This window comes from Saccostrea cucullata, unplaced genomic scaffold (assembly GCF_032062105.1).
Source record: "Saccostrea cucullata isolate Sc308-1 unplaced genomic scaffold, CSIRO_AGI_Scuc_v1 ctg1479, whole genome shotgun sequence".
Taxonomy (NCBI): Eukaryota; Metazoa; Mollusca; class Bivalvia; order Ostreida; family Ostreidae; genus Saccostrea; species Saccostrea cuccullata.
In genome coordinates, this window is record NW_026929620.1 from 111,676 (window position 1) to 183,764 (window position 72,089).

A 72,089-nucleotide genomic window follows, 5' to 3' on the forward strand; every position below is an offset into this window, starting at 1 on the left:
GTCAAACAAAGGAGCCTTATCACAGATAGATGATTTGATTTCAACAATCCCTTTACCGGACACAAATGCTACCTGTAACAGCGCACCGAAAAATGGATTGCCTGATTTCTATGAAATTCTTAAAGAACGACTCGAACTTTCTAAACTAAAAATCTCTGTCGAAACTGTAGCTACCAATGGCATGAGATAATTTTGCACCTGGGACTGTTAGGGCTTATCTTGGTAAAATTTTATTAACCTCTACTGAAAACAAGTCCATATAAAGTTGTTGATTGTAAATTTGCTGTCAATGTTATTTCTTTAGGATCGCTGAAGGATTTTGTAGACTTTCTGGTGGACACGGGGGAGTTGGAGAGAACCGAAGCCAGGGCCCTGACAGAAAAGTTAAAGCGTTGGACAAGGGCCCTCCAAATAGACATACAGAAGAGGAGAGTAGAAAAAAGAGCGGAAGATTATGGTATTATTTTCATTTTTCAATAATTACAGAAAGATTTTTTTAATGATATATTTTTCTCCCTAAATATATCTACGTCTAAATATATATGTGGATATAAAAAAAATACAGCAGAGAGATTTGAGACGGAGGATATAGCAGAGTTTCAAAGGTCGGAGATATACACTAAAGCTGTTGAGATGTTTGAAGACATGGAGGTGGATATAGGTGAAGGGGAGTTGCAGGAGGAAAATTTTCTGCTGGCCAGAAATTTCTTATGTTGAACCTCCTGATTAATAATGGGCACGGTGACCCACTTTTAAAACTCTCAAGTACCTATTGGCTGAGAATCTTCAATCTGTTTATTATTACATCTTGAGTCTTCAGGAAACTTCAATCTTAATATAGGTCACTGTGATGTACTTACGGGTTTTTAATAGCTTTATTAATAAAAATATTTTCAGTCCTAATTGGCTAAGAATCATCAAACTTTTTCAATTGATGCAACTTGGGTTAAAGGATACTAAGGGTTAGAGGCTTCAAATAGAAGTGATAGATTGAACAATTTATCAGAAGAGCGATTCAAGGCCCTTGGGCCTCTTGTCTTATATACCTGTTGCATCATCTAAAAAGTGCCGTGTGCAAAAAGTAAGATTAACTTACCTTTGCATGTGACGTCATCCACTGTATAAATACGGTATTTCTTTCACTTTGGGTTCATTTTACCCTCAGAGCCATGAGCTGATAGACATGGTTTCTACTAGAGAAAAACAGTTGCAGGCTCAACGAATATTGAAACGAAAAAGAACGGAGAGAGAAAAAGATTTACCATCTAAACCGGTTTCTGATTATCAGATGAGACTAGCTAAAGAAAAGAGCTCTCCAAAATTTAAAGCGCATGAAAATAAACAAAAGGCCCAAGGGCCTTGAATCGCTCTTCTGATAAATTGTACAACCTATCACTTGTATTTGAAGCCTCTAACCCTAAGTATCCTATTAAAGACCCAAGTTGCATCACCTGACAAAGTTTTATGATTCTTAGCCATTAGAACTCCTTTTTGGTCTACATTCTTGGAAATCACAAAATGCATCAAGTGACAAAGTTTGATAATTCTAAGCCAATAAATACCTGAGATATTAAAAAATAGGTCTCTGTGACTTACTCTTTGGTCAACATTCTCAGAAAACCCAAGATGCATCAACTGACAAAGTTTGATGATTCTTAACTAACGCGTACCAGAGATACTTAAATATAGCCATTAAATGTCGAAAGTAGGTCATCGTGACCTACATTTTGGTTGACATTTTTAAGAGTCCCAAGATGCATCTGCTGACCAAGTTTGATAATTATAAGCCAATAAATACCTGAGATATTCAAAAATTAAGGAAGTTGGTCTGAAACTCAATAAGAAGAAATGCGAGTTCAGGAAACTGAGGATTGACTATTTTGGACAATTGAATAGTTCAGACGACATCAGTCCATGTCCAGAACGTGTGCTTGAACCAACAAATGTGACTGAACTTAGGAGAATTCTTGGAATGGTGAATTATCTCGGTCGATTTTTACCTAACCTTTCTATGGTTATGCACCGCCTTACTGATCTTTTGAAGAGTGACTCGGTATGGATATGGGACAATCCCCAGGAAGAGGCCTTCAAAAGAGTGAAGGATATGTTAACAGAAACACCTGCATTAGCCTATATTTCAGCAGTCTGATGGTCAGCTTAAACCTATTGCGTTTGCGTCAAGAACTCTGTCAACGCTCGAAACCAAATATGCACAGATCGAGAAGGAGTGTTTAGCATCTGTATGGGCTTTGAGAAGTTCAAGCACTGCATCACTGGAATCGACTCATTAAAGCTCATCTCTGATCTCAAACCTCTCGTTCCACTCTTTAACACTCAAGCTCTATACAGGATAGCTGTGAGATGTCAGAGACTTTTGATGCGTTTACGCAGATTTAATCCAATAGCAAGGATATGGAAATAACGAACAGTATTCAATCTCAACGTCCACTAAACAAATATACAAAATGAGAGCAGAGCAAACACGGACCTCCGAAACATCAGAGGTGGGACCAGGCGCCATGGAGGAGTGAGCATCCCCTGCCGACCGGTCACGCCTGCTCGTTGTCATAATCAGGAAACAACGGAAAAAATCCGCGGTCAATTCAGTGTACAAACAATGGACTAACAATTGGTACGAAAAACGTCAGTCAGCATTTCATTCAATGATAAATTGTATTTCCTGACAAGGTCATTGCATCGACCATAGAATTTACGAAATGATGACTCCAAACGAGACTGTTGATATTCTTGTTTCATCAACTTGCTTGTCAATAATTTACCTCGCTTAAGAAATTGTTCATACGTAGAGCATGCTCTTGCATATCCAATCAACTGAGATATAAATACTCCGCATGCAGGTGATGAAGGCACATTGCTGCATAAGTAAGGGAAGTTGACGATAGAAAAGTTAAAGTCATCACGTTTATCACACAGCTTGGCTACCGGACTACCATCTGTGTCCCCTTCAAGTAAAATATCCAAGTATGAAGCAGAAGTGTCGGACTCTGTGGTATCTCCCATCTCAAGTTCACCAGGATATATCGTGTCGACGTAGGAATGGAAATTATCATTATTAATTGACAATACGTCGTCGATATATCTAAATGTCGAGCCGAAGGCCACAGCAAGTGCCGTCTTCTTTTCACGCAAAAGATTTTGCACAAATTCGGCTTCATATGAATATAAAAATAAGTCTGCCAATAACGGAGCGCAATCTGTACCCATGGGAACTCCAATAGATTGCTGGAACACCTGGTTTCCAAAAACCACACAGATACTGTCAATCAGAAACTCAAGCATCCTCCCGATGCCAACCTCAGAGCACCCACGCGTGCAATCAGAATCTGTTTTAACAAAACAATTCTTCAAATGACCACCGACGAGGCAAGCAAACTTACGAGTTCCACATCCGCCGAAGAATCAGCCGCCAATGACATCAAAAAGTCCGGACTCCAATTTATCGTGCGGACCTGTTGGAAAAATCTCGTGGTTCCCGACACTCTTTCCAGGAGTACGTTAACTGGAAACACTGAAGATACAAAGTACGTGTGGTACAATCGGCAATCCTTGGCTGACTCTGGTACACTCCATTCAAATCTCGAACGTGATAGGTGGAGGAATACGCATCAGATCGCTACATTTCTCGGCCGGAATTGCCTCGACACTCATTTCATATTTCGCTCTGCCTTAAGTTTTTAGAAAAGGTTTCTTGATTTGTGTAATTCTTCGTGCTAATTACAACCAAATGTAAGTATTCTTTGAAAACAAGAACACAGACTTGGGTGTGCATCAAAGTAACTCGGATTGCAAAAGTTTATTTGAATGAAATTCAAATAAGATCACATGACTGAATCAGCAAGATGGAAGATCACTGTTGACGTCCGAGGTTATGTGCGAGGCTGGAGTCATCTGAGGATCTCCGATTGCGTAATGTACTAAAACGCCATGTTAATTGGAACTCTTTTAATACGAAGATACAAAAGTAATAATATATTACATGCTACTCCCAGGTTCCTGAATTTTTACTTGTTTACGTCACTGATAGCCAAGTTCATTCAATCATAGACTTGTCCAGTTTGTTTTTAGAAGAAGATAATTTTTTAAAAACCCAACAAATTTTCACGTTTTCTTATACATAATATATTTCAATTTTCTCCTCTTGAAAGGGGTTTATGGTTTCCTATCTTTTTCTTTGCAGGTCTTGCTGGTTGTCAAGTGGCACATGTTTCGATAGACGATAGTAACTAGTAAACATGAATTTCAAGTCAGACTTGAGCAACAAAGATGAGACCTTGTGCAGATTTAAATCTGCAATGCCAATAAGAGTAAAATTCGCTTTTTAACAGTAACAAAATTACAACCATTAAGAAGTTTTAAAACTGCAGTAAAACAAGTGCTCCTTAAGAGATTGCCCTTCCTACTTGTGGTGGCTTATTAAAACATGATTGATTTTGAGAATACAATCAATGTATGTAGGTTGTGGCTTATTAAAACATGATTGATTTTGAGAATACAATCAATGTATGTAGGTTTTACTATGGGACTTGAGATAATTGAAGTACAGGAACTTTAAATCAGACTAAAACAACAAGGATGAGACTTTAGAGCAACTTAAAAACTGTGGTGTGAAATTTTTAGCTATCGATACAAAAATTACAAAGCATCAAGAGATTTTAAAACTTTTTAAAATCATATTACAACAAGAAAAAACAAAATTCCATAATGCTACTTGACATTATAACTTATAAAAGTTTGGTAATTTAATATGATGTAACTTGAACCTTCATATTATAAGTTCATTACTGGTTAATGATAGCTTCTGGGTTTTTTCTTCTTTTGTGTATATATTTTTAGCATAGTTGTTTATTTTTGTTTCGAAACTTTTTATTTAGTATCCTTTATAAGAGTTTTGTGTTATTAAATAAAGATGCATAAAATGTTAATAAAGATAAATTTAATGTTCACAATTTTCATACTTTGGCATTGTATATACAGTTGATAAAACAAGTTAATAAATTTAAAAGTGTTCAGTTAACATACCGGATGTTTTTTCCTTTTTAAATTAATTCCTTTTTCTAAAGTGAAATTCTGAATGCATTTTATGTAATTATTTTTTTTACATCCATTTTTTTCACAACATAGCCAGTTATTCCATTTTTTGATGAAGTGGTTTTTTTTTTTTTTTTTTTTTTTTTTTTTTTTTTTGCAAAAAGCCATAAGCTAGCAAATTCTCGATGTGTATAATAGTGTGCTATAAGTTTTTGATTGTTTAAATTTTGTATTGCCTAATACATTCAAAGAGTGCATTTCTTACAGTATTTACAAGATCATTTCATTGCTTTTGTCATGAACTGAACTACATGTCTTTGATAGGGGGAGATAAGTAAAAAAAAAATGTGGATCTTACAAAAGAGGCCAAGGGTCTTTAATTAGTCATTTGATTGAAATTATACAGTGTTATTATAATATAATATTATATATAATTTATAAAATTAAACTGCGATATGTTGCTCGAAAAAAAAAATACGACAATTAATGTCAAACAAAAGAGTTCCTAAGATGTTGACTGGAAAACATTGCATGAATCATTGTTCCGTCTTCTGACTGGGATCCCGGAGGCATAAAAAATTTTCTCGGGGAATATGATTTTAATGAGCAAAAAAATCTTAATGTCTCCCTCACTACTAGTATCAAGCAATTAATTTATAATGTTACATCTTATCGATCTTGTTTAGTAAATTACTCTCATACCTGGAATGCTTTCAATGTCCACTTCTGCAGCAGACTCTATGTTGCTTTCGTATGTCTGTCCTTCTCGCAAATGCAAGGAATACTCTCTTTGCTGCTTTCTTTTCGGGATCAAAATGATAATTAAGAGATATCAATACACAGAATTTTTTTTTATTTTTCCATATACATGTATATGTACTATAGTTAAATATTCATTCTTTTACTGTGACCCAAAATAGCTATAGTGGTTATCTACTCTGTAGGGATAATTATATAACTATTAATATTAATCTGATATTGTTAAATGAACTATGGAACTATATACATATATAATTCCAAATATTCATGTAATAAACCTTTAATGAAAGCAACTGATATTCCAAAGTTAAATGAACATTACCCCAGGTGAGAGAAGGGCATCCTCATTAACCTTATATAAAGTATATATACTCACCGTCAATGAAAACGCAACACCCTATTTTTAGGTTGAAAATTATATTCGAGTTATAACTATGTACCAAAAAGTTAGGACAACTTCTACTTTGCCAAATCAATTATTTAACGGTTGAATGAATTCCTTTCCACTACCGGAAGTTGCTTTCTAGCCCTCTTTACAGAAATCAAAATTTTGCATTTTGAATAAAACTTTTAACAATATTTTGGGTTTTCGAGGTTTTGTAGCTGTTAATCATAAGTATTTTACTAAAACGCAGGGGGAAAAATCCTTCTTTCTTTACCGGAAGTGATGCACATATTTCCTCAAAATGATTGATTTTCATTGCTAATGCTAAAAATTCTCAAAATAAAGAATAGAAGAGTGCAGATGCAAATGTACACTATATAACTACTCATCAGGCTCATGTGTTTCAATAACATAAATGAAAGTTTCTTGACCGGAAGTCCAAAAGTTGCTACACTACGCCAAGTTCGAGAAAATTCGACCGCAGTATTGGAAAAACATGCTTTTAAAAATGCCCAAGAATATTAATTTCGCTCAGATTAAGATGTCTATAAACCTAATGCTTGGTAGAAATCTGGCTACATTTGTTGTATATGACGGACTAGCATGTTTTAATGAAATGGTCGGAAGGGGGGATGTTTTAAGATTTAACTGGTATTTGTTTCTTTCCAAGATTAAAAAAAAAAAACATTTAATGTTTAAATTGAGTATTCATGTTTTGTAAATTTACTTTTTAAAGATATATATTCATTTTTTATGCTATCATTAAACTTTAGAAGGTAACACATAACTCCTAAAACATCCCCCCTTCTTGATTTCACTCATTTTGAGGAAATATAGGCATCATATCACAATTGCTTCGGTATAATAAGAAGGATTTTAACCCGGCCTTTTAGTACAATACTTATGGTTAACAGCTTCAAAACCTTGAAATCCTAAAATATTGTTAAAATTTTATTAAAAATGAAAAATTTTGAATTTTGTTGAGATGGCTAAAAAGCAACTTCCGTTAAAGGAAAGAAATTAATCCAACCGTTAAATAACTTATTTGGCAAAGTAAAAGATGTCCCAATTTTTTTGGTACATAGTTATAACCTGTTTATAATTTTCACCCTAAAAATAGGGTGTTGCGTTTTCATTGACGGGGAGTATACATATTAATAGATTTATTCCAAATATTATATATATAAGAATACATTCTTAATACACTTAATGATAACTTATATAAAGTATATATATGTACTATATATATAATTATTGTAATTATCTGGTAATATAATTATTGTAAATCATGAATATTGATGAAAAATGTAAAGATGATGTATATGTGGGTACTGGTCAGGTTAATAATCATTAATGGTTTGTTTATGATAAGATTTACATTTTTTTACCTTATTAATGTATGTAAATCCTTCGTTTTTCTGTAAAACTGCAGCTGTCATTCGAGAGGCTAATGTCCTTGTACTTCTATATGCACTGAAATTTAGAAATAAATGTTACTGATGATTTGAAATCCTAATAATCAATGTATATTAAATGCATATACTAAAATGAGATTTAATTCTGCCTCCACCTAAAAATGTTATAGATTTTTTCAAGGTGTAGATCAGTACATGTACTTAATTATGTCCTATAATAAATCTTATCATAAGTATAATTCAATAGCACAAGTTGTTTGAAAAGACAAATATGAGAAATGGGCCACAAAACTAATCTGAGCATATGACTTGCAAATGAGTAAGCCCTAATACTTGTCTAACTTTTTTGTAATATGTTGATGGTGGTTGAAGGGCAGGGGATAAAGGCTTTCTCGTAAATATTGTGTTTACAACCCATGGCAAACATCTTAGCAGTTTAGAATATACATGTAGTTGTTAATCTTAAAATCTTTTCAAAAGTTTTGCACAAGTCAAGTAACAAAAGATCAGCTTTCTGAATATCTGTGAGAGTCAGAAATGGTTTGCGTAGAAGACGACAAGCTAATCCAAATTTCTTCCAACATTTGTAATCTTTCTCCACACAAAGCATTGAGTGAAAATGTCGTTGTCCAGTTTTTCAGTTCAGCTGCTAAAAATACACCAATAATTCTAGAAATATCTGTGGGGATTCTTCTTAGGTCAGTTAAAAAATTTAAAGATTCTAGTCTTTTATAGCGTCCAAGTTTGAGGGGGACAATTTGAAATTTTCAAACCAAAGTTTGAACATTTATTTATCGTCCCAAGAAAGAGATTGTACTTTGGGTCAATAACACAATATTGTATTGCATCAAAATATTCGAACTCTATTTAAACACTTTAAAAAGTCTCACATTTACTTGAAAGTCTATCTGTCTTTGTCTTACCTGTTGCGGTTTTAACTCTCAGCATAGAAATTCAGGGTATATAACCAATTTACGTCATGAATATACCTCTCCTGGAAGGACTCCAAAAATCCCGTCTTAGATAAAAAAGTTAAAATGTCCGATGAAGTATATGCTAAAATATACCAAGGGCGTACTTGGCGATGTATCTATCAATCGTCGATTTCGCGCGCTTATCGTCAAATACCCGATCAATCGGTGGTTAGTTTGTCAATTATACAAAAGTAACACTGCTACCCAACGTATTTTTAGGATGCAAAGGTAGGTCAAAAACGTGGTCATGAGTAATTATTTCTAAATATGTAATTATTGACTAACGGTGAAAACAAAAAATATGTGCCAGCTACCCAGAGCATGAAATACATATGGAGAAACTTAATTCACTTGATAACAAGAGATACAAGCACCACATTTATTCCATTGCGTAAATGAAATGATCTCCCCATTTCTGATACCATCCGATTCTAGTCTTCGAAGGACATCACTTCCCTCTTTATCCAAGTCAAACTGAATACATTTGGATCTGCCAGGCGTAGTAAGGTCACTGTACATGTTCTTCGTCCGTAAGTGTGTGTGCAGAAAATGATATCGCACTGACTTTTGGAGTTCAATCGACTGTACTCAAGTTAAGTAGAACCTGAAATCATAATATTAGATTCATGTGTTTTTTCCAATGTGACATACATAATGACAGCCAAATACCCGTCATCTTCATTATCTTTTTATTAAATCGCATGTCTGTTAGTATATACCTCACTGGGAATGTCATTATATGGTCAAAACATTAGTGGTTAGAGCGTTTGCTCTAAAGGCGTTAGTTGATTCTTACGTCACTGTTTGAATCCCACTGTGGGAATACAAATGCTGTGTTGAAGACTTTAACCTCCAAACCAATTCACTCAAACTCGTTACATTTATATGCGTGCTGTATGAGGTTGAATGGCACCTGTGGTGGGTCATCATCACTTAATGAATTGTTATCAAAGATTGGTGTACCAGAATGCGTTCGGATTTATTAAGTTCCTTACAGACTTCTCTTGGTAATTCCTGGATGGATTTGTTGCTAGGGGAGATCAGGAATGCAGGTGAAGAAGAGAAACAATTAGCCATTGCAAGGTATGATTTTCACCAGGGGGTTCCTGCAAAAACAGTAATCTGTTATGGTGGGTGGACAGAGATCTTGCAGGCAATGGATGGAGTTGTATTGTCGGTGCTGCAACAGGGAAACTTCTTCACAATAGAGTTCGTAAAAATATTGTCATTTTTTCCGAAAAATACCATCTTTCAATTTTTTTTCTAAACAAAATTTAGAGGTGTACAATGTGACCCTGATCCTTTACTGGTGAACTTTGCCTTGAGGAAAGAGTAAGAGGATCTAAAGAGAGAACATGACCGACACAAACGGAGTGCAGAGAAGATTGCTACTGATGATGGAAACACCATATGATATGTGTCAACGGGAAGAGTCCTTGGAATACGGCTTTACTACTTCCAACCAACGACGCCACTCACTTCCCCTGCCAACATCCCCTCTTGCCCGATCAACGACACATCTTTAGACCCAAACTACGCGGTCATATATTTATAAATTTTGAAAGAACAAAAGAAGTGCTACAGATTGATATTTCTAATTTCATTTAAAAAAATTACCAACTTGGTGGGAATCTATAATTTATTTTTGTTTTACAAGATTCTTGTAATTTAGACGATAACAGAGGTGTTGGAGCGATGAGCGTAAAACGCCTTCTGGTGAGAGATTGATGCATTCGATAGAATTTTTTGACACGGTAATTTTGAAGTTAAAAATCTTCGGGGGGTGAAACGAGGCATGATTCTGTTATCGGCTTAATCAGTCTGCTAAACATGCAGGGAAAATTACTGGAATCCCGCTTCTGACACCATGTTCAGACGAGCCATCGAAAACACGTGTGATCAACTCAATCATGTAATAAGAACACATAATACGTGACGTCATACACAACTCTACACATAAAAGTCACATGGTACACGAGGAGCTGATAATGAATGAATGAAACATGAATCCGAAACAACTATATGTAGGTATACACCCTTCAAAAAGCAGTTCACAGAATAAGGGAAATAATGATAGTATTTTTAACTTTATATTGGAGATGAAAATTATGTCCCGTACCTCCAATGAAGACTCCAATGAGGTCGAATTCCTGGCACAGCAAAACATAAGGAGAGTAATTGCCCTTTAAGGTTCCTGTTGGGGATGAACTCCCTCTGCGTCTTGGGGACAGATTTGATTCTTTGTGCAGCGTTTCTGTCCAATGTAATCTGTCCAAGTATCTTCCTCTTTACTAAGGTTGTTGCACACCTCAACATATATGTTGTCAGAAAACTTTCCTTTTCTGGGTTTGCCATTTCCAAACCACAATGCCACTAAAATGACATTCTTTTTCCTCTCTGATGGGGAACATCCATTGAAGATGAGTGGAATTGGCCGAATGTAATATCCAGAAGGATATGGAAATAACGAACAGTATTCAATCTCAACGTCCATTAAACAAATATACAAAATAAGAGCAGAGCAAACACGGACCTCCGAAACATCAGAGGTGAGATCAGGTGCCATGTTGATTTGAAAACATACATCAATCACAATTCCACTGAAAACTTAAGTCATGCTCTCCAATGGTATGTTCTCAAGCAACTCTTTGTTGTTCTCCATCTGTAACACAAGTTAATATTTGAAAATGCAAAAGGTTAGCAGTTTTTCAGTTTCTCTGTTCTCCCAGACACAATACACACCCCTAAATATTATCCCTGCCACTATATCCCAAGTACTGTTTACAACCAAATTGTTTTTCAGTGATGTGCAAGTGATCTGCAACACTAAAAAAAAACTTCTTGATAAAGTAATTGGTTCTTGAGAACAGATTCTGAATGTGCAGGTTTATAAGTTCAAGAACGACAGCACTAGCAACTTTAGTTAGTCTGTGTGTCAAGGTGAATAAAATGTACATCAGTACTGTAGACTTTCAGTCTTTGTGCTCTGGGAACTGTGGAGTCTCTGTGAACTTTCTCATTCCAGAATCTTTCATCCTAAAAGAGCAATGTGTTAGTTGTCAGACATGACTTTATTCAATATGTACTATTAGTAGTCACAACTGATACTGAAATCCATCAAATTTAAAAAATGAATGATAATTGTCATTTCTTTTAAGTATACTGTACGTTTTTATTATTTTTGTAAATATTAATTATTTTCAGCAAGAGCGCCCAGACCTATCAATTTGGTATCAAAAAATGATGAAATATAGTAATAATATAAAGATACTCCATTTTCTAAAAAATAGTTCCAAATATATTCGACTTTTTTCATCATATAGAAATTATGATGAATTGTACTATTCTAGGTATTTACATTAATATGATTTAAATGATTGCATTCATAAAACTCACATAATAAGGCGTTAGAAATAAATTAAAAAAGGAAATTTTAACGTTACGTATCACATAAACATGATAGAATAAATTTCGTAATTTCATGTGTAACTGATATAATAATTCTGACATTTCTACCATCTCATAACTTCTTTTCCTGCCCTGAATTAGTTGCCCAGCATTTAACACTTTCTTGTAAGATATATCTAATACAAGACTTCCATTAAGTACCATTACTATACCTCAAACGATGTTGTGCTAAGTATATGTGCTTTCAAATTGTGGCATCTTATGGGTAATATGTTGCATCTGTCAGCGAAGGCATATTGGCTTTGGGGAACATCTGAGTATCGACATACACTTTTAAGTGGCGTCGCATTTCCGATACACTTGTGACCCCATATCCCACCATCTCATAGAGCGTATCTCTTACATCTTTGTTCAGGGGATTCATAAAACCTGTAATCTACACATATATATCCAATTATAATGATAGTCAATTTAAATCAATATATACACTAAAAATATACTAAAAAGCAAGAACATTCCCGAAAAAAAAAAGAATTTTGCGAACCTGACCAATAAGATGCATTTCTTGGTGATCACCATCCTTGGGTAAACTTGTATATGTTCTATGCTCTTTCTTGATGTCGTTTCTCATAATTTCAAGATCTTCTCCTAACTTTTCACTCGCAGTTCTTCTTGCCTTTTCTGAATCTTGTTTTGCCTGTGATTTTAATAGTAAAAACATATATCAATACAGATATTTTTTCTTATATTTTTCACTCTATCGTTTGCTCTTAATTTCTATACATTTTGAACTGAAATTGAGGGCAACGGAAAGCCCTCCCAACCGACACAAAATTATTTTTTTAAAAAATCTGTTTTAAAAGTCATTGAGTAATAGTTGACAGTACAAACAGAAAAAAAAATATTAAAATTTCTGTGAGAAAAGTCCTGGATCCGGCGTAATAAAACTTTAAGAATTCTAAGAAAAAATGTCAACTTTTGAAAAAAACTCAGCTGGGAATTTGAAAATAAAAGTATTTTTATTTACCCTATTTATGACGGCCGCTGAGTCTGAGAATGTTGTTTTTTTTTTAGAAAATTTTCAGACTTCAGAGCATTCTCAGACTTAAGCATGTTTTAGAACAATTCCGAAATGGAAGATGATATGCAAACAAAGGACCCAAAGACAAAAGATTTTTTAAAACATTTGTTTTATCGTTTACGCAATGGAAAGGACCATTCAGCATCAAGAAAGTAAACAAAGTTGACTACCAGATTGAAATAAAAAGTAAATTGAAGACTTTTTATGTTCATATGCTTAAAAGTACATTAAGAGAAATGATAGTTCAGGGGAATCAGATCAAGATGATGAGGCTCTAGTTATTGAATGGGAGGAGGAGGATGACGAGTATGGCGTAGCGAGTGACGGGAATACCAAAGGTGTGGACATCAACCAAGATATCATCTGAAGACAGAAAAAAGGTAACATCACTTTTGGATCAGTTTACCGATGTATTGTCTGATGACCCTGGCTTTACTCATCTGATTGAACATGACATTATGATCTCAAGTCAACAAATCAGAGTTAAATCTTCTGCAATTCCATTTTCAATGAGGGGAATGGCTGATAGGGAAGTCGAGAAAAGGCCGGAATTGAATGTCATTAACCATAAGAAAGTCCATTTTCTTCTCCAGTTGTCCTTGTGAAGAAAAAAGATGACACTTTTCGTTGCTGTGTAGATTTTAGAGCTTTTTTAACATGGCATCCCTCCTTTTTCTAAATAAAGGAATGTCTCAGAGATTTTTATACCCCCCGCAAACGAAGTTTAGGGGGGTATAAAGGAATCACCATGTCCGTCTGTCTGTAGACGAGACTTTGTCCGGACCATTACTCAGAAACTATTGGAAGGATTTGTCTGAAAATTTGTACACATATTATTCACCATATGAAGTTGTGCACCTGATATTTTTCATCTTGATTGGATTATTATTTTGAATTTAACAGGTGTTTTTTCATTTTTATTTTGGGGTTTTGTGTGGATCGTTTCTCAGAAACTATTGCAAGGATTTATCTGAAAATTTGTACAATTATTATTCACCATATGAAGTTGTGCACCTGAAATTTTCAACTCTTTTTGTTCATTTTTCTGCATTTTACAGGTTTTTTAAAATTTTAATTGACTTGTTCATTTTGGGCTCATGTATAAGGTTTGAGACATGGAATCTAGAATATCTGTACAAAAACGTGAACTACAGCTTAAAACTACTCATAAAAACTTAAAAAAAAAAAGAAACATAAAGTGGTAAAAACATTTTTTCCATTGCACAGAAGATAATGTAATTTCATTTGTATCTTGGGAATAATGACTGGACATGCATCCAGTTAAAGATAAATTAATGAGTTTGGTGTTGGAAGTTGTTTAGGCATACATGTATCTCTTATCAAGTGTGTGTGTGTGTGTGTTATCAAATCTTCAGGGAAATAGGCACAAGAATTAAAGATCTCTCTTCTCTTATTCTCTTAATTGTAATTTATTGTCTGTCAAAACACTTCATTACTGGATGACCAGTTCTTTATTTTCAAAATGATATATCAAGATTAATTTGATTTTGTATAATGTTTTTTTTTTCAACAATCAGTTTGCAGAGTGACATAACACATAATTGCAATATATTTTTTAATGCAGTAATGAAGAAAAATTAAATGAAAAAAATAAAAAAAAAATGTAACAATGGAATTACAATGTATTAGTATTGATGTTTCATTTGGTTGCACCTCTGTTTCATTCATTAAGAAATATGATGAGCAATTATATTTCACTGCAAATTTTTTAAAGTAAATTGTGAACACCTCTAGATCCATAAAGTATTTTTGAATTGACATCTTCTCTGAAAAACCCAGCGGGGGGTATTTGTCCCTATTGGACAGTTCTAGTTTAAGACCTGGAAGCGTCAAGTTGAAATTTATCTACGTGCAAGCGGTACAGCGCAACAACATGTAAACAAAGAAACTCAAACTTCTATCAATACAAACATCATACCCATGTTCGACACTGCAGTATTTTGCAACATTTCATTTGTTAATTCATCGAATGGATCATTAATTGTTTCCTTGTAGCAATTTTGAATTCTGTCTCGATGCACAAATGCAGACATCCTTCCTCTTCCGAAATTTGTTTTCATGCAATGATGTTAAAGTGAGTAGTTTTTAACGTTGTTGCTATTGTGAGGGCGTAAACGTTACGTCATACATAAATTTTCTACAGCGACGACAAAATGCAGGGGAAAATATTTTAATTTGTATTGTGTCAGTAGCGTATTTAGGAGATTTCAACCTTTCTTTGGATTTTCAGAGGGCGTGACTTTCTCGACGCAACTTGTGTACCGGCTGTCAAATGATGACGTTGATTCTCATTGGTTGCCGGATAAAATCATCAGTATTCAAAGCATTGTTTACGTAGAAAAATAACACCACAAACTAGTTTGAAATTGTATTATTTCATACATGTAGTAACAAAAAAAATTGAGCGTCAAAACTATCCATATACTTTACAAAACTTGTACTTTTGAAGAATTATCAATATTAACATGCAGCATTCTTAACTTTTTTCGGCGGCAATGAACAAAAATTCGGATATCCTCGCGTGGGGGCACATGCAGTTGCGCTCTAAACATGTTGATATCCTACAAAATCAAAGTACTGAAAGCACTCATGGGAGTTAAACGTGGTGTTGAATTAAATCTTTGATCGGGGAGTTAAGTGAGTGAACAATATAATTATTTCAAATACAGACAACTGTTTCAGATTTTTTGAGTTGCAAAAATCTTGAGAAAGACATTCAGAGACATTGAAAGCAAAAAAATGCAGGGGCCATATTGTTGCCTGCCTACCTTAGTCTTTTTTTATCCCCCCTGCTTGAAAAGCGGGAGGGTATTTATTAATCTCCGTCTACCTGTTAGTTAAGCTTTAGGTATACCCATCTCTTATTCGCAATTCCTCTTACACCACTGAAGGAAATTCAATATTCAAAACAGAACTTGGCCTAGATATTTATCTAATATACCTGTATGCTAAATTTCATTTCAATATGTGCCACCTCTGCAAAGAAAATGAACGGAAACTGCAAATAAGTGGAATTTTTTCTAAGTCCAAGGGGCATAACTCTTGCAAAAATGTTGCGTTCATACCCAAAACAAAACTTGACCTGTTTATTTACTTGATAATCCTGTATAACAAAGAGCTAAAGCCACAAACCATCGAAATGCGCCTTAACTAAAAAATCAATGACAATTTGAATAAAGATAGTATAGACTTGAAGCTTTTAATAGCTGTTTTCCTTTTTTAGATATCTATAATACTTTTTCAAGAAGAGATTTGACAGTATAGCATTGTTTTGAATGAAATTTACATGAGGAACGTCATTATTTGTAACGTAACGTCATAACATCGTAAAAAGTCCTTAGCTATAGAACATTCAACATTAACTGCTTACTTTTGTACACCCGAGCGTTACAATAGTTCTTTATCTAAACACGTAGTTTTAAAAGTATGTAATACTCTAGACATATGTCACTGCATCATTTGACATAATTATTATCTGATATACATGTAATAAATTCTGAAAAGTTCAAATTCTGTGACTGGATAAATATAATGTGAATCCCGGCGCAGTAATCGTTAAATCTTTTTCTAAACAAGAATCTTGGCCTATTGTAACGAAATAGAATTATCAAAGTTGACGTATGTTTTTGTCTATGTGACGAACACCGATTTTTCGTGCATTTGAACAATGAAATATATGTCTTGCAGAATTCTTGAAGTTTTAAAGAAAAAAAGGGGAGGGTGCAAGTAACATGAATTTGATTAGAAAGTTGAGTATATATAGAATGTAGCCCTAAATTCGAGTTTTTTCTAGTCACATTTCCAGGTATGTCATAGTCTGCTAGTTCATATTGATATCACACATATTTGGATTTAGATTTTTTTCTTTCAGGTATGTTTCTTTTCTTTAATGCAAAATTATACAGTGTATTTTTTATTCTCATGTTCTATATCGCTATCACTTCTATTTTGTCTCGGGGGGGGGGGGGGGGGTTGACGAAAGACTTGCATAATCTTAAATTATATTATTGTGTACTGCAATTAAAAAAATCTGCACCTATGTGTATTGTTGAAAAAATCAAGTAATCAGCAAAGGAGTGTTGCTTGTCTCCAATATTACACTGAGACTCCTTTGTATAAAAAAAAATATTAAAAATCGCCATGCACACTCAGCATGGTTAGAATAGTACTACATGTACCCGGGAATGGGACGAATTTTATTTCGACTACTTCCTCTACTTTTCCAAGAGATTATTTATCGCCGTTTTTTCCCTCTTCCTGCTCCTTTATCCGTGAAAATCACTACATTGCCACAGTTTTTTTTTTAATATTTGAAGCGAAACCAATCTAACCACCAGTCATAGTGGAGGGGCATCCTAAGAAACAAAATTATATGTCCCAATTCGCGTTCACAGTACTGAGATATATAGGTGTTATGTATATAAAATAGAGTGAAAATGAAAGGTTAATTTTTTTATCACTTATTTTAAATAATTGTCTTCCCCAAGTAACGCTTTACATCACTTCTGCAGATTTTTAAATTCTTCTATCTGTAGATAATTCAGTAATATGTCCGATCCATGTTATGTCTGATCACTAGATGTGACTGAGAAATCTGCAATGCAAATCAATTACTACTAGAAGATAAATTAGGTTTCAAAATCCATTTTTATTTTCATTCATTAAATGTGCACAAATCGTTAGTCTGACACGTTTTTATTTTAATCGGATAACCTCGGTATTTTTTTTTTTTGAAAATGCATTAAGATGTTGCAAAATTTCGGACACATTTGACACATTTTTATTTTAAATCGGATAACCTCGGTATTTTCCCTGAAAATGCATTTAGATGTTACAGAATTTCGGACACATTTGACACCTTTTTATTTTAATCGGATAACCTCGGTATTTACCTCAAAATGAATTTAAATGCTACAGAATATCGGACACATTTGACAAGTTTCTATTGTAGTTACGATCGAGATGTACTTCTTCTATAATGTATAAGCTTAAGTGTGCAGATAGATCATCATGAGTTATTCAATTTCAGAGTTATTAGTTTACAATAAATTCTTCTTTCTTTTTACGTTCAGGAAAAAAAAATCTGCATCGTTTTTTTAAAGGTATGCCAAAGAATAAGTTCTAAGACATCGTAAAAGGTTTATAAACAAGGGAAAAGCTACGGAGAGAGAGAGAGAAAGAGAAGAGAGAAAGAAAGAGAGAGAGAGAGCATGCGTTTTATAGCTTTGTGATTTTAACAAGTAAAACTATTTACTTTTTAGGTATCCTAGAATACACATAGAGTTGCAAGAATTTTAGAAATCAACTTCGGATAAGGCATTTTTTTTTATGTTATAAAGATTTAAAACAAGTATTACGTTCAACATCTAGTGCTGACAACAATTTGGAAACTCGACACAAATAAATTCTCAACACTTTTTTCTAATTATAAAATTGTTTTGACAAACTTCTTCAAATTATTTTTGCTAAGATGTATTAGACCTCACGCTCTAATTATGACGTCATCATTGTATCATGTACGTAAGCATGAAAGAAAAGAGCGTAATTTTAAATTTTATATGAAAGAACACACATTAGATGACAATTTAAGATATTCTATCACAAAATTATTGACAAATATTGGATTATATAATTATCAAGAATAAATCTGATGTACTAATAACTAATTTAGGGTATTTACGCATATAATGAACTTATAGATTACTACTGAAATGGAGGATCCTGCTTCAATTTCTGAAACTCAACATTCATAAATTGTAAAATTGATATTGGCCACACGCGAGTACCTCTGGGATATTTTGCATGAAGGTGCATATATGTAATATTTTCATGCATGCAAAGTTTGGAAAAGGTACTTGAGTGTGGCCACATTCAAATTTCGAAATAACTGCCGTAAAATCGGCGTTTTTAGGAAGTTTTTAACTTCATAGGTAGATTTGTCTCTGCGCATGTGCTAATGACGGTGACCTGTGTGCCAAAAAAATATATGTAGCGTACCATGACATTGTGCTCTACAAGATAACATATGAAAAGCTTCGTGATTTTAAACTTAAACTTTGTCAAAAATTAAAGGCGGATATTGATAATTCGTGGCTTTAGCTCTTTCATTTCAGTATGTGCAACGATTGTGAAGAAAATGAACAGAAACTAAATGGACCAACAGACCGACCGACGAACAGCAGCAAAGCAATATGCCCTCCCTTCTTTGAAGGGAGACATAAAAAGTTTTACCCCAATTTTCAAGCTTAGCCCTCTAGCCCTTCTGGTTCCAACACCTAAGGCATAAGCGGTTGAGAATGTCAAGTATTAATGCAATGATTTATAGCACTAAGCATTACAATGCAATGCTTCAAAGATTTATTTGTCTACTCTCTTATTAAGCAGATCTTATCATTAGTTGCTTCAATTTAAGCATGTAAGTCTTAAGGCCAACTTTTTATCTATGTTAAGCATCCACAAACAAATTGTTTTAGTTAAATATTTGTGAAATTAAAGAAAAACACACATTAATGTTGAAATGTCACAAATGTAAAACTTTAAAACAGGTTGTTCTCTTTTCGGATCAGCATCTCTCTTTTCTAGAATGGTGGAGTGCAGTTATACCATTTTTTTTTCAACATGTCCATTTAACTAAATAATAGTTTAAGTTGATCAGTTAATAACAATGACAGAAAATTTCTCAAATGACTGAGAAATTTTACAACTGGACATAAAATGTGCCATTTCCCTGTGGGTTTGTGTGTCTATAGCCTCTATTCACGCATCCGCCATTAAAATCGAAAACGAGGCTGAGCGTACATAACAACGGTGAAATAAACATGGCGAAAAGCAGTCCGCCACCAGCCTCTTTGAGTAGACCTTCGTGGTCCAGATCGTTGGTTTCCTTGCCGAATGTAACTGACCTTACTATACTAGAATGGTCAAAAGCCGTACATATTCCTGACAAATCGTTGAAGAAAGGCTACAGTAACTTTGCTGAGGGTTACGTACATGATGTTGAAGGTTAGTTGACGGCCCTTCCACCTCACTGGTGCAGACTTTTATCGCGATATTTGATAAATATCTGTATGAACCTTTATAAAAGCATAGTATTTTTAAGTGTAAATTGTAATTTTTTATCAAGTGAAATATAAATATAATACATTTTAGGAATAAAAGGACGTTTTTAAATCAATAGATAACAACGAATATAAGTGGGCGTGGCCCACATTGTTTTTGTTGGATTTTTATACAAATCTATCTAACACGGAGTTGCTATCAGTGTTAATTATCGTGCCTGCATGATGTTTTTCATATTTTTACAGTTTGTAATATTTAATTATATGTTTATATCATTTTTAAATAAATTAGTAATTAAAATTTTAATTCGTGTTGACATTTTGTCTTTATATAGGCCTATAATGTGTGCATAGTTACTGTTTATAGCTTCATTGTCTGTGTGACATTTCTGTTCTCATTACACAAGAAAAATTAAAATATGGGTCTGACAAAATGAGAATTTTAAACACCCAAGAAATTTGCAGAAATGATAGTAACTAACTATCTGAACATCTGTGACACATGTGTATATGCATCATAATGTATTTTACAACTAGGCCCTATAGCATAGAAATATCAACTTCAGTAATTGAAGTGTTAAGCTTACCTGCAAATGAAATATCATAAATGGCTATACTCTTCAGAGATCAAGGTATATTTAATCATTGAAACCCAAAATGTGTTCTACATGTACATGTATATTGTGTATCAGATGTTTATGAGAAAAGTTCCTATTAAATGTAGCATAAACTAGAGGTACTGTGAGCAATGAGCTCACAAAATGATAACCCCACTTCCATATGGTTATCAAGGCAAATTCCATGTTTTGCTGTGCCTAGGAAACCTGAAATATGTGTCGTATCAAAAATTAAAATAGCACAAAGGTGCAGAATGGCAATATGTAATAAAGATTCTGCAAGTTTCATAAAATCCCCCCCCCCCCCCCGTAGCATAAGAAGAGTTGCGGATAAGAGATGGGTAAACCATAGCATAACAGATAGGTGGACATACCTATTACAGTATACCCTTCCAATTTTCAAGAGGAGGTGTAAATACGCTTTGTTATACCACTTATTTTTTTATGGGGTAAAATATTTTATGATTCATCTGAGAAAAACACTAGTATTTGTTTGAGAGGATTTGATTTCAGGGTTAAATAGAAAATATATACTGTAAGGATTTGCATGAATTCAAGAGGCCTGTTTCCTTCACACCATGAAAACCATGGAAAATTAAACCCTCACAGCATACGAGTATGTCAAAAGCATGACAATTAATCCCATATGATGAAAAGCAAATTATATGTTCACTGGGTCTCCAATTTCCCAGCAAGTTACGCTCACTACAGTCATATTGTTGTCCCCTCATATCTAAAATACATATTAATAGGCCATCTTTAAAAAATTGTTTGTTTGTCCTCTCCCAACCAATTGGCTAACAAGGCAAACTCATAACTTTATTAAACCTTCATGAAATTTTTTTCTTATAGATCTTGAATTTTCTTACTCGGTTAACAAGAATAAAGAAATTTTCTTGAAAAAAGTTCTAACCTACCTACAACCTTTTTTTTCTGCTCTAAGTTGGGAGAAGCCAAAAAAACATAATTTTAAAGATGACCTTATCAAGTTAATTGAAAAAAAAAAAAAAACATTTTCTTATGTTTTCACAGATTTTTGTTACAGAGTTACTCTTCTGTTTGATTTCATTTTTGTTAAAAGCTTTTTTTCCTTTCACTAACATATTAACCTCCTTTCATTGATTTCTCCTTGTTTGCACTGAAGCTAGAAAAGCTTTTTTTTCTTATGTTGTTTTAGTGAGACCACTGACCTCAGGAGTGGGTTGTGATATAAGGGCAAAATGCTTCCCCTCTATGAAAAAGAATGATCCTCCTCACAGCATTTTTTTGACACTATCCAATGTTTCGGTTGAAAATTCAAATTGCACTTGCAAGGCAGGATCTTGAAATTGTAATCATATTCCTGGGTTGCTTTACCTTATATGTCATTACAAAAAACTGGATTTGAAAACTGTGCCCTCTGTCATTTCAAAGACCTCCATGCCTCAGACCTGGCACATACCACAAAGGGCACAAGGTATTAAACCAGCAGCAGTGGAGGACATACAAGTCCTTAAAATTTCTAATGCAAAAAGAAAGAGAACTGATGGTGTTAAATCTACATTTTATTGCCCATTACAGCAGCCAATTCCCTTTCAAAACATTGTTAACAATTTAACAAAACAATTAAAGTCTACAAATTCTCAATTTAAAACTCTCTTGCCACCTTTCATTGATGATATTGATACAGTTGAATCTAAAGTTGGACCTGTTCCAAAGGGATCAATTTTATCTTATCAGCAAAAAACATGTGAAAATCTATCAGATGCTATTATCAACAATGATGCTTTTCCTACCTATCCAGACTATGAATTTCCTACATTATTGCAAAATTTTGAAACTGTTCTAACAATGGGTGAAAAAAACATTTATGATGGACTAACCGTTTCCAAAAGTGAGTCGCTTGACATTGAAGGAAATACTACCGATCAATCAAAAAATCCATTTTGGAAAAATGTTCGAAAATCAAGATTAACATCATCATGTTTTAAAAGAATTTGTTCTAGAAAAAAGGACCATGAAACACTAGCTGATCGTCTCCTTTCAGGCAATAAAATCCAAACTGCTGCCATGAAGTATGGTTTAGAACATGAAAACGAGGCTGCGGAGTCCTATGCTTCCATACCTGGAAGCAATGTATTTGCAGCAGGATTTGCAATAAATCCTTCTTCATGCCATCTAGGCACATCACCAGACAGGAAGGTCATTGATTCAAATGCCATTCCCATGCATGGGCTTTAAGAAATTAAGTGTCCAAATTCTGACTCAATAACAAATCTAAACTACTTGACTTTGGTTAACAATACTTACAAACTTAAAACAACACACGATTATTATTTTCAAATCATGGGACAAATGGGTATAACAGGTGCACATTGGTGTGACTTATTTATTTGGTGCCGAGATGATTATCATCTCGAGAGAATTTACTTTATAGCAGAAAAATGGCAAGAGATGAAAGATAAACTTGACATGTTCTTTTTTACCTACTTTCTCCCAAAATGTGTAAAAAATTAAAAAAAGTGAGTACATGACTTTAAACTGGATGTGACAAAGTACTATTACAAGTTTACATAAAACATTCCTGTGTTGTTTTTGAATTCTGTTAACAAATCTGATTAATACTAAAGTGTTCAATCATAAACACAAAGAATGAATACAAGTATACTCACATTCTAAAGATTTACAGAACACAAACATTACTTACAAATTACAAAAGATAAACTTGATCAAGGATTAAAACAATTTCCCTTGAAAGTTTGTTAACAAACAACAAACACTCCATATCTGATTCACAGTACCGGCTATAGACAATGGTATGACTTGGTCAAATATATGATACTCTTTACATCTGCGAATGGCCCTTTCTACATGTATACGCAATCTAGCTATTTGTTGTGTTTGAGTAACCTCCTCTTTACTAAATTTTCCCTTGCTTCCCAAAAATGGTGGAATTACAAGCTTAGCATCAATAGGATCTAACAAGTCCTGTATCAAAAAACCTTTGTCTGTCATAACTTCATCACCGTTTTCAAGTAAATCTACAATACCACTACGCTGAGTAACATCTTTGTCTGAAATATTTCCTGTAAATAATTTACTGACGAAACACACAGCACCATTTGGTGTGATACCTATCAAACCCTTAAATGTAGTGTGAGACTTATAATTTGAATAAGTTTGCGAATTCAAAACTTTGGCACTAGGGGTTTGCACACGAACTTCCGTACAGTCTAATATAACCCTGGTATTAGGAAATGTACATTTAAAACAGGCAGGCAAAAAATTTCTTACAATATCTCGAGATGGCCAAATAGGTATACAACCTAAAATGCAATACAAATAATTACTCCATGTAATTATAATGCGACTGACTGTACTCTGAGACACAGAAAAACGTTGTGCCAAATCCTCTTCAAAAAAACCTTGTCGTATTCTACATAAAAACATAAAAAATTGGTCTACCAGAGACAGAGACTCAGATCTAAAAGGATTACAAACAATTTTGCGGTTTCTTTGAATTTGAGACCATCTAATCATATTCGAAGCTGTTGGTTCAACAACACTAAAAACTGTACAAAATAATTCATAGTTCTGAAAACCTGTGTAAAAAAATATCAAAATGGGATCTTTACAAAATCTTTTGGCTCCAAATTTCTCCACTTTTTCTTCTAGGTGCTTTACTCTTTCTTGTAGGTCTTCAATTTCATGTCTCATTGCCTGAAATATATTTAAGACTTTTACAATGCAGTGGCAAACACACACTTACATAAATTACTGATGGCTACAGAATGATTTTATTAATTAAAGAAATGAATTTAATTTTTGAAGATTCATGAGGACATGAATTACGACGCTTCACTCTTGTGCACAAAAAATCTCACCTATATGTGGAAAATAATATGCTTTCTTCACAATCAGATCATGCCTTATGTTTTGTTTTCTCATAGCATTATTCAGTACAGTTATTTTCAGTAAGATGCATACATATTATTATGACAGTAACTTGATCTGAAGGGTTGTATCACATCTCGTTCACAGGCTTCTTGTTTGATCTGATGATCTGCGTCTGTCAATGAGACGTAAAATTTATTATATTCCCCTTTAGAGATCAGTTACATTATATTTAATATGAAGGACTTTTTGATGAGCAAGAAAAATAACGTCATGTTTCTGTGTACTACATCATAAGTTTCAGAGAGTGGTGATATGGATTTAGAAAACCAGTGTGGTGATCAGGAAAGTCAGATCACAATGTCACGTGATTGCCTAAATTCAACATTAAAATTGGGGATACGCATTAGGTATATAATAAATGAATTGACACTGCAGTATAATACAAGAGGCCAAGGGACCGCAGCGCTCACCTGAGCACATCGGCTAGGAATGAGGACATATCAGATCAGAACTGAAAGTTTACTGGGGGGGCTTTCGACTCAGGTGAGCTAAAAATGCTTATCCACTGGCTGTGTGTAGATATCTCTTCCATCAAACCATTGACAGGAACTATTCTCTTTGGGCAAACCCTCGAGGAGTTCTGTCATGGGTTTGATGAGAGCTATCCACAAACAGCTATTGGATAAGTGTACACCATACTAGAGTCAAATTAAGTTATAACAGCATACCTCCATATCTTCTTCTGGTGATGGTTTCTCAGCGCAGTAGTCATGTTCTTTACTGGGGGGTTCTGTGTAAGAGGAACAAGTAGCAGAGGTAGCTGTAGATGCTTTTCTTGTTTTACTCACATCATCACTGTAAAGTTTAATGTTGACAATATAAATACTGTATAAAGTAAACATTTTATGAACAAGATATTCATACGATATACAAAATAATCTCATAGGCTAAAAATTTAATTATAAGTAGCAGTAATATAGCTCATAATAAGGATAATATATATTGTATTAATGCTTATAGTTTCATGCTGTACAGTACTTCAATGCATTGTGACGTCATGTTATTTGCATTTTATCATAGAAAAATTAAACATTGTGACATCACATTTAGTGGTGTGCATGGAAATTTACATTCCTAATATTTAACCAGTCAAAGCTTGTGTTACAAGCTACATAGAAAAAAATATATCATATTCACTTGTTTTTACATTAAAATTTTGTTCATTTCAATGCTATTCTCAATAACTGAACAACATTAACATATTATACCAATCAAGTGAGAGTTTTCTCTTTGGGGGTTTTCTTGGTGTCTCTTTCTTTGTCCAGGGAAATATACTGGGTACACATCCAGGGCGTAATTTTCTGAGTCCTACAATACAGTATTCAATTTAGTCTGATAATCAACCATATTTAAATGTCAAATTCTGTATAAGTGCAACAAAATGTTTAAATTAATATCCTATCCATGCTCAAGTTAAACATACAAGTTGTTCTTTTAATTTATCTGTACAAGTTGGCATGGTTTATTAAAAAAAACCCACTCATTATCAAATTACTAAAAAATAAATTAGTTTTAAAATGAGTTAATTCATAATACAAACAGTTGTGCTGTCAATTTTTCTATTCATGAAATATAATGATTGAAAAGACAATTCTGGGATACATGTAGCTTATTGAGCCTCAAATATCATACCAGTTAAAGATTTCACAATGTCGGTGGAATCAAAATGCCTGGAGCATACAAAAGTAGAGTCTGTAATCTGGAATAAAAAAAAAATCATTATTGGCAAAAAATATGTTAACAACTTAAAACACAACATTTGGGTGAGGGTACGAAAAGGTGAAAGGAATCGTCTAGTAAGAATTTTCAACCTTTCACACGACCCCTCTATGTTATCAGCAGGCAAAGTCCAAGTCTGAGTTCGAACTCGCTATACTGGAAATGTCTATCAAGGACCCACCTACCCCAACACATAAACATAATGTTGTTATTTTTTCTTAATAAATTCATGACAAAATATTTTTGTATATCTTATATATTTAGGATCTCCCATGATTTGTAGTTGGATATGATTTTTATCCAACGAGTTGTGTGATTTTTATCCCCGAGCCTTGGGAGATTCTTTTTATCCCATGTTTAATACTTCACAACCGATGTTTAACACTGTTTCATATAGGACTCTGCTGTATTTTACTTCCACACGCTGACGCAAAAACCATTGTGACGTCATTACTGTGGGATATGAAAACGATATCCCATGAACTATATTCACGGGATAAAGGTGTAAACATGGGATAAATACAAATGATATACAGGAAAGAACAATGAATTTAACTGAAAACTGCATACCAGAATATAACCCCCCCCCTTTGAAACATCAGGTTACTTTAGCTGTTCAGTGTTATAAAATCAAAGGCTCAAGCTTAATATTTTGTTAAATATCTTGTAAACAGACTGTATCTAGAGATTTTTGGAAGGTCTTTCATAACCTTTAAGACCTCATACAAACTATTGTGGCTGTTCAGGCCCCGAGTTAGTCTAGACCTGTAGACCGAGGGAGTCAGAGTTAGACTATAGAGGAATCTCGGATTAACTACAAGCGTAGTCTGTGTTAAATTTAAAATTATAAAGATAATATTTATTAAACAATATACACCTCTTAATCAATTTATGAGTTTTAATTTGTCTATAAATTAAAAAAGTCGCCACTCGGCCAGTTAAAAGGCCTACTCCCTAGCATTAGGCCTAGTACTCGTTGACCTTGAATAAACTTACTTGGAAGTCGGGCCCTTCGTCTCTCCTTATTTTGACAATCCACTTCTTACGAAGGGTTGCATCTTTCGGGAAGCGATGGAAAGACAGTGTAAAATCTTGTCTACTGTCTCCATTGCACAGCGGAACACAGCAATGGGACGCCGAACTCAACTTTCTCTCAACAGCCATGGACGCCATGCTGCTGCTGCGGTTGGTATGTACGCCGAGCCTCGTTTTGAAAACAGGAAGTTCGGTCGCGTGAATAGAGCCTATTCAGCTTAGAAAGATAGCTTTTCAAATTTGGGGTGGATGCTACACAAATACAAAATATTGGAATGGCCTAAATAAAACAACATAATGATATTTTAATTCAATTATTTGACGAGTCGACAACATCAATTTCCATGCGTTTGTGGCAATAGTTCTTAAATGAAGAAGAAAAGAACTAATCCATCAGTAATTCCCTTGGTCGCCATATTTGACGAACGAAAATTTTCAATATATGCCTACACCAAGTACTTACTTTAAGGTCAGACGACACGTTCCTCAAATATATCTTTTGTAATTCTTGGTATTATATCAAAAATTATTTGTATTTGTCATTTTCTTCTTATTTTTACACTGTTTTAAGAATGTTTTAAAATATAAGTACACCAAAAATTATGAAAAAGGCCATTCTTAACATTATCCATTAGGGTTAGATAAGAAATATGACCTTGTGGTATCTTGTTCAAATGCCTGGTAAGGTATCCTAATTTTTTGTGAGGAAACTTGTTTTAGTACCTATACTTCAATGACAAATTCTTAAAAAAAATTATATATAGATTATATAAATTTGAGGAACGTGTCGTCTGACCTTAAATCTCTTTGATCAGGCTCGAGCAGCAAGTTGGAATTAATAACAATCTTATCTCTAAGGATCTTTGAAGACTTTCTTGAAATCTTTCCAAAAACGATGTCAGATTGCTGTCTATTAAGGTATCTGATCCATATTAGCCTCAGATTCAATGGAAATGAATGCATAACAGATATGTATGGGCTGAATAATCAGTGTAGTTAGAACTAATTTTCATCTTTTAGTATAAGAATGTAAGAGTTGGACATGTCCTAATTTATGACCTTTTCCTGCCTCTGACGAGTTATTTCCCCTTGATTTTACTCAATAAAAATTAATTTTAAAAAAATCTGTCGGGTAAAAAAATTATTTCTAATTGTTTTTCTATTTCCAATGATCGAATACATCTTTCCACCAGAGCATTTTTTAATATTTGAAGTATTTATTTTTTTATCTTAAAAAACTTACTTTCTTCCATAGACTTCAATGCAATCGTCAATAATTAATTTCTGCTTAGGTAAAAAATTTTTGAAAAATTTCTCTTGGTAAACCCCTTTCTACTCTAAAATGCTGTAAAATAATATCAGGATATTTCACAAACAATTGATATTTAAGGTAACAAATTTTGATCCTAATATGGGTCGGATACCTTAAGTGTAACCTGCAAGTCTCTGTCTACTGCAGCTACAAACACTAGAAATGACAATGACGTCACATTCGGGCAAGGGTAAAACTAGACTTCCCAACGCACGACTATCTACAGCCTCGGAACGATATGCACATAGCGCGAGACGAACGTGAGAGTACATAAATGTTAAATATGATAAAAAAATATTGATCAATATAAATTGGAAAGATATTTTTTCTCAAAAAAGGGATTTAATATAAATATATATAATGCCCAAATGATTTTAAAGCCAGGGGTTTGTAATCATATATATAGCATGTTAATGAAGACAATAGTCAATTGTCACATTTGTTACTTCAGTATATAAACAGTGTCACCCCTTTGGTAAAATACATGTATTTTTTTAATATGGTCAAAAACAGTAAAGGGAAAGACACCCCCCGTCGTTTTTGTGTTAATCCTGTTATTTTAAAATCACACTTTAAATTGTATTTTATAAAATATCTTTGGTATAAATAATTTATTTCTTTCACATATTTCAATAACGTATTTAATTTAAAAAGTATATATATCTTTCCCAATTTATCTTTTTAAGTTATAGTTAACAGTACCGTCATTTAAACGCATTCACTAAAATTCACAATGTTTAATGGAAAAGATTGTTTTAATAAAAAAAACTCTCCACTAGGCCCTAAACATCCAATTGTCAAAGGTTATGAGAGAAAAACTGCATATTATGGCCATTTAATTTATGAAATTCACATTCATATCGCTTACAGATAATTATATATAAGGTATTTAAAATCATTTTTACATAATTATTATGTTATAAAGCTTGACACTAAAATGTGTCATTTCTTCATCTTTTTTTATAATTATTTTTTTTTTATTATTTTTCCGTAATCTTTTCATCTCCAAACATTCGGATGGCCTTAGCTGACTACATCTTATAAAATTCACAATTTTTCGGTACTTTCTGACAAGCGGATAAACCACGAGGTTGTTAAGCCTGGTTCCCTGTCCCTATTTTGCTTCGTACACTCCGCGTCACTGTAAGGATGAGCCAGTGGACCAGGCTTGAGGTTCTTTCACCGACCTCCGACGGAAAGACCCGAATGGTTTTCCCGCCGCACCTGAGCGTCAGATTAATTCCCGCGCTAAGATCAGTGAAAGGAATGATGGCCACACATATGATGAGAACAAAAGTCTACATTTTGACAGAAAAGATTAAGCGGAAAAACGATCGTGGGTCTTTTCTAATCACCATGGCCTTTGTAAACCTTGAGAAATCCGTCAAACAAATTATTTTTCCACAGCTGAAGCACTTTGAAAACAGCCTTGAAAAGGGAAAATATTACTTCTGCACTAATGTTGGAGCCATCGGCGACACTGTCCGCCTTACAGAATCCTCAAAGGTAAGAACATTCTACACTTTATTCCAAGATAGAAATGCCTATAATTCTACTTATCATTTATGCTACCAACACTTCAGGGCCCCAATATCTTGGTCTTTTATTTCTTGTGAAAGACAGAAAGAGGGATGAGAAGGGAAGATGTATTTATTACTCTTACAGTTTACATACACTAAAGTCGCCAATATTACAGGTTACGTCTGGATGTTTCATTGCAAAGTTCTTCAATCCTGCTTTTATCACAAGGGGGTACAGTTTAAGCTTTATTGTGCCCTAAAAATGTTGTTTTTAAAAAGTTCTGAAATTAGCATTAACAATAGTTGAGAAGATGAATATGATAAATCGTTAAAGAATATGAAATAAAGGAGAGGCTTTCTGGAAATATGACGTCATTTGGTACGTTTCTAAGTTTAATGCAGAAAAGCACGTTTCTTTCCTAATTTTCCTTTAAAAATTGTTTCCCACTGTCGCCCACTTTCATTTTTAGCTCACCTGAGCTGAAAGCTCGGGTGAGCTTTTCTGATCAACCGTTGTCCGTCTGTCTGTAAACTTTACACACTTTCAACTTCTTCTCTAGAACCACTGGGCCAATTTTAATCAAACTTGGTGCAAATCATCCTTGGGTGAAGGGAAATTTAAATGGTTTTAACCAAGGGCCAAGACCCCTTCCAACGGGAGATAATCAAGAAAATACAAAAATACGGTGGGGTCATTAAAAAATCTTCTCCTCAAGAACCACTGGGCCAGAAAAGCTGAAACTTATGTGGAAGCGTCCTTAGGTAGTGTAGATATTAAATTGTTAAAATTATGACCCCCGGGGGTAGGGCGGGGCTTTAATAGGGAATCCAAGTTTTACATAGAAATATATAGAACAAATCTTTAAAAATCTTCTTAGAAAACACTGGGCCAGGGAAGCTGAAACTGATATGGAAGCATCCTTGGGTAGTGTAGATATTAATTTGTTAAAATCATGAACCCCGGGGGTAGGGCAGAGCCACAATAGGGAATCCAAGTTTTACATAGAAATATATATAGAACAAAAAGATCTGCATCAGCTAAGTTACTCAGCTGAGCGATGTGGCCCATTGGCCTCTTGCTGGATATATAAAATGCTATAAACAGGTCCAGGAAAATCACTATATTGAGCTATATAGGTATATCTACCTATATAGCTTTATTTACCTATAAAATATTGCCATTAGCTATTTTGGAATAAGTTTCAGTTTTATGAAAAGCAGACAAAAAGTCGCACAATGAGTCAGTATTAGTTTTCAACATATACATCAAAATCTTTCTGAAAGAAAATTCCATTGAAAATTAATGTCTTGTGCAATTTTTAGGTCACCTGAGTAACTCGGGTGACCTATTGCCATATGTTTTCGTCCATCGTTGTGTGTTAACATTTGAACATTTTCAGCTTCTTCTCTGATACCACTGAACCATTTTCTACCAAATTTGGTATGCAGCATCTATGGATGAAGGGGGACAAATATTGTGACTTTCATGGTCCCTGGGGCCTGAAAGGTGGGGCCAAACCCACTAAAATTATTGCAATCTTAAGAAATCTTCTTTACTCCCTGACATCAAGCAGACAAACTGTTAGCATGAATGTAATAAGCAATGAGTCCTTTACCTAAATTGTGAAATTTATGGCCCCAGGGTCAGAGGTTCTAGTGCTAGGGCGGGACTATATATATTATATAGTGAAAATGCATTATTTCTTTGAAAATCTTCTTCTCTGCTTCTGGGTATTAGATAGTTATGATGAGCAAGAATGCCTCTTCCACATTTGTTGATTTTATGGCCCCAGAGTCAGGGGTTCTAGTGTTAGGACGTGGCTCTATAGATTATATAGTGAAAATGCATTCATTCTTTGAAAATCTTCCTCTCTGCTTCTTGTTTTTAAATAAACTAATTACATAGTTATGATTACTAAGAGTGCCTCTTCCATATTTGTAAATTTTATAGCGCCAGGATCAGGGGTTCTAGTGTTTCGCGGGGCTCTATAGATTTTGATAATGAAAATGCATTTATTCTTTGAAAATCTTCTCAGCTTCTGGGTTTTAAATAAACTAACTAGGTACATAGTAATAATGAGCAAGAGTGCCTCTTCCAGATTTGTGAATTTAATGGCCCCTGGGTCAGGGATTTTAGTGTTAGGGCGGCGCTATATAGATTATATAGTGAAAATGCATTTAATCTTTTAAAATCTTCCTCTCTGTTTCTGAGTATTTAATAAACTAAAATAATTTTGCATAAAGTTATGATGAGCAAGAGTGCCTTTTCCAAAATTGTAAATTTATAGCCCTAGGGTCAGGAGTTCCAGTGTTAGGGCGCGGCTCTATAGATTATATAGTGAAAATGCATTTTTTCTTTAAAAATCTTCTTCTCTGCTTCTGGGTTTGAATTAAACTAACTGAATACATAGTTATGATGAACTAGAGTGCCTCATCCAGATTTGTTAATTTTATAGCCCCAGGGTTAAGGGTTCTAGTGTTAGGGCGGGGCTCTATAGATTATATATAATGAAAATGCATTTATTATTTGAAAATCTTCTTGTCTGCTTCTTGGTTTTAAATAAACTAACTAAGTACATAGTTATGATAAAAAAGAGTGTCTCTTCCAGATTTGTGAATTTTATGGCACCAGGTTCAGGGGTTCTAGTGTTGGGGTGGGGCTCTATAGATTATATATAATGAAAATGCATTTATTCTTTGAAAATCTTCTTCTCTGTTTCTGAGTATTAAATAAAATAATTGAGCACATGGTTATGATGAGCAAGAGTGCCTTTTCCAAAATTGTAAATTTTATAGTCCCAGGGTCAGGGGGTGTTAGGGCGCGGCTCTATAGATTATATAGTGAAAATGCATTTATTCTTTGAAAATCTTCTTCTCTGCTTCTGGGTTTTAAATAAATTAGCTAAGTACATGATTATAATGAGAAAGAGTGCCTCTTCCAGATTTGTGAATTTTTATGGCCCCGGTGTCAGGGGTTCTGGTGTTAGGGTGAGGCTCTATAAATTATATAGTGAAAATGCATTTATTCTTTGAAAATCCTTTCTTTGCTTCTGGGTTTTAAATAAATTAGCTAAGAACATAGTTAAAATGAGAAAGAGTGTTTCTTCAAGATTTGTGAATTTTATGGCCCCAGGGTCAGGGGTTCTGGTGAGGCTCTATAGATTATATAGTCGAAATGCATTTATTCTCTGAAAATCTTTTTCTCTGCTTCTGAGTATTAAATAAACTAAATAAGTACACTGTAATGAATAAAGGCGGGCTCTATTGATTATATAGTGAAAATGCATTTATTCTTTGAAAATCTTCTCTGCTTCTGAGTATTAAATAAACTAATTAAGCACATTGTTATGATAAGCAAAAGTTCCTTTTCAAAAATTGTGACTTTTATTGCCCAAAAATCAGGGGTTCAGGTGTTAAGGCTCTTTTGATTATTCAGTAAAAAAAACATTAATTCTTAGAAAATATTTTCCTTTGCTTTTGGGTTTATGCTAATGATCCAAGTATATATATATTAATGATGAAGAAAGGTGCATCTAGCAAAATGATTATTTTCTATGCCCCTCCCCCCTCCTGGGTCAAGGGTTGGTGGGTGGGGGTTACATGGTCTGAAAACAAATTAATGCTTTGAAATGCCCAAATTTTGCATATACACTAAAGTTAATGCAAGCTATATATTATATAAAAATGAAGAGTTTCACTATTGTAGTTTTCACACAATAAAACTATAGTCACCCCCTTTAAATACTTCTAGATAACTACCCTAAACTTCTTTATTTGTGTCACTACAAGACATTTTATTATGACCCCAACAAACAAAGTTTGGGGGGTATATAGGAATCACCTTGTCCGTCTGTCTGTGCAATGGTGTCCGGTCCAAATTTTTCTTAGAGGGACATTACAATCTACTACTCCACACTAAGATTGCTCATGACCCAAGGGTATGTCATGACCTTGACCCAAGGTCATTTGGGCAAGTTCAAGGTCACTGGAAGAAAAATTTCATAATTCGTGTCTGGTACATATCTTTCTTATGGAAAAACTTGGTAAATTCTCATTTCACTCAAAGATTGTCCATGAAACCCTATTTTGTGTCATGACCTTGACCCAAGATCATTTGGGGAAGTCCAAGGTCACTGGAAGAAAAATTTCATAATTTGTGTTTGATACTTATCTATTATTGAAAATATTACTTCTAAAATATCCAGCGGGGGGTATTTTGTCCAGTTTGGACAGTTCTTGTTGTATCATAATTGATTTAGACAAGTAGATCGAAATATCTGAGTACCTTAACAAAGCACCTGCTCTACTAAATATTGCTGAAATCTGAACAAAATTGACATGTTTTAAGGTTTTTGAAACATCTCCATTCGAAATGAACCAACCTGTCATTGACACATACCTCAACCCACCACAAGAAACAGTCGAGGAAATTCTCCAATCACCACAAAAAAAGAATGGTTTCAGTCGGAGGTATTTAACGAAAAGTAAGCATAAATTTATTTCTTTCTTTTAGATAAGGCTCAAGTGAACTTTTTTGATCACATTTGTCCGTTGTCTGTCCGTCTGTATACTTTTTAGCTCACCTGAGCCGAAGGCTCAAGTGAGCTATTCTGCTCACATTTTGTCTGGCGTCCTTCTGTCTGTAAACTTTTAACATTTTAGACTTCTTCTCAAGAACCGCAGGGCCAATTTCAACCAAACTTGCCACAAAGCATCCTTGGGTAAAAAGGATTCAAGTTTGTTCAAAGGAAGGGCCACACCCTTTTCCAAGGGGAGATAATTATGAATTAGAGAAAAATTAATGGCATTTTTAAAAAATCTTCTTCTCAAAAACCACTGAGCCAGGAAAGATGAAACTCACATGGAATCATCCTCAGGTAGTGTAAATTCAAGTTTGTTCAAATCATGACCCCCGGGGCTAGGGTGGGGCCAAAATGGCCGACTCAAGTTTTACATAGGAATATATTGGAAAGATCTTTAAAAATCTTCTTTTCAAGAACCACTGGGCCAGGAAAGATGAAACTTATGTGGAATAGTGTAAATTCAAGTTTGTTCAAATCATGGGCCTGGGCTAGGTCGGGGCCAAAATGGCCGACCCAAGTTTTACATAGGAATATATAGGAAAAATGAAACTCATGTGGAATCATCCTCAGGTAGTGTAGATTCAAGTTTGTACAAACCATGACACCCGGGGCTAGGGTTGGGCAAAAATTGCCGACCAAAGTTTATATAGGGATTCATAGGGAAACCTTTAAAATCATCTTTACAAGTACTTCAAACCTATGATTGGTGATATTAATATGGAATCATCTTCAGGTAGTGTAGATTCAAGTTTGTTCAAATCATGAACCCCTGGGGGTTAAAATTCAATCCCCCCCCCCAGTAAACTTTCATTTCTGATCTGATATGTGCTTTTTCCTAGCCAATGTGCTCAGGTGAGCACTGTGGTCCCTGGGCCTCTTGTCACATTTACTTCTCCTCAAGAACCACTGGGGCAATTTTGACCAAACTTTGTATAAAGCATCCTTGGGTGAAGGGGAATTTAAATTGTTAAAATGAAGGGACATATCCCCTCGCAAGGGGAGAAAATCAAGGAAAGACAAAAATAGGGTTGCACCCCCTGACAAGCGTAAGCGGTGACATGATTACTGCGGTGTCGGTAAGCATTAAAAAATGATCACTGCGCGTTCTTCCGGTTATACGGTAAGAATTACTGCTGCAGAAAAACAAGGATGGAGGTATGTTCTTCGGTTAACAATCTGTGATATTTTTCATTCGACGAAACATTCAATGCTCAATCAAAGCCTATCCAATAACGATATGTTTCAACACTTTATTGCAAGCAACAGATCCAAAATCTTGAGACCCGTTTTCACAAACATTCGACGAAACTTTCGACGAAGGCACGGAAAACGTGTCCAAATTTACACTGAGATCATTTCAAATCTTCATTTACATTACTAGAAGGCACTGTAACGTCATAAAATTTCTATCTTCATAATAATTGAACATACATGTGCAATTTTAAACTTAATTTCTGTCAGGAAAATTTGAAATATCATTTTTCTTAATCTTTGAGCATCAAATGATTACTGCGAAGTCAAAGTAAGCACACATCTGATTACTGCATACCCGCTTATTTAAGATTACTGCGCTGATTGAAAAAAAGGTATAATGGTATAATCGTTTAACAAATCTAAATTAAATGTTCCTCTTTTTATTCCTTAGACAAAAGATGAAGAGGAAAACGAAATTGACGCTTCAAATATCAAGAAATCGGAAAAGGCCCAGTGCTTGTATTTTTAAAACATGTTTTTCGAAATCACCCAAAACAAAAAGGGTATGCCTGTCCCCGGCTATACGGCGGTTTACTCCAGCGAAAAGAAATATCTGGTCTCCAAACTTGCTTCTTTCACCGATTGTTTTTTCGACCAAAACATCATTTAAAAAAGGAAAGGTCATACTGAAGAATTTAAATAGTTCTCCACACAGCAAAGCAAGAAAAAAATTATTTAATTCATCCGTTACTAATTCCTACACCGCAGACTTGTCAAATTTAGAATTGCAACAAGTCCAAGAAATATTAGACAAAGCAGGACTGTCAGCATTTTTACAAAAATTTACATCAAGTATTTTAAATGGTACACTTAATACAAAAAGCATAGTGCTACACCTTTTCCATGATGTTTTAAATTTTGTAAACTTGGATGAGTCACGAGAGATGCGCTACTCAGATGTTTGCAAATCGTTTTGGTGGACAGGACAACTCTTGTTTGGTAGGCGCTTTTTGCGTTTCATGGGTGGGCCGAAGCATGCGGGACAGGATTCGAAAACAGAATTTGATCCAGCGATGGCAAAATTTAATTTTGTGGTACCTAGTAGAAATTGTTTGGATGAATTCACTCCACAAGATGTTATGATTGAGAACGAAATGAAACCCGGAATCAATAAAGGTATCGTGAAATTAATAGCTGGCAGGAAAGGTAATGTGTCTCATATTATCACGTTTGATGGCAAAAAGATTGTTCCAAATTCTGGGTTTATTGATATTTTAGATTTTGAAGATGAACCAAAAATCTCCACTGTGCTATCCAAGAAATCAAAAGACTTAAACATGATTGATACTGTTAAAACTCATGTTGAAAATTTGGAATTGGTTTCACAGAGTGCTTGTCCATTGATCGGTGAATGTTTTTCTGAACTTCAACTGGATATGAAAAGTTTGATAGAAGTTTTAGGAACTACGGTGAAAGAACTTAGGTATGTTAAAGTGAAAAATTCGGTGTCACTTCAGAAGATTAAGGAAAAAGTAGGCGAAAAATGGAAAGAGTCAAAAGAAGCTTTTGTGATAGACAGAATTCAAACAAGATTATATCAAGTCAATGACTTAATTCAGTCAGCTTTGTTAACTGTGTCAAATTTAGGGAGAAACCTTTCTATTATCAATGGAACAGAATTCAACTGGAAGGATGAAAATGAAGTGCAGTTGATAAAATGTTCTAATTATGCGCCACTTTTAAGTCGTGTTTTAGCTCTGGAACACCTTGGTTTGTCTCATGATGACGAATTGCCACCCCAGTTTGTACAGCAGAGAACTGATGCATGGTACAATTTGAGAAAGGAAGTTAAAGTTACTGGTAGTAGCATTTTTCAGGCAATTGGGTTAGACTCGTTAAAACTGCAAAAGCTTTATTTTGATGTTCATGTTTCAAATTGTGAACCTTTACCGTTTACGCAATTGCAACAGTCAGCCATTACACATGGAGCACAGTCTGAAAAACACGGAATTGCGACTATTCTGTCCTTAGTTATGCCCATGTACTTTCCAGACTCGGTATTTTTCGAAGAGGGTGCATATTTCATATTACGAAATGGAAGAAAAGTAATTGAGGTTTCGCCCGATGGATCTCTACGAAATAATGAAGGGATAATGTGTTGTGTAGAAATTAAGTGTCCTTTTGGTATGCAAAAGTACACACCAACAGTGCACTATCGTTTGCCACTCAGATACTCTTGTCAGATAATGGCTGAGATGGAAGCATTAAATACAGACAAGACATTGTATGTCTCATGGACAGAGGAAAGCTCAACGGTATTTTTAGTACACCATGACCGTAAGTTATTTCAGAGGGTTATCCAGGAGGTAGAATCCATTTACTATTGTAATGCACCAAAAAGACCTACATCAATCCCAAAACACATCAAGGAATTAAAATCTGACCTTGAAAAGTTTTGCGACAACGCAGTATTTATTGGTGAATTTCGATCTCTTAAAGGGAAATTAGAAGATCCAACTTCACAGTTAGTTAGACAGTCACCTCATTACTTTATTGAAAAGACACAGGGTTCTTTCAATTCGATTTTATCGATAGCAAGCATGCTTGAAGAACTAGACAGAACGAAAAGAATCACAGAGAGTGTATACAATCTTGTAATGCCTAAAGCATCGGAGGTTCTTGCATTCACGATGTCTGACACTGATCGATTATGGAATTCTGAGATTGCTCATGGCATGCCGATTGGGTATGTATTAAGAGGCTGGAGTTTATCTGTTGATGTCATGCGGAAAGTAGCCGATCATTTTCACCAAGTCTGTCACGATGAAGGACTTCATATTCCTTGCGAAACATTCGATGGACAATGGGCACAACTGATGACAACTTCCTCCGAAGGAATTCCACTAACACTTTTACAACTGCAGAAAAATGTGTGGAAAAAGACCTGCGATTTAAAAAAAACTGAACTCATACAACAGTTAGAAAATGTTGGAACCTTAAAAAATGTACAGAAGATATTTCAAGAACGAAATGGAAAAGGTACAGTGTCATTTGTGGTTGGTTTTGAGAACAATTTACTTAGACCCTTAAAAACATCATCAAAAGGCTGGAAGAACATTCGTGATAAAAAGAATCAAAACTCAGCCACCGAAGACGATGACAATGAACTACTCTGCAGTGCATTGAATACTTTAGAGTCGGAAGTTGCACAAGAGGCTTCATCTTTTCTTCCAGACGACCCAAATGATGTTACAGAGATTCAAGATACAGATACTCAAAAGGATGAAGCTGAAGACTTGCATGTTGGAGACACTGGAATAAGCACAGACCGTGAGAGAAACGTTGCTACCGAAAGTCTTACTGATGAAGAAATCACAATTGTACGTGATATTTTGTTGCAAGGTAAACGCAAGACAAAGTGGGAATCAAAAATCGCTGCTGAAATCAGATTTTGTTTTTCCTCAGCAAAAACTTTGAATGAATTTACTGATAAAGAATTGCGAGACATTTTGACATTCCTTAATGTAAAACTAAGAAGAAAGAATTTACAGATTTCGTTGAATCTGCCTAAATTTGAAAAGGTAAACAAGATGTCAAATTTATTTGGAGATTCCTCAAATGTTCAAAATCCAAGAAAAAATAAAAAGAAAACTCCACAGACAATCTTATCTTTAAGAACAATATGTCTCAGAGCTCTACGAAAACCTACATATCCAAAGCTTGCACTTGCTATTGCACACGCAGAATGTCATTGGAATGAAAACGTTCAATCTTGGATAAAAGAGAGGCCAATTGCAGAAAATATTAAAATAGAATGCCTAAATGAGTCATTCACGCCATTTTATTCCCCAGAATTTCATCCAGTAAGAAATCAGTTGGAAATTAAGGGGGTTGACGGAACACACATTCGAACTTGTCTGAGGGGGAAAATTTGCAGATCTGGACTTGCAAACATTAAGATAGAAGCTTGGATTAAGGTAGCGAAGGCACGGAAAACACCATTAAAGCTTGCATCGTTACTGGTATTACCTAATGGAAAAGTAATTGAACAGCAGAATGAAGCGTTTGCAAGGACAATGTTTTGTGAAAAAGTTGAAGAAGAAATGACGAAAAACGGGGATTATGAAGAGGCAAATTTTTGTCATCTTATAAGAGAGTGGGGAGAAGCAGAAGATATTGCAGGTATCTCGGCAACAGAAAGGGTGAAAAGAGTGTTAAACCTGAGAAAATGGCTTTTGAATGATGTTGATTTCGGATGTTTTCCCCCACCTGGTATGTATATTAAGGGAATACCGAAAGTTACATTTGAATCCTTGTTGTGCAACCTGGAGGGACATTTATACATGTATGAGCTTGTAAAAGAACAGACCTATTGTTGGAGAGCGTACAGTAGCCTTATTGGAGAAAGTTTCTTCTCTGAAATGACAGAACTGGATCCATCAGGAAAAGGCGTTTTCACTGCAGCCGGTGTTGGACAACATATGAAAAGAATAACCCAAATACACTCTATGAGGCTCAATCCAAATAGGTACTAGTTGTTTTATTACATTTTAATATAGCAAATACATAATATCATATCGTTATCTAATTTGGCTTTTGTAGTGACATTAATGCATAGTTACATATTTATTTTTGTTTTAGAACGTTCCATATGCAGACTACTGAATCACACGTTTACCCACGAACACCTGCTCTCTTATGTGACAGACCTTTAGGAAAAGGAAAGCAGAGGGAACCACCGATTTACATCGACAAAATTACGCCATTGTGGGTACATCGTGAAATGAATAATACAGTTTTTGTGCACACCTGATACATTTTTTAAAATTTTACATGTAATTTATTTAACATTAGATCTAATATTAAATATAATATTGCGCAATAAATTGTTTTTAAATCACATTAATTCTTTTTCAGAGATCACTTCTTTGATACACCGGGAAGAAAATCTAATCGGAAAAAACCACTTGGTGTAATATCTGACTTGGAATCAGCACCAAAAGGAGTACAACCAATTAGGGTAGATGCCCATTACAAGACAGATGAGTCAAAAATGTTGCCAAGTTTACGCCTTGGAATTGATGTAACGGATGTAACATAAACATTCCGCTCTAATACATGTAGTTATTTTACAGTGCTATTGTTCATTCAATAAATTTGATTAAATATTAGCAACGTTCTGTTTTTTAAAACCATTTTATTTCAAGTTTAAATGAAATGATAAAGTGATACTGACACAAAACGGTAATTTTCAACAATGAAACAAAACTACAAAAGTAAATACAAGAGAAAAAAATGACACATAATTATAGACTTCTTGTCAGATTATTTTAAAGAAAAATATGAATTCAGATTACCGTAGTTTTTTTTTCAAAGTTACAATTAAAGTGAAAAATCTGAGTTATTCACACTTGGATACATGTGGCAAGTAGTCCTTCTTATACCGGTAACATTTTCCACATTTTGGGCACTGAAAAGTCTTTGGCTGGTGTACAATAATGTGTTGCGTCAATCCCTTTTTAGTTGCAAATGCCTTCAAACACCTATCACAAGAAAATTCTAAATTTCTAGGGATATTACAGCTTTTCGAATGACGAGTAAGATTTGATTTATAGCAGAACCTTTTCCCACACCTGCTGCATCCATGTTTTTTGACCTCAGAGTGGGACGCGACATGACCAGTATAATGCGTTTTATTCACAAAATACTTGTTACACTCTTCACATCTATACTTTCCTGTACCGTTGTGGCGATCAGTGTGATCTTTCAAAGCAAACCTAGTGGTGAATTGATCACCACAGTGTTGGCACACATAGGATTTGGTTCCATGCACTCGAAGATGTCTTTGTAGATCGCTTTTGATCTTGAATGTTCTCATGCATGTGTCGCATAGAAAACGACCCATTGATCGATGCTGTCTTCTTTGGTGATTATATACACCTTTTTTCGTTTTGAACTCCTTCCCACACTCTTCACACAAAAAATCCATTTTCTGAAGAAAACAAAAACGAAAACAAAACTAGAGAAGAGAATATTGTCAGACAATACATTTCAATTTATTTCTAGGGATGCAGTAATCTTAGATGCAGTAATCGGATGTGTGCTTACTTTGACTTCGCAGTAATCATTTGATGCTCAAAGATTAAGAAAAATGATATTTCAAATTTTCCTGACAGAAATTAAGTTTAAAATTGCACATGTATGTTCAATTATTATGAAGATAGAAATTTTATGACGTTACAGTGCCTTCTAGTAATGTAAATGAAGATTTGAAATGATCTCAGTGTAAATTTGGACACGTTTTCCGTGCCTTCGTCGATAGTTTCGTCGAATGTTTGGGAAAACGGGTCTCAAGATTTTGGATCTGTTGCTTGCAATAAAGTGTTGAAACATATCGTTATTGGATAGGCTTTGATTGAGCATTGAATGTTTCGTCGAATGAAAAATATCACAGATTGTTAACCGAAGAACATACCTCCATCCTTGTTTTTCTGCAGCAGTAATTCTTACCGTATAACCGGAAGAACGCGCAGTGATCATTTTTTAATGCTTACCGACACCGCAGTAATCATGTCACCGCTTACGCTTGTCAGGGGGTGGGTTGGGTCATTAAAAAATCATCTTCTCAAGAAACACTGGGCCAGAAAAGCTGAAACTTATGTGGAAGCATCCTGGTATATTATAGATTCTAAATTATTCACATCATGACCCCCATGGGCGGGGCCACAATGGGGAATCAGTTTTATATAGAAATATATAGGAAAAATCTTTGAAAATCTTCTTCTCTAGAACCACTGGGCTAGAAAAGCTGAAACTTATGTGGAAGCATCCTGGTATAGTTTACATTCCTAATTGTTCACATCATGACCCCCGGGGGAAGGGCAGGGCCACAATTGGGTATCAAAATTTTACATGGAAATATATTGGAAAAATCTTTAAACATCTTCTCAGAACTGCTGGGCCATGAAAGCTGAAACTTATGTGGAAGCATCCTGGTATAATGTTGATTCTAAATTGTTCAAATAATGACCCCCAGGGGAAGGGCGGGGCCACAATGGGGAATCTAAGTTTTATATTGAAATATAAAGGAAAAATCTTTGAAAATCTTCTTCTCAAGAACCACTGGGCCAGAAAAAGTGAAACTTATGTGGAAGCATTCTGGGGTAGTGTAAATTCTAAATTGTAGGAATCATGACCCCTGGGGGAAGGGCGGGGCCATTGTAGGGAATCAAAGTTTTACGTAGAAATATATAAGAAAAATCTTTGAAAATCTTCTTCTCAGGAACCACTGGGCAAAAAAAGCTCAAACATATGTGCCCATGGAAGGATCATTGGGTAGTATTAATTTCAAAATGTCTAAATTATGATCAGTGGGGTAGGGTGGGGATGCATTATGTATAACAAGAGGGAAATCCGGTAAAGAACAGAATGGTCAAAGCTTCTCAGGTGAGCGATGTGGCCCATGGGCCTCTTGTTATAGATACTTGTGAACATTCTTTTTAGAAAACATGATCATAATGATTATAATGTACAGTAATAATGTACAAAGATCACGTACATTTTATATTTTTACAATTAAATTGTATAACATATTTCTAATATACAAAGTATTTGTTCCAGTCATCACATATCATAGAATCGCCCAATAGTAAGAGGAAGGAGATAACAATAGAGTCGATGGAAGGTACTTCCCGAGTAGTTTGTTAATTGTGGGGAGACCATGCCGACAAGTGTCTGCCGCAGAATGATGAAGTCGTGACTGTCTGCAACGTAGAAGTTACAACATTTAAAGATATAATTTCACTAAATTCAACCCTGCTTACTTCCATAAAGGTATGAACTGAAATTCTTGTTCTCTTAACATTTACATTTTTAGGTCACCTGAGTAAAGTTACATCACCTGAGTAAACTCAGGTGACCTATTTCTATCCATTTTCATCCGTCAGCGTACAGTAATGTTTGAACATTTTGAGCTTCTTTTCTGAAACCAGTAAACAAATTTCAACCAAATTTGGCATAAAGCATGCATGTATAACAAAAATTTTTAATTTCATGATCCCTGTCGCCTGCAGGATGGAACCAAAACCACTCAAATTAGTGCAATCTTGAACAAGATGTGTTTGGAAAACACTATTCACCCATCTTCAACAAAATTAAAAAAAAAAAACACTTTTATCATATGGGCCAATATCAAGATCACAGATGTTGATGTCATTCAAAAGAACTTGATACATTGATATGATTCACTGTATTGTTTATCTTTTAGTCCATGGGGCTATTATTTTAAAAAAAATGTCCACATGTAGACGTGGAGCAATTGGTTGTTTATAGTGTGACCCATATTATAGGGTCCATGTTCTTGACATGTTAAAAAAGTGCTGATATATTTGATAATTGCAGACTCTACAATGTGGTTAAATGTATGTGACCGAATAGTTCACGTACATGATTTACACTATTTTGTATAGTAGAAATTCACTCCAAAGGAGGCTTTTAAAAGAATGTCTCATGAACCTGATTTTGTAAGCATGGTCAGGATGTGTAGGAAAGTAGAGAGACTTAAAGTAATTGCAGTGTAACTGTATTTAAGATATGATTACTTATTGTAGAAATGATAACTGGTGAATATGGTGAAACAGGGGGTGAGCAGTCTGTTATGAATGAGGGAGAGCTAAGATGCATATTAAAATGCAGTAATGTCAATCCTGAGTTGTCCACAGAGAGAAACAGTGTTGTTTCACAGACAACTTATGAACAACTTTGTGAGGACTCCAGCAATGGTAATGTATTTGATACATTGATATGATTCACTGTATTGTTTATCTGTTATTCCATGAGGCCATTTTTTCAGAAAAAAAATGTCCACATGTAGATGTAGAGCAATTGGTTGTTTATAATGTGACCCATATTATAGGGTCCATGTTCTTGACATGTTAAAAAAATGCTGGTATATTTGATAATTGCAGACCCTATAGTGTGGTTTAATGTATGTGACCCAATAGTTCAGGTACATGATTTACACTTTTTTTATTGGAAAACTTCACTCCAAAGGATGCTTTTAAAAGAATGTCTCATGAACGTGATTTTGTAAGCATGGTCAGGATGTGTAGGAAAGTAGAGAGACTTAAGTAATTGCAGTGTAACTGTATTTAAGATATGATTACTTATTGTAGAAATGATAACTGGTGAATATGGTGAAAAAGGGGGTGAGCAGTCTGTTATGAATGAGGGAGAGCTAAGATGCATATTAAAATGCAGTAGTGTCAATCCCGAAGTGTCCACAGACAAAAACAGTGTTGTTTCACAGACAACTAATAAACAACTTTGTGAGGACTCTAGCAATGGTAATGTATTTGATACATTGATATGATTCACTGTATTGTTTATCTTTTAGTCCATGAGGCTATTATTTTCAAAAACAAAATGTCCACATGTAGACGAGGAGCAATTGGTTGTTTATAGTGTGACCCATATTATAGGGTCCATGTTCTTGACATGTTGAAAAAGTATTGGTATATTTGATAACTGCAGGCCCTATAATGTAGTTTAATGTATGTGACCCAATAATTCAGGTACATGATTTAGACTTTTTAGTTCTTCTGAGCCAAGGCTCAAAGCGCCAATGCTTTGGCCATTTCTGCAGTGTGCAGTGTGTGTAAACTTTTTAGAAAATGAGCCATAACTGAATAACCCCTTGGCCAATCATTGTTAAATTTGTCACAGGGTATTCCTGGCCCAAGGGGTACCATTTATACTTAAGCAAGGGTTAGGACCCTTAAACAAAGAGATATAATCTGGGGAAAAAAACCAAAATACTGGTTGCTAAAAAATCTTTTCCTTCAGAACCACCAGGCAGATTTTCACCAAACTTACATTTTTTTTTCTACTAGTCCATTAGGTCATTTTTTCAGAAAAAGAAATGTCCACATATAGATGTATGTAGACTAGAGCAATTGGATTTGTCTAAAGGGTGACCCATATTATAGGGTCCATGTTCTTGACATGTTAAAAAAGTATTGGTATAGTTGATAAATGTAGGCCCTATAATGTGGTTTAATGTATGTGACCCAATAGTTCACGTACATGATTTAGACTATTTTTTATAAGAAAACTTCACTCCAAAGGAGGCTTTTAAAAGAATGCCTCATGAACCTGATTCTATATGCATGGTCAGGGTGTGTAGGAAAGTAGAGAGACTTTAAGTAATTGCAGTGTAACTGTATCTAAGATATGATTACTTATTGTAGAAATGATAATTGGTGAATATGGTGAAAAAGGGGGTGAGCAGTCTGTTATGAATGAGGGAAAGCTAAGATGCATATTAAAATGCAGTAGTGTCAATCCTGAGTTGTCCACAGAGAGAAACAGTGTTGCTTCACAGACAACTAATGAACAACTTTGTGAGGACTCCAGCAATGGTAATGTATTTGATACATTGATATGTTTAACTGTATTCTTTGTTTATTAGTCAATGAGGCCATTATTTTCAGAAAAAAATGTCCACATGTAGATGTAGAGCAATTGGTTGTCTATAGTGTGACCCATATTATAGGGTCTATGTTCTTGACATGTTAAAAAAGTGCTGATATATTTGATTATTGCAGACCCTATTATGTGGTTTAATGTAAGTGACCCAAGTTCAGGTACATGTTTAAGATTTTTTAGCTCTTCTGAGCCACAGGCTCAAAGAGCTTATACTATGGCCATTTCTGCAGTGTGCGTAAACTTTTTAGAAAATCAGCCTTAACTCAAGAACCCCTTGGCCAATCATTGTTAAAATGTCACAGTGTATTCTTGGCCTAAGGGCTACCATTAATACTAAAACAAAGGTTGGGACCCTTAACCCTTTAACTACCAGAGATTTTGTGTATTTTGCTGCATATTGATTAAAAATTTTCGAATATAAATTTCGGCATTTTCTAGTCACTTTTACATAAAGCAACCCATATATTTTCTGAAATGTAAAATCCTAAAGTATTTGATTTCGTAGAGTAAAATGACATTGCTGTTGCCATGCCAACGAATAAGACCCATAATTGCCAAATATGTGTTTTTCTTCTTTTTACTTCTTAGAAATACACAAATTTACAAATAAGGCTTCCATAACAGAGATTTAGTGATACTATAAAAACAAAGCATATTGTGAACTTTTTTAAAGCTATACTTGTTAATTTTATTGTAAAGCAGGGGGGGGGGGCATAATGTCCGTCATCCGTAAGCATTTTTTAACCCCCAGATATTGTTCAAACTGAGAGAAAAATTTTCAGATGAAAATTAGGAAGCTTTTTACTCACTGTTATATATACTCTAAAAGGTAAAATGCTGAAGAATTTTATTTGGTATAATAAAATGGCGTAACGGTTGCTATGGCAACTGAATGCATCCCAAAACTGCAAAAATGTGACTTTTCAAGTTTTTTTTGGAGATGCACAAATATAAATTGAATAACATTCCTTTTTTTGCAGAGTAATGTCTGATAATATTCATACAAAGCATTCAAATATAGTCAGTTTTCAATTGAATTTTAGATTTTGTGTTCAAAAACCTATGGTGTCCGGATAGGGTCATTTGCGTTAGCGCGACATCGCGTTCAGATAAACGAGACATCGTGCTAACACACAACACGCCGTCGCGCTAACACAACTTTGCACAACACGCCGTCGCGCTAACACATTGTTTGGTATAACTTTTGAACCATTGAAGATAAAGACTTTATATTTGGTATGCGAACTCCACTAATTAAGTTCTTACAAGAAGGATATGGAAATAACGAACAGTATTCAATCTCAACGTCCATTAAACAAATATACAAAATAAGTGCAGAGCAAACACGGACCTCCGAAACATCAGAGGTGTGATCAGGTGCCATGGAGGAGTGAGCAACCCCTGCCGACCGGTCACACCAAATGACACCAAGGTAAATGACCTTGTGACCTTGACCTTTATGCTAACAATAGCTTTGTTTGAACTTTGTTGCCACTTGGCACATAGTGTTTCACAAATACATCTTGCTTAAAAATTATTTTAGAATTGACTTCAGTGAAATACTACTTTTTGATTAACGTAATAGACCATGATGAAAATTTAATAACAGTATGTCAAAAATACAAAATTTATCATCTTAGATACTTACATAGCTGTCAACATATACATTCATATATAAAAACAAAGGCATCTACACAAACACCTGGTTATAATCACATCACAATGTTTGTTTTTCATGGTACAACTATTAAGTAAAATGGTGCATAAACAGGTATGTATTATAATAAGAAATTTAACAAAATGCAGTATGATCAGAGAAGAAGAATAAGCTTACAACATGGGTAACGAAGCTAAAACCAATCACTTTAGGTTTCTAATATAGTGTCATACCAAAAACATGACAAGTATACATGCACATTCAATATTAAATACTTTTTCATAACAATACTGCTGTATGACTTGCATTTGAAGAAATATATTACAAAAATATAAATGGAAATAGACCAATATAAAATGTTAACATTGAAAAAACTCACAGGTACATGTATATGTACATACATTTTCCATGTTATGACTACATGATGAAATATACAAGATCTTGATACATGTACATTGTTACTTAATATTTTGAAAGGAATTACTAAGAAGACAAAATTCACCACAGAGTTACTATACATGTATTTATATTTCCAGTTCTAATTATATTCTCTGTGATAACTCATTGAAAGTTAACGGAGTTGATATCTTGAAAATTCTACTGGAATAAAATGAGGCTGGTTGATAGGTCAGGAGCTATGGAGGCCTACATGTGTAATATGCTTGCAAATCTCGTACGCATTTTTCTCTGTGTCTGATGCTAAGGAGGCCAAATATGCATGTATTAAAATTTCCTCCGGATGCCTTTGTGTTTGACGTCAGTGAGCAAACACTAACAACAAATATCTACTATGTACCACTTACCCAGTAGTCAAAATTCAAAGATAAAATACTAAACATAGTGTAACTGATTTTGAATGTGATATGTCTGGAAACATGCACCTCTACACAAATGGATACTGCAAATATTGCAACCATATACAGTCTCACGTCTTAAACCTTGTGAACTACAACATTTGCATCGCCTCTTGCTTTCATTTACCTTTACACTCATGTGGTGTGCTACACTTGCTGTTGTAATTGAGGGTGATGAGGCTGAACTTGGCGTGACCTTTTACGACTAGAGAAGTCTCCAATCAAGCACTGTGCTAAGTCTAATGAAAAGTCAGACAGTGAATAATGGACTCGTGGTTTCTCTGTACCCGGGGTGTGCATCCACAGGAGAAAGCTGTTAATGATGGAAATTTCCAATATGAAATTCATAAAGTATTTCCAGAATTTTTTTGAAGGTTTACCAACAGGATTCTTTGACCTGTACTGTTGGGAGCGGTCCACACCACAGTAATGTTCCTGGTAGTGCTGGACAGCCGGGGGCGCTGAAGTAGAACGGCACCACCCCCCCCCCCTAACTTGTCTGACTGCAGGCTCATCTCCAAGCGGATTTGATGTGGTGGACAATACATGCACCTACAATAGTAAATTTTTGTCATACAAAGTTAAGTCTAGAAGACACTTTGGAACACTGAAGGAAAATTGCAATAAACTAGATACTAATCTTACTGGTTTATTATCGTTCCACACTGTAAGGACCATGTTTCCATGTTGCAGTTGTTGTGCATCTCCACGTTCTAACTTAGGGTTTTTCAATTCTATGGGAAACCCCTTTCTGTTGGTCTTGATTGTTCCACAGGCATATATCCCATAGGTTTCTAGGGATTGGACCAGGGGGATTGAAGTGAAAAATCTGTAAATTGTAACAACATTTCAATCACTGATAATGCAAGAATAGTTAGGAACTTAAACACTAAACGTACAAAGCATATTTTTTTAATATACATAAATGAACAAAAAATTTAAACAGGTACATTTATACACACCTGTCAAAGAAGACATGATGACCTTTCCACTTGATATCCTTGCATAGATGATTCACTACTTTCTCTCCTAGGCTTTGACCTTGCATTTCATCATATCGACCAAGGTATAGTCTATAATCATGTGTGTACCCATTGGGCTCACAACGCATCCATATCTGTAAAAGAATCTGACTTGTTTCAAGAAAAAGTCAATCACAAAATGAACTAGATTTAATTTGAGCACTTAGCTCACAAAATGATTTTTGAAAACTTGTTATTTTCTACCCAAGATGATGAGTCCATGGCCAAGGAGAAAGTGAATTGGTGTTAAACAGTTAGTGGTTTGTGTTGAGGATTCTAAAAAAAAAAAACTTCACAGAAATGGAGCCCACACCCCACTTGTTTCACAAATTCCTTGTCTATTTTTGACAGATATTTATTTTTACATTTTAAGTAATGATTATACCTTCAGTCCTCTTTTTTTGGCTTGCATGGAGTATACTGGCGGGCGTAATGGTTCCCCTTGTATCTCACCATTCCTTCATCAATACTTTGACATTTTCCAGGCTCGTAATACTTCTTGAATGGTTCTCGTGTTGCAGTTACCAGAGGACGAATCTTATGCAATCTACAAAATGAAACCAAATACGGAAAATCAAGGTTTTTTCCACAATTAATAGTAACCCCCCCCCCGAATAAAAAACAGAATGTACTGAATTCCTTTCGTAGCAATGCACTGCTAATAAACCATATGCTCAAAAACCAAAACCCGACACTTCTACACAAATTTCAAAAGGTTAAAACATACAATACACATTAAATTTTTAACGCTTACGTCAAACTTTTAGTGAGTGTTTTTTTTTTTAGAATTCAACTGATTTTATTAACAAGAGGCCCACGGGCCTTATAGGTCACCTGAGTATTGTGTAACAACTTTCAAACAATTAAATTTGGTTTGTGTTTTAAACCAGAGGCCATGAAATTCAATTCACAATCTACAATTTTGAAAGAGGCACCATTGCTTATCATAATTATTAACTTAGCTTACTCTATTTACTTAATACCCAGAGGTAGATCAGAGTAACAAAAAGAAAATGCACTTCCATTTTATACCCAGTTGTGTACCTCACCCTAAAGGAACCACTGATCCATGGGCCACATACCAGTATTTCAAAATTTTGAAAATGTTGTCATAAAATGGTTGATTAATACCAAAGAGCAGATTTCAAAGCATTAATTTATTTTCAGACTATGTAACCCCCCCCCCCCCCTCTGACTCTGGGGGCATAAAAAAACCACTTTGCTAGATACACCATTCTTCATCATAAATGTATGTATACTTGGATCATTGGCACAAAACCCAGAAGCAAAGGAAAACCCAGAAGCAAAGGAAAATATTTTCAAAGAATTAATGTATTTTTACTATATAATCAATAGAGCCCCGCCCTAACACCAGAACACCTAACCCTGGGGCAATAAAATTCACAATTTTGGAAGAGGCACTGTTGCTCATCATTACTATGTGCTTAGTTAGTTTATTTAATACCCAGAAGCAGAGAAGAAAATTTTCAAAGAATAAATGCATTTTTACTATATAATCAATAGAGCCCCGCCCTAACACCAGAAACCCTGACCCTGGGACCATAAAATTCACAAATCTGGAAGAGGCACTCTTGCTCATCATAACTATGTGCTTAGTTGGTTTATTTAATACCCAGAAGCAGTAGAGAAGATTTTCAAAGAAATAATGCATTTTTACTATATAATCTATAGAGCCCCGCCCTAACACCAGAAACCCTGACCCTGGGGCCATAAAATTCACAAATCTGGAAGAGATACTCTTGCTCATCATAACTATTTGCTTAGTTAGTTTATTTAATATCCAGGAGCAGAGAAGAAGATTTTCAAAGAAATAATGCATTTTCACTATATAATCTATAGAGCCCCACCCTAACACCAGAACCCCTGACCCTGGGGCCATAAAATTCACAAATCTGGAAGAGATACTCTTGCTCACCTTAACTATGTGCTTAGTTAGTTTATTTAATACCCAGAAGCAGAGAAGAAGATTTTCAAAGAAATAATACATTTTTACTATATAATCTATAGAGCCCCGCCCTAACACCAGAAACCCTAACCCTGGGGCCATAAAATTCACAAATCTGGAAGAGGCACTCTTGCTCATCATAACTATGTGCTTAGTTAGTTTATTTAATACCCAGGAGCAGAGAAGAAGATTTTCAAAGAAATAATGCATTTTCACTATATAATCTATTGAGCCCCGCCCTAGCACTAGAACCCCTGACCCTGGGGCCATGAATTTCACAATTTTGGTAGAGGACTCAATGCTCATTACATTCATGCCAACAGTTTGCCTGCTTGATGTCCAGGAGTAAAGAAGAAGATTTTTAAAGATTGCAATAATTTTAGTGGTTTTGGCCCCACCCCTCAGGCCCCAGGGGGGCGGGGACCATGAAATTCACAATTTTTGTTCCCCTCCATCCATAGATACTGTATACCAAATTTGGTTGAAATTGGTTCAGTGGTTTCAGAGAAGAAGCTGAAAATGTTCAAATGTTAACACACGACACACGACGCACGACACACGACGCACGACGCACGACGACGGACGAAAACGGATAGCAATAGGTCACCTGAGTTACTCAGGTGACCTAAAAATCTTGAAAAGCATAAATAAGTACAAACCTAGGGATTTTTGCTTTAGTCTGGCTTTCAACATTGACGTCTGCGATGATACTCGGATCTCTTCGGATGGCTTGTATCATGCACAATGGAGTCAGTCGAGGATTGCCCATTGTAACGATGACTTCCTGACGGGAAATTAACAAATAACGAGCCCGATTTCATTTTCTGAACCCAATATATCTTAAAGCTTACAGCATAGCGAGTATTGAAATTCTATTTTTTTTTCTTTTGGATCTTTCTGATACGGAAAAAGAGATAATATCCCAGAGAAAAGAGTTGGAGTTACCAAGACTATTGGTGTTTTTGGATAGAGGATAACTAGGAAAAATTTCAATCGTTTGGGATGAAACTGAAATTTTTACACAGGTCAAGACCTTTTTGGATTCTGTTATCGCCCTTTTTGCTGTATACTACATCTTTCATCTCGCACATCCCTGCCCATACTCTCCATTTTTAAATCTTATCCAAGAATACACGATGAATGTGCCGTACACTGTTCAGAAGTCCAAGAAATTTCTCCATTTGACAAAAACTATAAATCAGCAACTTAAACCAGAAGACTCTGTCTCTCTAATAATTTTCATTGTACATACGCCATAAATGGCTTTAATAAATCAAATAGTTAGGTAGATAAAATAAATCTAAAAAATATTTTTATCAATGAGAAGGTTTTAAGCTATTACAAACACTCCTTTTAGATCCACCTACACATTTTTTTTTGTACATATTTTTACATAGACATTTCAGACATTGGTCATGCACTTGAATTCATTTGGTCATGAAGTTTTATATTGCCCAGAGCAAATATTACCAAGAATTTGAATCTGATACTCATGTAGACAGTTCTCTTGAGAATTTTATGTAAATATATTCCTTTTTTCTGACCAAAATTCCAAGACAAAGATAGAGACATAATCCTATCATCACTGATTTATAATTACATTGTTATTAGTCAGATGGGCTTGGCTCCATAAAATCCATATCATTTGAATTATTTCTGCTGGGGATTTTCCCATTACATATATATGCATACTTATACCATATATGAAAGATCACTTTTTACATATTAACAGATAAAACTTCAATTTTTTTTTAACGGAAACAGATACAGACACAACCATACCGAATTTTGAGGGCACCTCCCTCCCATCAACAGGTACCACCACCACCAGAAAGAGAGAGGAGGAGGAGACTGCCGCTCCCGCAACCTCGGAGGGTGGTGGTGGCACAACAGGTAGCGGCTACACCTCAACCAGAGAGAATAGTGGTGCCACCACCACCTAAACTACAACCACTTAGGATCCTTCGAGCCCCCTCACCACCCCATCCACCATATAGTTGAATAGCTTAAGTACCCCTGAGAGCCCTAATACTACTTTACTAATACTACAAGGGGCCTCGGTTTATACGGTCTCATCCGATGGACCATAAAAAATATGAGGAAATTGAACAAATTATTGTTGCTACCACATTAATTCATGCATGCAAGATTGTAATGTTTAAACGAATAGTTTTATGTCCGAGTTAATAAACACGTGTGTGAAAATTAAAAGTAACTCATTCTATAAACTACTCGCCGAAGCTGACTTCTTGAAATACAAGCACAGATTGATAAGCAACAACAGAAGGAGGGGCGGGTATCAACATCGAATAGAAAAACTTTATTTTACTGGTACCCAGAAAAACGCGCTGAAATGTAGTGTCGCCCAGGGCTTGATAGAAAACTATGGTACTTGTGTAATGCCGACCGAGCGGCCGTATTCACATTTTGTCCTCAGTCTTTAATTTCTTTATTTGGTAGCGTTAAATTCTCCTCATATCTTGAAATGAGACTCAAGTTCGTCTATTGTAAAGTTTATTTACACAATACATCACAAATAAAAACATCCAGGAAAAATAATTCACTACTAGTATATAAAATTCAAGTAAACAATAACATATGATAGAAATCCAAATCATAGGCAAAGTTAATAATCCAAGTAAAACAAGTATAAGTGAGTGTATCGCTACATATCAGTACTCTCGTCTATGTATCCTATCTTTAGAATGTTATTCTAACGTTCTCTTTCGCTATATATACTTAAGATCCGCTCCTGACGATCAGGAGCACATTATAACATCCTTAAGATCAGGAGTCAATACAAAGGTAATTACGATCAACAGGGGGTTATATAAGAGGGGCGATTAATAGACAGATAAGATTTATAGCATAAGTGGAGATAATGTGTGAACAATTAATTAAAGAGAAATGATATTAACGGTACACTTGCCCTCGGACAGGTAACCACCATAAATTGACTTGACCCACTTAAAAAACTACTTGTCCCACTTCTTGCATATTATATATTAGCTCTAGGTCAATTTTCAAAGGTTAACATATTCGAATGATTTTTAGAATTTATATATATATTAATACGAGTTTTCATAGAACGTTATGGTAAAATTTGAGTTTTTCACGATAGAAATCAATGGAAAACGGAAAATATTTTTACTCCCCCCCCCCCCCCCCCCCCCCCAGTGAAACAAAAATTCCTTTTTACAGATATTAAAGACTGCCAATTTACAAATTTATGCCAAAACTTTTTGTTTTTTAAGGGGGGGGGGGGCATATGTTTATAAAGAAAAAACGAAAAAATGTTGAATTTTTCACTCATTCTAAACCTATTTACAACTAAATAATTGTATTTTGATAATTTATATAAGTTTATTTTATTTGTGTAAAAACATTAGAAAAGATATGAAATACATTTAATCATATTTAAGAATATTTCAAAATAAAGTGATTCTTCAAAGTTCGATTTCAGTATAGAAAATGTCGTCTACCCCCCTTTTTTGAGAGCTGAAATTAATGATCATTTACTATCCAGAGCTGAAATTAAAATTATTAATCAATTACCATAGAACTGTTTGTTGTTTTAAACAAAGATTTAATGGCCAAATTGCCATTAAAATTGAATTTAAAAAGTGCAAAGTGTAGACGGGAATCAAGAGTTACAGTACGTGGTTCATCTAGTTAGTATTCTATGTGAATGCTTTTTTTCTTTTGGTCAAATAAAGACTTGAAGTATTCGAAAAATATTTTGCAGACTGTTATTTCCAAATACACACAAAGATTCTCTATCCAATGACCAAGCTTTAAAATTAAAAACCACATTGATGTCTTTTATTGTACTCTCTCTGAAGACTGAAAACCTACAATGAATAAAAATTTTAATAAATTTAAAACTGTAATATTAAAAATACGACTTGAAAAATTTAAAAAATCTTTGATTTCATCAGAATAAGGATACAATATTAATGCATTTGATCATGTAAATCATAGTTACAATTAATTATTTTAACCTTTCGTCCAATAAAGCAATGATTTTCTTCAAAATATTGTGGATGGCATTATCCTTGAAATCCACCTCGGGACATTAGCCAGACAGCTTTACATCTCCAAAGTATCCTGACTCTGGATTGTACATCTTCAGTAAATCCTTCCACATTTCTTCAGTTACCATCACAGTACTGTCATTTTCTTCTTGTGTCTCTTGCTCTCCAAGAATCTCTCCATCATTAGATTACACTATTTGTTCAATTGGCTCTATAGCACTGTCATTGTCTTCTTGTGTCCCTAGAAAAACTAAATTTTTATTTCCTGAAAGGAGAATCCAAGTACATTATTACTATTTCCTATTTATCTTTAAATGTAGCATTTCTAATAATTACCACTGCATGAAAAGTGGCGTTTAATATAATTTAATAAATTCGTTTTCTAAATTAAATTTCCTGTTTTGAATTTAATATATGTGTAACGTTAAATTAAACATAAAATATATAGTGATATAATTAATGCATTTTTAGCTCACCTGAGCCGAAGGCTCAAGTGACCTTTTCTGATCACATTTTGTCCGTCGTCCGTCCGTCTGTCTGTCTGTCCGTCTGTAAACTTTTCACATTTTCAACTTTATCCCAAGAACCACTTGGCCAATTTTAACCAAACTTGGTACAAAGCATCCTTTGGTGAAGGGGAATTTAAATTGTTAAAATAAAGGGACATATCCCCTCCCAAGGGGAGATAATCAAGAAAAGACAAAAATAGGGTTGGGTTATTAAAATATCTTCTTCTCAAGAACCACTGGGCCAGTAAATCTGAAACTTATGTGGACGCATCCGGTAGTGCAGATTCTAAATTGTTCAAATCATGACCCCTGGGGGAAGGGCGGAGCTTCAATGGAGAGTCAAAGTTTTACATGGAAATATACAGGAAAAATATTTGAAAATCTTCTTAAAAACCACTGGGCCAGAGAAGCTGAAACGTATGTGGAAGCATCCTGGTATAGTGTAGATTTTAAATTGTTCAGATCATGACCCCTGGGGGAAGGGAGGGGCCACAATGTGGTATCAAAGTTTTACATAGAAATATCTTCTTCTCATGAACCACTGGGCCAGTAAAGCTGAAACTTATGTGGACACATGCTGGTATAGTGTAGATTCCAAATTGTTCACATCATGACCCCCGGGGGAAGGGTGGGGCCACGATGGGGAATCAAAGTTTTACATAGAAATATATAGGAAAAATCTTTGAAAATCTTCTCCTCAAGAACCACTGGGCCAGTAAAGCTGAAACTAATGTGGAAGCATCCTGGTACATGTATAATGTAGATTCCATCCAAATTGTTCAAATAATGACCCCCAGGGGAAGGGCGGGGCCACTATGGGGAATCAAAGTTTAATATAGAAATTTACAGGAAAATCATCTTCTCAAGAACCACTGGGCCAGAAAAAGTGAAGCTTTTGTGGAAGCATTCTGGGGTAGTGTAAATTCTAAATTGTTCACATCATGACCCCCGGGGGAAGGGCGGGCCATGATAGGGAATCAAAGTTTTACATAGAATTATAGAGGAAAAATCTTTAAAAATCATTTAAAAAAAATTATTTAACAAAAAGTATTTTATAGCCTTACCTGCAAAAGAAATAACAGGGGTTAACTTCAATCGGAACTGTAAAAACTGGGCGCGTATTAATTTATCAGGTCCATTGTAAGATCCAAGAAGGAGCATTCTATGATATGATGTATACATCTATGTAACTCCTAGAAAAAAAAAACAGTATTAAATATGTCGATCGATACATTCAACACATGGACATGTGATAAGAGATACCTCTCTATAATTGCTTTGTGTAATTGGGGCACTCGAGACAACAAATTACAGAAATATTCAATAGTTTTCAATTCCGGAATCATGAGAATGGTAACCCACCGAATTCGCATGGCAGACATGCCTAGGTGGTGAAAAACATACAACTAATGACGCATTTGATTGCTAGGAACAAAACAAATAGTTGTACCCATGACGTTTAACTATCTGTAGGTATACGACAAATGTCATTTTATTAGGTCACCTGAGTAAACTCAGGTGACCTATTGCTATCCGTTTTCGTCCGTCGTCGTGCGTTGTGCGTTAACATTTGAACATTTTCAGCTTCTTCTCTGCAACCACTGAACCAATTTCAACCAAATTTGGCACAAAGCATCTATGGGTGAAGGGGAACAAAAATTGTGAATTTCATGATCCCTGCCCCCCAGGGGCCTGAGGGGTGGGGCCAAAACCACTAAAATTAATGCAATCTTAAAAAATCTTCTTCTTTACTCCTGGGCATCAAGCAATCAAACTGTTTGCATAAATGTAATCAGCAATGAGTCCTCTACCAAAATTGTGAAATTCATGGCCCTGGGGTCAGAGGTTCTAGTGCTAGGGCGGGGCTAAATAAGTATGTAGTGAAAATGCATTATTTCTTTGAAAATCTTCTTCTCTGCTCCTGGGTATTAAATAAACTAACTAAGTACATAGTTATGATGAGCAAGAGTGCCTCTACCAAAATTGTGAATTTTATGGCCCCAGGGTCAGGGGTTCTGGTGTTAGGGTGGGGCTCTATTGATTATATAGTGAAAATACATGAATTCTTTGAAAATCTTCTTCTCTGCTCCTGGGTATTAAATAAACTAAGTATATAATTATGATGAGCAAGAGTGCCTCTACCAAAATTGTGAATTTTATGGCCCCAGGGTCAGGGGTTCTGGTGTTAGGGTGGGGCTCTATTGATTATATAGTGAAAATACATGAATTCTTTGAAAATCTTCTTCTCTGCTCCTGGGTATTAAATAAACTAACTAAGTGCCTAGTTATGGTGAGCAAGAGTGCCTTTACCAATATTGTGGCCCCAGGATTAGGGGTTCTGGTAGTAGGGGGGGGGGGCTCTATTGATTATTTAGTGAAAATACATGAATTCTTTAAAATCTTCTCTGCTCCTGGGTATTAAATAAACTAAGTGCATAGTTATGATGAGCAAGAGTGCCTCTACCAAAATTGTGAATTTGATGGCCCCAGGGTCAGGGGTTCTAGTGCTGGGGGGGGGGGGCTCAGTAGATTATGTAGTTAAAATACATGAATTCTTTCAAAATCTTCTTCTGTGCTCCTGGGTATTAAATAAACTAACCAAGTGCATAGTTATGATGAACAAGAGTGCCTCAACAAAAATTGTGAATTTTATGGCCCCAGGGTCAGGGGTTCTGGTGTTAGGGTGGGGCTGTATTGATTATTATATAGTGAAAATACAAGAATTCTTTGAAAATCTTCTTCATTGCTCCTGGGTATTAAATAAACTAACTAAGTGCCTAGTTATGGTGAGCAAGAGTGCCTTTACCAATATTGTGAATTTTATGGCCCCAGGATTAGGGGTTCTGGTAGTAGGGGGGGGGGGGCTCTATTGATTATTTAGTGAAAATACATGAATTCTTTGAAAATCTTCTCTGCTCCTGGGTATTAAATAAACTAAGTGCATAGTTATGATGAGCAAGAGTGCCTCTACCAAAATTGTGAATTTTATGGCCCCAGGGTCAGGGGTTCTAGTGCTGGGGGGGGGGGGGGGGGGCTCGATTGATTATGTAGTTAAAATACATGAATTCTTTCAAAATCTTCTTCTGAGCTCCTGGGTATTAAATAAACTAACTAAGTGCATAGTTATGATGAACAAGAGTGCCTCAACAAAAATTGTGAATTTTATGGCCCCAGGGTCAGGGGTTCTGGTGTTAGGGTGGGGCTCTATTGATTATATAGTGAAAATACAGGAATTCTTTGAAAATTTTCTTCATTGCTCCTGGGTATTAAATAAACTAACTAAGTGCCTAGTTATGATGAGCAAGAGACTCCTCTACCAAAATTATGAATTTTATGCCCCCAGGGTCAGGGGTTTTGGTGTTAGTACGGGGCTCTATAGATTATATAGTGAAAATTCATTAAATCTTTAAAAATTTTCTTCTCTGCTCTGAACTACCTATATAGTTATTATCTACAAGGGCCCTAATCTTCCAGAATTGTGAATTTCAAGGCCCCAGGGTCAGGGGTAATATGTGGGGGTGTACTTATATACTGAAAATGAATGAGTGGTTTGAAATCTGCGCCTTGGTATTAATCAAATATCAAGGCCTAAGGGTCAGGGGTTCATGTGTAGTAGGGGCACTACTGATTATTGCTGAATATAACTGATTAGTTGAAATGCATATTTTGTTCCCCTACCTTGTGTATGGGTATTGAGTAAACAAACTAAGCAACTGCTAAGTGTATTGTTATGATGAATTAAATTTAATCACTGGAAAGTTGTTGCATAATGCTCAGGTGACCTATAAGGCCCATGGGCCTCTTGTTCTGATTGATAAAGCCACAAGCATACCTACATGTACATGTGGTTTAATTCGATGAAAGGTTGGAAAAGATATAGTCATAACTGAACCCTGTGACCTAATTGTCTGATTCAGACCAGGAATTATCAGTCCTCTGATTTAAAGGGGATTAAGAGCAGGTGCTCTTTGTGAAAATCAGCATGATCATGCCCACTATTTATATACTGACCATGATATCGTACTAATATTGAATCAAAGAAGAATACCAGTTTATCCCTTACGCAAATACCGCAGGGATTTGGGAAAAATTGAATTTACTTGGAAATATACACAAGAAAGACTGTAATAGTGTTATGTCTGTAAAGTGTGTATTTATATTCTCTAGATGAACAAGTGTACAGGTAGATTTTAGAGTACAGAGGGTATCTTAGATAAGGAATGATTTTTTCTGTTTACAAACACAAGGTGTCATGAGTGATGACAGAATTAGAATTTTTTGTGGGACACCTGCTGTTTGGGGGGTGCGTGAGTGCTAATGAATTGTTTGAGTAATGGGGAGAGAAATTCATCTGGGCTAAAAAATTTGGAAGATAAAATACAGGGGCCAACAATATATTAAAAATCCTAAGTCCAAATTAACGTTTTTTAACGCACTAGAATTAATTATACGTTCCTTAATTTATGCAACCAGATAAGCCTTTTTTTTTCGTAAGAATGAAAATATTTAATGCTGTGTTTTTATGAGTATAAAATGGTAACAAGCAAAAAATTATTAAAGAAAAAAATGGGTATTAATCATGTTAATTGTCAGTGTTTTAAGTTTATAATTGATGTTTTTGTTTATTAAAGTAAATTGATGTTTTTGTTTATTGAGTAAATGTCACTCCAAAAAATTTAATGTTAAAATATAAGTAATACACCCTCTATACATGTAAGTATAAAAAGTAAAACACCAAAAGTTGAACAAATCATGGAAGAATTGTGTCGCCATCAAAGATGTAATGAATCCGGATCATTTGTCACTGAGGAAGGGATCATTGTTTGTCTGTATTGTTGTCTCTGATGTCTTAATGTGGGGATTGTTTTGTCATTTATAGGGGGTATTAAGCATATCAATTACACTAAAAGTATACATATTAGCAGAACAGATGTGTATTACGTTTGCCGTGTTGAATCCATTGCATGAAAAAAAAAAATTGAAAAAAACTTGGTACTTTTAATTAAATTGGGAAGTTGTACACAGAACGATAAAGGTTTTGATATCACCATGTTATGAAAACTTGATAGAAAATCCTCTTTTTAGGTCACCTGAGTAAACTCAGGTGACCTATTGCTATCCGTTTTCGTCCGTCGTCGTGCGTTGTGCGTTAACATTTGAACATTTTCAGCTTCTTCTCTGCACCCACTGAACCAATTTCAACCAAATTTGCCACAAAGCATCTATGGGTGAAGGGGAACAAAAATTGTGAATTTCATGATCCCTGCCCCCCAGGGGCTTGAGGGGTGGGGCCAAAACCACTAAAATTAATGCAATCTTTAAAAATCTTCTTCTTTACTCTTGGGCATCAAGCAGTCAAACTGGTTGCATGATTGTAATCAGCAATGAGCCTCTACCAAAATTGTGAAATTCATGGCCCTGGGGTCAGGGGTTCTAGTGCTAGGGCGGGGATAAATAAGTAGGTAGTGAAAATGCATTATTTCTTTGAAAATCTTCTTCTCTGCTCCTGGGTATTAAATAAACTAACTAAGTACATAGTTATGATGAGCAAGAGTGCCTCTACCAAAATTGTGAATTTTATGGCCCCAGGGTCAGGGGTTCTGGTGTTAGGGTGGGGCTCTATTGATTATATAGTGAAAATACATGAATTCTTTGAAAATCTTCTTCTCTGCTCCTGGGTATTAAATAAGCTAACTAAGTGCCTAGTTATGGTGAGCAAGAGTGCCTCTACCAATATTGTGAATTTTATGGCCCCAGGATTAGGGGTTCTGGTATTAGGGGGGGGGGCTCTATTGATTATATAGTGAAAATACAGGAATTCATCGAAAATCTTCTCTGCACCTGTGTATTAAATAAACTAAGTGCATAGTTATAATGAGCAAGAGTGCCTCTACCAAAATTGTGAATTTTATGGCCCCAGGGTCAGGGGTTCTAGTGCTGGGGGGGGGGGGGCTCAATGGATTATGTAGTTAAAATACACGAATTCTTTCAAAATCTTCTTCTGTGCTCCTGGGTATTAAATAAACTAACTAAGTGCGTAGTTATGATGAACATGAGTGCTTCAACCAAAATTGTGAATTTTATGGCCCCAGGGTCAGGGGTTCTGGTGTTAGGGTGGGGCTCTATTGATTATATAGTGAAAATACCGGAATTCTTTGAAAATCTTCTTCATTGCTCCTGGGTATTAAGTAAACTAACTAAGTGCATAATTATGATGAGCAAGAGTGCCTCTACCAAAATTATGAATTTTATAGCCCCAGGGTCAGAGGTTTTGGTGTTAGGGCGGGGCTCTATAGATTATATAGTGAAAATTTATTTAATCTTTAAAAATTTTCTTCTCTGCTCTAGGGTATTAAGCAGATGAACTACCTATTATGTAGTTTTTATCTACAAGGGCCCTCATCTTCCAGAATTGTGAATTTCAAGGCCCCAGGGTCAGGGGTAATATGGGGGGGTGTACTTATATACTGAAAATGAATGAATGGTTTGAAATCTGCTCCTTGGTATTAATCAAATATCAAGGCCTAAGGGTCAGGGGTTCATGTTTAGTAGGGGCACTACTGATTATTGCTGAATATAACTGATTAGTTGAAATGCATTTTTTGTTCCCCTACCTTGTGTATGGGTATTGAGTAAACAAACTAAGCAACTGCTAAGTGTATTGTTATGATGAATTAAATTTAATCAGTGGAAAGTTGTTGCATAATGCTCAGGTGACCTATAAGGCCCATGGGCCTCTTGTTGTTTTATAAGACCTGCAGCTGTGCAGTCCTGCAAATGTATTATGCACATTGCTGCTGCAAGACATTGCAAGTGACATCCAATTTGAATACATTTCAAGAAAGCTTTGCAATAGAAGGTCCCATGGGTTAAGTTTTACGAAAAAGTAAGAAGTATTTATTGAGATTTTTATTTTATACGAGTTTCACTTGGCTGAACACAAAAACAAACCCTTAAATCGGATTTTAAAGCTGAACACTACTCGTAAAAAGGCATAGTTCGCCATATTTCCCGTTCTTCAACGATTTCCCTACCACTCCTATATAAGGAGCAGATCGCTAGTCAGTTCAATGTATTTCACTGTAGAGATCCAACGTGTGTAGAAGTGTTTCTTACAAAGCGTGCTACTCAATATGGATGAAATTATTAAATTATACACATTTTTTCCGTAACAAAACAAAAGTTTCATGGAAAATGCAGGCCAACACATTATTTACAAACAAAAAATGCACATAAAACAAGAAATAAAAGTAAAAAATATAAGACCACGATATGAGTACTGTTTTAATTTCGGCCCGAAGTATTTTCGGTGCCTAGTAGTTTCGGCCTGAAGTTTTTTCGGTCTTAGTCGTTTCGGCCTCAGATAGTATCGTTGTACCGGTAATACATTTTCTAACGTGTATTTTTCCTTTTAGAATGTATAATAATGTATCCGAAGCAATCAAGAGTTAAGTCTATTTCACAGTTTGTGTAATACAACATATTCCCTGATTTATTTATTTTTTTTTTTTTTGAATTATTATTCATCAATATTTTTATATAATATTTTTATATAATATTTGAAAATATAGTTGACATGAGTCACATGCCATGTATTCAGTCATCTCAATCACAGTATATTTTTTGTCACTGTAAATAATTATTTACATCAACATGGTCCCAAGAATTAACATTTAATTACTCGTGGTCAGGCCGTGGTACCGAAGGGGCAATGATGTGGCCAACCTTACGCAGAAACAAGAAGGTTGTGATTGAGCTCTCCTCGAACCACATCTCGAATAATGCTCCATGTATCCGACTGTAGGTTGTGCGTTGGTAACGGGTGAGCTGTTGCTCATCAACCAACCAACTATCCTCTTGCTCTATTCTGGTTGATGGGCATCAGGTTCTAAAATACTGCATTATTAAAATAAATAAATTAATTAAATAACACTTAAATGTCGCAGCATTCTCTTCATTTGAAGTTTCGCCACCGGTTGTGGGAACTGATGCACAATTTTCTGAAATGTAAACACCGACACTTTTGTAAGGGAAAAAAATGAAGTATACACGTGTGAGAGTGAGAGAGTCTTCCGATTTCTTTTTAAGTTTTGTTTAATAGACACATTATTATTAGTCCCCTACCGGTGAAACCGGAGGGGACTATAGGTTTCCTCTGCGTCTGTCCGTCCGTCCCCGTCAGTCTGTCCCACTTGGTTTTCCGCACTTTTTTTCTAAACGCTTGCAGATATTGAGCTGAATTTTGGTACGTGAGTGTATCTTAACGAGTCACAGATCAAGTTTGAATTTCGTTTCGCTTCATTGATTTTTGACAGAATAATGGCATTTTGAATATTTTTCATTCCCACTTGTTTTTCCGCACTTTTTTTCTTTACGCTTGCAGATATTGAGCTGAATTTTGGTACGTGAGTGTATCTTAATGAGTTACAGATCAAGTTTGAATTTCGTTTCGCTTCATTGATTTTTGACAGAATTATGGCATTTTGAATATTTTTCATTCCCACTTGGTTTTCCGCACTTTTTTTTTCTAAATGCTTGCAGATATTGACCTGAATTTTGGTACGTGAGTGTATCTTAATGAGTTACAGATCAAGTTTGAATTTCGTTTCGCTTCATTGATTTTTGACAGAATTATGGCATTTTGAATATTTTTCATAATCGCTTAATTAAGATCGGGTTCGAACTGCGCTAACTTCCGATTGTCGACAAAAATATGAAGCGAGGAAAAGACGATGGATAAATGAGTTGAATTGTCGTCTTAATGTTTATTATTTTATAAGATTTAAGGCATTTACAACTTGCAAATTTTTCAGTTTAATCTTGGAAATGACTTTTGCACATTGAAAAATGACATCCTGAAGAAAAAGGGGAACCCGGTAGGGGACATGTATTGCTTATGCAATACTCTCAGAATGCTTGTTGTATCTATTGGACAAAGATAACGATGTGAGACGACCAAGTTAATTAAAATGAAGTTCTGAAGTTCCGAAATAAAAAAAAAATAGATTTTGATAATTTATATTTTTGAATAAAGTTCTTTAATTTGGATTGCTTATATATGTATTTTGGAAAAATATTTTTCTGGATATAAGTTATGCAGATACCGAATTTCTAACGACATTTTATCACTTTCAACATATAATTGCGAAATTTTGAAATATACTTCATAACTATTCATGTGCAATAAATTTCACAGCTGAAGACTTTCAGGAATCTTCAGGAGGTCGTATAATAAGGTTGTATATTTAGATGATCATGGGGTGCAACGCATGTATTAATTAAATTACCTCTAATTGCTATATTCAATTCATTGCTTAGGCTAGGAAATTGCAATTAGTAAAAACAAAATCACATCAGGCATCTAAATGATGCGGGGGCAATTAAAATATTACTAATGTCAATGCATGCTTAAAAGAAAAAAATTTTAATTTACTTTTATCGCAAACAATCCTAATATCTTATTCGGTTGATTACTTGTATAACATTTTAACCGATTGTCAAAATTTAATAAGAAAAATAAAATGTCATTCATGATTTCAACGTGTCACTCCTGTGCAATATTTTTTTATATCTGTATCACTGTGTATAATTGATCCTTTTTACAACACTTGTTTTTTACTTTAATTTTCAGTCCTCATCATCTGACACTTCACGGTATACCCTGTGTACTGGGGATACCTATACCGATCAACAAATAAATCATCTGTTGATAAAATTGTTATATATGATGTACCAAAACGTCGATTGCCGAACCGGAATCTTCAAACGGTATATAACGTTATATATATAACTTCCTTTCAAAATACACCTATACTGAACAGTGCTGAGAAAGACCATCCATAACGGTAACAATTGATTCAATAGGAAGAAAACTTAAACTTGTAGCCTGAGATAGTCCAAGTTAAAAATTGCTTTTCATTGCTTATAATTGTAATGAAAAAAAAAAACTTGATCTCGAAATCAAAAGGCCGAAACGACTTGGTATCTAATGCCGAAATTGCTACAGTCCGAAAAAAAACTTGAGGCCGAACGAACTTCGGGCCGAACTGAAGAAAGGCCGAAACAACATGCATCGGTTTCGAGTGTGCAATCAGGTGTAACGAAAGCGAACGGTTTATATACCCATCTGACAGTGCCAATTTATGAGAAGTGTTCAACTTAAAACTAAAACAAACAAGGGAAATGCTTATTTTACGAATAACATTGCGATAAAAAAAAATGCCAAACGAAATTTTCACGATTCTAAACGCACGATCTCGCACGAGAAAAATCGCAAACGATTGAGTTCTGACACACACACAATCTCGCACGAGTAAAATCGCAAACGATTGAGTTCTGATACACACACGATCTCGCACATTACACGAACGATCACGCACAATTCTACTCGATTGGGTTGTCAACAATAACGTTGCAGACACTGTAGGTGCAGTATTGTGCTGAGTGTTCAGGGCTGTCATTTCTGCTATCACCTACATTGTCTACAAATAGTATAGAGCAACTCTAGACTACTCAACTTTGTAATATTGTGATTTTTAGACGGGGTCACGTGACCCGGTCTTTTAGTTTACTCTCAGAGGCCTAAAAATAGAAAAAGGAAGCCGTGGTGATAACACATGAATTAAATCTACGCATACGAAAGAGTGCAGAAATTGTTTCGATCAAAACTTAACATTTTGTTTCAAACTGAAGAAATTGATATAAACCTTTCTCTTACTCAACTAATTAAGTATTTTGATAATTTAAAACTAAAAATATTAACTTTAATTTACACTAGTAGACAAAGTACTATCCTGCGTATCACTATGACTGTGTTCGCATCATCCATTGTTTACTTCCGGAAAATTTATTAGTTCGTACCTGATGAAATTCGGAGAAGTTCAGAAAGGTGTCCAGACTGAGCAATTATTAAAATTTTTCTTCAAATCAAATTAAATGAAAAATGTGAATGTATATTTTTCATAGTTTTGTTTTTAGAATGTTAATTAAAAATCGTTAAAAAAAATCACATTTGTGAAATCTAGCATGAAGATAATTTTTTCCCCGTCTTTCAGTACTGTCTCAGTACTTTGATTCATAAATGATTTACAAATCTACAAACCTAAAGCAACAATACTCTGGCAGTCCATCTGATAAAAGACTTTCATCTGTTCATCTCTTCAAAAATAGTTTCTTGTGGGTTCCACATAGGTCTTTTGAATGTTTGAGAATTTAACAGTTCTTAAAAAAACGTAATCTCAGGAATCTCGCAAACAAGGCAATTTATAGAAACTGTTCCATGATGCCAAGATAGCTGATGTTATTTGAACACCACCACCATTAAGGCGTCTGTTCAGCACAGTCTGGGAACACCACTTGTATGCTATATGCTTTTGGATACATTCGCGAAATATATTTAGAAGCATTCAAAAACAAAAATTGGGATGTTAACATTAAATTACTGAAAAGGATATTGTTTACAAAATTACGTTACTGTTCTACTTTTCCAGTGACTAAATTGAACTGCATTCTACTTTAATTTTAATATTTCTTCATGATACAAAAGTTTGTGACAGTCAACACCCATCCATTAAACAAATATACAAAAAACAAAATAAGAGCAGAGCAAACACGGACCTCCGAAACATCAGAGGTGGGATCAGGTGCCATGGAGGAGTGAGCATCCACTGTCGACCGATCACACCCGGTTCATTTAGCGTTATTTGTAAAAAAATTAATAACATAAAATATTTACCCAGTATATATTTAACTCTGAACCAACACTCTCTGTGCGCTTCCCAATAGGCATTTTATATCCTTTGACTCTACACATATCGCTGATATTGGTAGTAGCCAACTGCAAAAGACAATTCTTATACACTAAGCATGTTATCATATTCAAATAATAGACATATATAATTTTCAATGAAGTACAAAAATATACATGCAGTGTAAATTGATATACATTGTAAATATATGTAAATTATTTATAAATACAAAAATAAATGCAATAAATAAAAGAATGTACATAAATATTATTTATATCATTATGTCCATATTGTCCATTATTCACTAATTTCCAGAAATATTCACGCACAAAGTCCTGCAGTAGTATATTCACAAAAGTCCTCTAAAGTCTATTCAAAGTCTTTGAAGTCATCCATCTCCATCTTAAGATCCATCTGTGTAATTATGTTCCCCAAACGAAGTTGGGGAACATATTGTTTTTACTCTGTTTCTTATTATGTTCCCCAAACGAAGTTGGGGAACATATTGTTTTTACTCTGTTTCTTATTATTATGTTACGGAGTTCTGTACTCGGTTTCTTATTATTATTATTATTATTATTATTATTCCTGGGAAAATTTTGTCCTTGAGTGATCTTGTAAACTACACATCCGACTAAGGTAAAATGTTTTTAGGATATCCTACAAAAAAAAATCATGAAATTACGCGCATGCACGTGTGCTGCAATCTGATTGGCTGAAACTTTAAATGGCTATAACTCCCTTGTTTTTCAACCAAACAGGATGGTATTTAGAACATAGATAGATGTAAAGGACTCCTACAAGAAGGTATGATCATCATGCACGTGCACACACGTGCGTGCATTTGAAACGAGTATATCTAAAACTACTCTTGAAAGACAAGATGATATGGTCATAACGCACATGCATTCACATGCGCTTGGGTGCAATGCTAAAAATTGAATATAATTGGTATCCTTCTGGAAAAACGTTGTTAAAGTAAAAAATGCACAGAGTTTGTCTTATTTAATGAAGCTTACAGGGAATATGGCACCAAAAGAGAGTTTGGGAGCGTTTGGGGAACATCTGTAACGGTCCCCGTTACAATTAGCACTAGTTATGTTCCCCAAACGAAGTTGGGGAACATTTTTGTTTTTACTCTGTTTCTTATTATTATTATTATTATTATTATTCTTTTTTCTTCTTATTTCTTCTCCGGACTTTTTTTGTCCGGAAGTGTTCTCAGAAACTGTTCACCAAACTAAGTTAAAACCTTTTTAGGGTTAGTAGGCATGTTGTGTAGATGTGCCGAACGAAGGTCATTTTGCGCGCATTCGCATGCACGTGCGGGCGCGTGCAATGAGTAAACTGACTGATATATTTAATATGGTTGTAACTTTTATATTTTTTGATAAAATGTTTTGAAACTCCTTATATAATGTTATATGAGATATGTAGATAAGATGACATGGTCAAATTTTCATGAACTCACGCGCATGCACGTGCGCTTTGCTCTGATTGGCTGAAACAGAAATCTTAATATCTTTTCTGTTTTATGATGGAATGCTTTGAAATTTATAACATAGACATGCATTAGGATGTACTACAATATGATATACAAAATTTCCTATCAAATCCCGCGCATGCACGTGCGCTGCAATCTGATTGGCTGAAACTTTAAATGACAATAACTCCCTTGGTTTTTAACCAAACAGCATGAGATTTAGAACATAGATAGACATAATAGACTCCTAAAAGATGGTATGGTCACCATTCACATGCATGCACGTGTGTGCACGTGTGCTTTGATCGGATTGGCTGAAAAAAAAATCTTAATATCTTTTCTGTTTTTTTTACAAAATGCTTTGAAATTTAAAACAAAGACATACTTTGAGATGTCCTACAATATGAAAAATAATAATTGTCATGAAAACACGCACATGCACGTGCGTTGCAATCTGATTGGCTTAAACTTTAAATGGCTATAACTCCCTTGTTTTTCAACCAAACAGGATGGGATTAAGAACATAGACAGATATAATGAACACCTACAAGAAGGTATGGTCATCATGGACGTGCGTGCACGTGCAATGAGTAAAACGTGTAGACAAGATGATATCATCATTACGCTCATGCAATCACATGCGCATGCCTGCATTGCTTAAATTTGAAATACTTGGTATACTTTTTGGAAAACTTTGTTTACGTCTTAAATGCATGGATTTTGCCTTCTTTTATGAAACTTACAGGAGAGAATATGGCACAAGAAGGGAGTTGGGGAAAGTGTTGAGGTGGAACATCGAACTCCGTTATGTGAACGACCTTTATTTTTTCCCGTTACAATTAGCACTAGTTATTATGTTCCCCAAACGAAGTGTCGGGGGGAACATCTTTGTTTTTATTTTTCAATTGCTGTTTCTAACATGTATGAAATATTTTGCCGATTTTTATTATTATTATTATTATTATTATTCCTGTAAATGGTAAACAAAAAAAAATTTTGAAATCCACGAGTGAATCTTGTAAACTGTACATCCGACTAAGGTAAAATGTTTTTAGGGTCAGTAGTGAAACCTTTTTAGGGTTAGACATGTTATGTAGATTTGCCGAACAAAGGTCATTTTGCGCGCACGTGCTTGCAAGAGCGCGCACGTGCAACACGTGAAATGACCAATATAATGGATATTGCTGTAACTTTTCTTTTTTTTGATGAATTTTTTTGAAACTCATAATGTAAGGATACATTAGTAGTATAGACAAGTTGGCATGGTCAAAATGGCAAGATCTCACGCGCATGCACGTGCGCTTTGCTCTGATTGGCTGAAACTAAAGTCTTAATATCTTTCTTGTTTCTTGTCATAATCTTTTGAAATTTTGAACATAGTCCTACATTATGAAGATCTACAGCATGATATATAAAAACTTTCGTGAAATCATGCGCATGCGCGCGTGCTGCAATCTGATTGGCAGAAACTTTAAATGGCTATATCTCCTTTGTTTTTTGACGAAATGCTTTGAAATTTAAAACATAGTCATACATTAGGATATCCTAAAATATGATATAGAAAAAAAATCATGAAATCACACGCATGCATGTGTGCTGCAATCTGATTGGCTGAAACTTTATATGGCTATATCTCCTTTGTTTTTTTGAAATTCGAAATGTTCTGATATCTTCATGAAATATAGTCATTCATTTAGATATCCTTCAATACGATAAAGATAAAAATTTATGAAATCACGTGCATGCATGTGTGCTGCAATCTGATTGGCTGAAACATCAAATGGCTATAACTCCCTTGTTTTTCAACCAAACAGGATGAGACTTATGAACATAGGTTTCTTATTATTATTAAATATTAAAGGGAATCCTACAACAAGGTGTAGTCATTATGCACGTGCGCGCCTGCACGTGCGTGCACGTGAAATGAAACTCCTTATATAATGTAAAATTAAAAATACACTCGAATGAGCTTTGTATTTTTAATACTTTTCTGTTTTATGATGGAATGCTTTGAAATTTTAAATGCTTTGATATTAAGTATATTAAATCCCGCGCATGCACGTGCGCTGCAATCTGATTGGCTGAAACTTTAAATGACTATAATTTTAGATAGTGCATACAAGATAATACGGTCGTTACACACATGAACAAGCGTGCAATGCCTATTTTTAAACATATTTTGTATTTTTCTACAAGAAGGTATGGAAGACCTTGATATTAAGTGCAATAAATTCCATAAAGTATTTCTTATTTAATAGAAATTACG

General features: G+C 34.9%; 1 protein-coding gene and 1 pseudogene across 1 annotated transcript; both read right to left on the reverse strand.

Annotated features, from left to right (window-relative positions):
* Positions 1–22,341: 22,341 nt before the first annotated feature.
* LOC134281457 (uncharacterized) lies at positions 22,342–27,659 on the reverse strand. Its single transcript, XM_062763921.1, has 5 exons — positions 27,419–27,659; positions 26,336–26,402; positions 25,912–26,011; positions 25,372–25,498; positions 22,342–24,466 (listed from the first exon to the last, which is right to left on the reverse strand). Exons 1-5 carry the CDS (start codon positions 27,593–27,595, stop codon positions 23,483–23,485), a joined length of 1,455 nt encoding a protein of 484 aa, XP_062619905.1. The 5' UTR covers positions 27,596–27,659; the 3' UTR covers positions 22,342–23,482.
* Positions 27,660–49,090: 21,431 nt separating this feature from the next.
* Positions 49,091–52,801, reverse strand: LOC134281458 (piggyBac transposable element-derived protein 4-like; annotated as a pseudogene).
* Between the last annotated feature and the right edge of the window lie 19,288 nt (positions 52,802–72,089).

What these genes read in the sequence shown, in the direction of transcription:
- LOC134281457 (XM_062763921.1), bottom strand. Translation starts at nt 27,595, where the DNA reads ATGGCGTCCATGGCTGTTGAGAGAAAGTTGAGTTCGGCGTCCCATTGC. An exon ending in ACGAAGGGCCCGACTTCCAA is followed by an intron (nt 26,403 to 27,418) that starts GTAAGTTTATTC and finishes TTTTTATTCCAG; the next exon opens with ATTACAGACTCTACTTTTGT. An exon ending in CATTGTGAAATCTTTAACTG is followed by an intron (nt 26,012 to 26,335) that starts GTATGATATTTG and finishes ACTGTATTGTAG; the next exon opens with GACTCAGAAAATTACGCCCT.